The sequence below is a fragment of the Phocoena phocoena genome, chromosome 15, assembly GCF_963924675.1.
Source record: "Phocoena phocoena chromosome 15, mPhoPho1.1, whole genome shotgun sequence".
NCBI lineage: Eukaryota > Metazoa > Chordata > Mammalia > Artiodactyla > Phocoenidae > Phocoena > Phocoena phocoena.
The window spans coordinates 75,943,698-76,015,051 of record NC_089233.1 but is presented as its reverse complement, the minus strand read 5'-3'; the positions used below and the strand labels follow the sequence as shown (position 1 = coordinate 76,015,051).

Sequence of the window (71,354 nt, the reverse complement as noted above, 5' to 3'; positions counted from 1 at the left end):
GTCCCAACCATGCAGGTTTTCACTTTCAGTGCTCCAGGAGCCCAGCCCCACTGGCCTCAGTCCTGGGAGGAAAACCACAGGTTTTCACTTTTTCCACGTGGTGAGAGGGGCCAGGACTTCTGAGAGAGACACCATGAAGCCCTAATGCAGCCCCCTCAGGCCCTCCTCGTCCCTGGGTCTCCCAGGACAGGGATTTTCCGGAGAAGGAGAGGAAAGAAGCAGGAATGTGGGAGGATGGGGCTGAGAAAGGCCTGTCTGGTCCCCACTTTGTCCCTCATTCACACAGTGTAGACACGTAGTAGGTCTTCAATAAATGTTCAATGCATGGATGGATGAGAAGGAGGGAAGGAGAGTGGGTGGGTGGGCGGATGGATGGTTAGGACTTAATCCTAAGAACACTGATCTTGGAGGAAAGTTACTGGGCCATCATGATCCCCACCACGGACTCATCCAGGCCCATTGCAACTCCCCTCCCTCCTGGTTCCCTCAAGTCCAAGCATGTCCAGGGTGAAGATGTGTCTTCCTTCAGAGACTGAGCCATGTGACGCCCGGCTTCTGTGTGGGTTATAATCACCCACAGTACCTAGTACAATGCATTCGTGCCTGTGACATGCCAAGTAAATAAACTCATCTGGAGATCACGAAGCTTCATCAGCCATCTCTGGTGTCCCAGGTGCTTATACAGTCAGGGTGGCATCTAATCACAGCAAGCCTGTGAGGGGTAAGATTATTGACATTCTACGGATGGAGGATGTTGAGGCTCAGAGGAGATCTCGCTAGGAAGGGAGCGGGCGTGAGCCTGAGCTGATGTCCTCTGGCTCCCAGGTCAGTGCTTTTTCAGCCATGTCTGCTGGTCTCAGAATGACCTCAAAACGAGATCTGCCCTTTTAGGTGAGGGAAGAGGAGTGACAGAAGCAACCACAATGGTGCTGGTATTTCTTGAGCATTTACTTTGTGCCAGACTTTCTAAGTATTATTTCATTTAACCTTCCTGAATTAGTCAGGTTCCACCAAAGAAACAGAGTGTATGAAATAGATGAATGAATGAATCAGTAATGAATGAAAAACCTCCATCTCCATCCCAGTCCTTCCCACACCCCTACAGGTAACTGATCTTATTTCTTTGAAATGGGCTCTTCCAGATCTTACTCCAGTGGTTCTAAACCAGGGGTGCTGCTAAACATTCTGAAAGCACAGGACGGCCTCCACAGCAGAGAATTATCCCGCCCCAAGTGGTGGCCAGGTTGAGAAACCTTGTCTGATTCTTATTCTATGCAGCCACACAAATTTATACAGATTTGTAGAAGATACCAAGGGGTTTTTTGGTGTTTTAAAATAAGTGATATACTATTGTATATATCATTCTGTGCTTGCTTTTCTCTCTTAATAATACATCTTGGAGATTTTTCAGGTCGGCATACACAAACCTCCCCAACCTTTTAAACAGCAGGACACATGTAGATTGGTTCCAGTTTTGGATTATGACAAACATTGCTTCAAGAAATATTTTTGGTTTCTCATTTACATGAGGCAGTAAGTCATTATTTAAAAAATTGTTTTCTGCTTTGGCCGGGTTGAGCTGGGGTTTTAGCTCTTACCACAAAATCACCTGGAACTCCAAAGAGAGTTGAAGGAGATTATTTCAAAGATCCCTCGAGCTTAGACATTTCCTGAATCCTTATGTGGAGCACGTACCAGCTGGAGGAGGTGCTCTGTCTGAGAAGGCAGGGAGCTTATGGAGAGGCTTAGCAGAGAGAGGGAGGGCATGCCAGGTGGCAGGGACAGTGGGAGCAAAGGTCTAGTGGCAGGGGCATACACAGCACACTTGGTAAACAATGATAAAGCTCGCCCCTGGCAATGACCTCAAGCGGCAAGCCGTGTGCTAAGGACCCGCCTCTCTAAATGTAGCATCAGCATTACCGGGGAGCCTATTGGAAAAGCAGAATCTCACGCCCTGCCCCAGACCTACTGAGTCAGATCTGCTTTTTTTTTTTTTTTTTTAATGTCTTCATTGGAGTATAATTGCTTTACAATGTTGTGTTAGTTTCTGCTGTACAACAAAGTGAATCAGCTGTATGTATACATATATCCTCATATGCTCTCCCTCTTGAGCCTCCCTCCCACCCTCCCTATGCCACCCCGCTAGGTCATCACAAAGCATGAAGCTGATCTCCCTGTGCTATGCAGCAGCTTCCCACTAGCCGTCCATTTTACACTTGGTGGTGTATATATGTCAGTGCCACTCTCTCACTTCATCCCACCTTCCCCTTCCCCCACTGTGTCCTCAAGTCCGTTCTCTACGTCTGTGTCTTTATGCCTGCCCTGCCACTAGGTTCATCAGTACCGTTTTTTTAGATTCTATACATGTGCGTTAGCATATGGTATTTGTTTTTCTCTTTCTGATTTATTTAAACTGACAGCATGAGGGCCCTTATCGGTCTCTACCGCCTGGAAGAAGAACCCATTGGTGGGGCCTGTCATCTCCGATGGAGAGCAGAGCCCACTGTGGCTTAAAGTGCCAGGACCTTGACTATGATTGCTCAGCTCACCCAGAGGCCCCTGCAACATAAATCCACCTTCTTCAAGTGCTCACGGTCAGGCCTTTGACGGCAACCATCTGTATAAACAAAGTATTTTGGGGTCTAGAAAAGTGGTTCTTCTCTGGGCATAATTTTTTGACTTAATTGTCCCCTCATTTCCAACTCCCATGCTTAAAAAGATCAAGACTGGGCCAAAGAAACATATCATTTTCTTCCACATCTCTTAAGAAAACAAAAACACATTTGAATTCCACACCTCCCTGAGGGAGAAGACTGTTGGCACCGGGTCCCGCTCTGGAAGGCGTTGGATGTCAAGCTGGGGAACGGACGTTTATTTCTGATCTCCAATCTCCTGGCCTCTAGCCTCGACTCTTTCCCTTTCCCTGGATTCTGTCTCCATTCTGTCTCCCCATATCTCCTGGACCCATCTCTAAGCGTCCATCTGCCCATGCAGGAAGGAAAAGAGAGCTCACAGTATAAATATTTAGCCTGAAGGTCTGAGACAGAGTTTTGGGAGGCTCCTGGCAGCAAGGTTCCAGGCCCCAATGACCTCACAGCTTCTCCCAGTGGCATCATCTTGGTCCTTTCTGCCCCTTCAACGCCCATCTCCCTCAGCCCCACCATCCAGGGCCGTCAGTGGTGGCATCTAGAGGGTGCTCGGTGGCGATGGGTGAATCTGGCTCCCCCATAATCTCCGTCACCACTCCCAAAGCCACCCCCAATAAACATACAATCTAAGTTAATGCAACTCACATCCCTAGCAGGCTGCCCCTTTGGACCAGACCGCCACCCCCCAGCCCCTCCCATATATACAACCTGGGTCTGCCACTGCAAAGAGTTGACCTCCTTCACAGCAGAGGTCAACACCCAGGGCTCTGAGCCAGAATTCGAATCCTGCTGCTTCTTAGCTGAGGGGCTGCGGGCAAGATGCTTTGGCTCTGAGCCTTTGTCTCCTCCTTGTACAATGAGGATGATGCACTGGGACTTAACGGGGGTGATTCTGCCACCTGGGAAACATTTGGCAAAGTCTGGAGACATTTTTGGTCGTCACCACTGGCAAAGGGTGCTATGGGCATCTAGTGGGTAGAAGCCAGGGATGTTGCGAGAACATCCCACAGTGCAAACCTGGCGCCACACCGCAGAGTGACCCAGTGCAAATGTCAGCAGTGTGGAGGTTGAGAAACCCCTGGATAAAGCCATCCTCACATCATAGGGCCGTTGTGAAGATGACGTCCCCGAACCAGCTCACATGGGGTCTGGCACATGCTAAGCGCCGAGTCTGTGGCTTCGAATGTAGTTATTATTACTCTCCTCTGTTTACTCCCCCCTCTTCTCTCCAGCCCCAGACCATCTCCTAGCAGGATGCCGGGCAGCACCGTTCACAGTGCAGTGTAGCTGAAAGCACCACCTGGTGCTATGCAAAGAGGACCCCGTCCAAGCTGTTTCCACATCCCAACCACAGGCACATCCTGCAGCCACGCTCTCACTGGTCTCCCTGCCTCCACGCTTGCTCCCTTCTGTCTTCTCCTCCACATGGCCACCACGGTGAATCCCTAATCACCACATCACAGTGTTTTTTGAGCACTAAGAAGGTTCTAGACCTGTGTTGAGCACTTTTTGCACATTATGTTACTTGGTCCTTAAAAGAACCCTGAGAGGCAAAGACTAAGATTGTCTCCATTTCAGAGAAGGGGAAACTGAGGCTCAGAAAGGTGCAGTAACTGGCCTAAAGTCACACAGCAAGTGAGTGGCAGAGATGGGATTTGAAACCAGGTCTGGCAGAGTCGAGATCTTTAAACTGGAATGTTACCCAGCATCTTTGGACTCATTAGAACAGTGGGTGTGCTTCAGAATCACCTCGGAGAAGGGTCTGTTAAAATGAAGAGCCCATTCTGGGGGACCCCAGAAGTCTGTGTTTTGACAGCCTCCTCCTTGTCCCCACTGGAGGTGATTTGGATGCTGATGGTCTGTGTACCACACTTGTAAAAAGACTCTCAGGGCTTCCCTGGTGGCGCAGTGGTTAAGAATCGCCTACCAGTGCAGGGGACACGGGTTCGATCCCTGGGCCGGGAAGATCCCACATGCCGGGGAGCAACTAAGCCCACGCGCCACAACTACTGAGCCTGCGCTCTAGAGCCCGTGAGCCACAACTACTGAGTCCACGTGCTGCAACTACTGAAGCCCGCGCACATAGAGCCCGTGCTCCGCAACAAGAGAAGCCACCGCAGTGAGAAGCCCATGCACCGCAACGAAGAGTAGCCCCCGCTCGCTGCAACTAAAGAAAGCCAGCATGCAGCAACGAAGACCCAATGCAGCCAAAAATAAATAAATAAATAAATTTATTTAAAAAAAAAAGACTCTCAGATCTAGTTGCTCCTCTTCCTAAAACCATCAATGGTTCCCCTTTCTCCTCAGAATTGAGTCCAAAGTCCTGGGCATGTACTGTAGCCCCCCTCTCTCCTCTACCCTAGCTTCTGACTCTAAGTCCCGTCTCTCACCCCTGGTCATTTGCACATGCCTGCAGCTTTCCCCGTCCCTTTGCCTGGTTGGTTCCTGCAGGTGCTGGCTGGATCCTGCATCTTAGCCTCATTGGGCAGCATAACTTTGGACAAGGTCTTCACTCTTTTTGGTCTCAGTTTCTCCACTTGAGCCACAAGGATTTGAGTAGATGCTGGCTCTGTGAACAGAGACGGCCAGAGCAGACTCTAAAGCCAGGCATCTGGGCCGTCTCTCTTGGTTGTGGGTCAGCGGCCTGTTTTCCTGGCAGGTGCTAAGCTCCAAGCCACACTGCTGAAAAGTTTCAGGGAAGTCCAGACTGAGCACCTTGGCTACAGCTTTGGCCAAATCAGTGTTTCCCCACCTTATCTACAACCGGCTTGCTCATAATATTTAGACAGTCGGTTTCAAGTTGAGAAATCCGGTGACTCAGAGAGAAAGCAGCTGCAGCCGTCCCCTGACCCCCAAACCCTCTACCCCCGACAGGGACACACCCTTCCAGACAGAAAAATGTACTTTCCCCAACAGCAGCGCTCATGGAGGCATGAGGAAACCAAGGCCCAGAGAGGAAAAACAACTTCCTTAAAGCCACGCAGCCAGCCAGTTGCACGTGTGCATTAAGTATTTACTGAGCGCCTACAGTGTGTAAGTCCCTGTGGCAGGTGCTGCGAAGACAGTGGTGAACAGGACAAAGATGGGAACTGTCCTTACGGGGATTTTAGTCACGGCAAAAGCGTCTTGATCATATTAAAAGCTGACACAAAGCTCTTGTCTTGTGCTGGTCACCCTTTGGGGTGCTTTACGTGATTAATTTATTTAATCCTCATAATAACCTACAGAGGTGGCTACTGTCATTTTACAGTAAGGAAACTGAAGCACAGGAAGGTTAACACACTTGCCCGAGCTCACACAACTGGTGCAGTGGGCTAAACGGTGGGCCTCCAAGTTATCAGGTCATAATCCCCGGAACCTATGAATGTTGTGGTAAAGTCTTTGCATTTGTGATTAAATTAAGGATTTTGAGATGAGGAGATTATTCTGGATTATCCAGGAGGGCTGTAAGTGCCACTACATGTGTCGTGATAAGAGCAAGGCAGAGGAAGAGTAGACGAACATGCAGAGGAGAGGGTGACGTGAAGACAGGCAGAGGTTGCAGTGATGAGGCAACAAGCAAAGGAATGCCAGCAGCCACCAGAGGGAGCTCTGCCCAGCCAACTCCTGGCAATGGGTTTTTGACCCCGTGAAACTGATGTTGACCTTCTAGTATCCAGAACTGTGAGAGAATGAGTTTCTCTTGTTGTAAGTCACCAAGCCACAGGAAACTAATACAGCTAGTAAATGGCCAAGGCAGCATTTGAACCTTGGCAACCTTTCAATTTTCATCTTTACAAATGTACTTTACCTCTTTTCCCTTGGCTTCTGTCAGTCCCAGTCCTGCCAGAATGTAAATAAGATTACTCAGAAGCAAATGCTTGCTTTTTCCCATTTTCTGCTTGTTGGAAAGCAGGCTTAAAGGCAGGAACTAGAGCAGCCACCTTGAACGCAGAGATTGAAGCTGCATGGGACCAATGGCTGAGCCAACTCACCAGCCCTGGATCAGTGATCTCTAAATTGTCACACTAGAGACGGAAATAACTTCTATGTTGTCAGAAATAAAGAAAGAGAGAAAGAAATAAAGAAAGGAGGAAAGAAAGGAGGGAGGAGAGAGGAAAGCAAGAAAAAGAGAGAAAGGGAAAGGACCTCATTACCTGAGTTCCTCCCAGAAATGCCTGTGAATTCACAGACTGTCTTTAACTTTTATGGGGAATAAAATGAGCAGCTTCTACCTTAAGAACCTTTTTTTTTTCCTGTTAGATTTCTTATGTAAGGAGTCCTCACTGCCATCTTGGAGTCAAGGCTAGAAAAACATTTGTCTTTAGACAACCTTGTATATAGTCTCTTTTTTTCTTTCTTTCCTTCTCCTCCCCACTCCTCCTTCATTAAATATCAGGTGAACAGACTGAAGCAACTCAATACATTTCCCTTTTCACCTTGGCTGCCAGGAAACTCAACTAAAATCAGTATTCAACTGCCATGACTGATTCATCTCAGGTGCATGGTCACTGAATCTTAATGTTTGTACTTATTCTGGGAGACTTGGTAGATTAGGCCAAGGCTCAAATTCATCTCTCTCTCACTTACCAGTTGAGGAGACTCTCTGAGCTTCAGTTTCCTTACTTGCAAAATGGGGATGATAGTTGTAGAGCAATAAATAATAGATTCCCCAAGATTCATCCTGCCTTTCTGATAATAGAACCCATGTCTCCTTTTAAAAAGCAGTCCTCCTCCACTCAATCCACATGGTTCTGGCGGACCAACTCCTATATCTGTCAGTTTTGGGTACATAAATTGTCCTAAAACTCAGTGTCTTAAAATAATAAGTATTTATTGTTGCCCACAAGTGAATAGATCCACAGGGCAGTTTGGGTCTCAGCTGGTCTCATGCATCTGGGGTCAGCTTCGGATTGGGTAGGCAGCTCTGCTGACTTTGGCGGGGCCTGCTAACATTTTGGGAGGACAGCTGGCTGTCTGCTGTTCTAGGACAGTCTCTGTGGGGGACTGGGCCCTCTTTCATGTGGTTTCTCATCCTCCAGCATAGGCCGGCTTGTTCTCACGGTGGTTCCAAGAGAGAGTAGAAACTGCAAGTACTCTCGAGGCCAAAGGCTGGGAACAGGTACAGCATCGCTTCCCTGCATTCCATCGGTCAGAGCAAGTCTCAAAGCCAGAACATGTGGAATAAGCTCATGTTGCACACTTGAGTCCAGGGAGGCCGTTAATTACTCAACATTGTAGTGAAACTACTCCAGTCTCCAGCTCCACCTCCAGAAGTTGGCAGGAGATCGGGGCCTGGCCCATGTGAGCATCCCATACGGCTTCAGGGATTACTAAAGGGATTTGCATCTGACTTAAGACCAACCTGAATCAGTCTCAGACTTTCACTAAGACTACTTGACAAAGAGACTCTCCTCCCACCGGGATTGCTGAGCTGGCAGGATATAAGGGCTGCTAACAGCCATCATGATACAACACAGGGACAGGCTGTCTATGGGTGAAGCCAACACAGGAAAGAGAACTGAAAGATGGAGCGAAACAAGTCCTAACATCCTTGGAGTTCCTGGATCCTGCTTTACTTGAAGCTGTCCGCCCACCGCCCCCATCCCCAACTCCCTGAAGCCAGGATTCCAACCCTGGACTTTCCCTGTTTGAGCCAATAAATTACCTTTTTTTTTTGCCTCAAGCCAATTTGAGTTGAGTTCCTATCATTTGCAAAGAAAAATGTAGACAAATGAACACACTTTTGTGGGTAAGGTAGAGAAAGTTTTTCCTTTAGAGATTAAGTGATATGGGTCACTTGGCGCATACAAGCTTCTGAATCTTGTCCCATGCCTGGGAATGGGAACAGATTTGATAGGAGCAGAGAAAAGCCGGGCTTCGGAGTCGGACATCGTGGAGTCCTATGTGCTTCCATTGCTTGCAAGCTCCCCAGCACTGGTTCAGGGTGTCTCAATTCCTCCTGCCCAGGAGTGGTTGTGAGGATTCCCAGAGCTCGGGCATCTGCTAGTGCAGAGGGGACACTCATTAAATGTCACTTCCGAACCTGACATTTCTCCTCGGATAAGGTGCGGGTAGATGCCATCTTGGAGAGGAGCAAGGAGGGAGGGGAACTGAACAGCCACACTTGTCCCTGAAACACCCGAGTGAAGCTGGTCTACCCTGAATAGTTTAAATGATTAGCCTGGTTTAAGGTTTTGTATCTTTTACCATGTGAAGCTCATGAAAAGATCAGACCGAGGACAGTAGCAGAGTTTTTTGTGGTATTCACTATATGCCAGACACTGATTACATGTGTCCCCCCAAGGGAAACTGTGGCCCAGAGAGGTTAAATGACTTGCCTGATGCCACACAGTAAGTGGCAGAGCTGGAATTTGAACCCAGGTCCTCTGGCTCCAGAATATCCCTCACTCCTAATCATGGCACTAGATTTTTCTTCGCATATCCGAATTCAAAGTGAGAAAGTTTGCAGCCCTAGTGCAACCCTAGTAGTATCTATTTAAACAGAGCTTTAATTTTTGTGTGCAGAAAGGAGCATTCCAGGACTTACAAACTAGCCATCCTTGGGCTGCCTCCAACCTGGACATGTTTTATTTGGTCCATGCAGTGCTTTACATATTGGAAAAACAGGCTTTTTTCGCTGGCTTCTCCTAAAAACCCTAAGGCTGGCGTTGAGGGGCAGGGCCACATTTGAAGGGGGGGTGGGGGAGTCTGTTCACCATAGGAGGAGCCAGAAGAGGAGACCTCGACTCCTGAATGCAGCTCAGTCTGAGGTGGTTTCCTGAACCATGGAGGCCTCATCTGGGTCAGGGTGCATCCCCAGGAGCCAGCCATTCATCCCTGCCAGCAGCACAGTGTCCTCTTGTTCCCCTGCCAGCCTGGAGCCCAGGAGGGGAAAGGCAGCTGGGGCCTCTGGTTAGATCCCAGAATCCACTGTCCCTGGGCTCTGTGGCCTTGCCGATCCCTGTCCCTCTCTCGGCTTCCCTTTCCTCATCTGTAAAATGGGCATATGGCCATCCCTGTCCAACTTTTAACCCTCCCACCCCACTTTCTGGTCCTCCTTTGGGGACTACCGTCTTGTTTGACTGTCCATCCAGATCAGTGGGTGGGCATATGACCCAAATTCAGTGAATCTGACTCTCTCTTGGGAGAACCAGAAACTCAAGGGGAACTAACGCTAAGAAGAGAAATAGTTGGTACCCCGAAGACCCCATCCTGTGGCTCCTATTCTCTCTGCTTCTCAAGTCCCTGGAGCTGATCTGTTACTATCCTTTCCAAATATTTTTATTTTATTTATTATTATTATTATTATTTTTTGCGTTACGCGGGCCTCTCACTGTTGTGGCCTCTCCTGTTGCGGGGCACAGGCTCCGGACGTGCAGGCTCAGTGGCCATGGCTCATAGGCCTAGCCGCTCTGCAGCATGTGGGATCTTCCCGGAATGGGGCAGGAACCTGCGTCCCCTGCATCAGCAGGCGGACTCTCAACCACTGCGCCACCAGGGAAGCCCTCCAAATATTTTTAGAAAATACAACCTTCCACATTAACTTTATCACATCCTGAATTCCTGAATGGATTTGGATCTATGACTGGGCTTTCAGTTTTGTTCATCAATCTGTCTATTGATATAGCCGAGTACTACAATGTTTGAATTATTGAGATTTTATGACATGGTTTAACATTTGATAATGTTGTTTCCCTCTCTTCCAGAGATTTCTTGGATATTTTTGCTTGTTTAATTTTTCACAGGATTAATTTTAAAATTATTTTCTCTTGTTAAAAGGCTGATGGTACTTTTATTATAGTAACAAGGAACGTATAAATCAATTTAGGAATAACAGACATTGTTTTCATGATGAAACTTGCCATCCAAAATCACAGTGTAGGGCTTCCCTGGTGGCGCAGTGGTTAAAAATCTACCTGCCAATGCAGGGAACGTGGGTTCGAGCCCTGGTCCAGGAAGATCCTGCATGCCACGGAGCAACTAAGCCCGTGCGCCACAACTACTGAGCCTGCGCTCTAGAGCCCGCGAGCCACAACTACTGAAGCCTGCGTGCCTAGAGCCCGTGCTCGGCAACAAGAGAAGCCAAAATGATAAGTCCACACACTGCAACGAAGAGTAGCCCCCACTAGCTGCAACTAGAGAAAGCCCGCGCACAGCAACAAAGACCCAACGCTGCCAAAAATAACTAAATTTAAAATAAATTAATTAAAAACTTTACAAAATTACTGTGTACCTTTTCACTTCAAGTAGTTTTTTGTATCCTTCCATAGTGAATTCAGGTTTTCTTCATGTAGGTCTTACACATCTTTTGTTTAATTTTATTACCAGATATGTAATCTTAATTTTGTTATTTTAAGTGGAAACTTCTTTCAATACATCTTCCAACTGATGATTGTTTGAATATAGGAAAGCTACTAATTTATGCATGCTAAATTTGTATCTTGATACCTTACTGAATTATCTTGGGTTTCCTACACACAGAATCATTTCATATGTGTAACACTGGCAATTTTACTTTCACTTATTCAGTTTTTGTATCTCTTTTTCCCTTTTGCCATCTAATTGTACTGACTAGTACTTCCAATACTATCTTTTTTAAAATACATTTAAAAAAATTTTATGTATATTTTTGGCTGTGTTGGGTGTTCATTGCTGTGTGCAGGCTGTCTCTAGTGGTGAGCGGGGGCTGCTCTTCGTTGCAGAGCACAGGCTCTAGGTGCGTGGGCTTCAGTAGTTGCAGTGTGTGGGCTCAGTAGTTGTGGTGCACAGGCTTACTTGCTCCGTGGCATGTGGGATCTTTCTGGACCAGGGATTGAACCTGTGTCCCCTGCATTGGCAGGCGGATTCTTAACCACTGAGCCACCAGGGAAGTCCCCCAGTACTATCTTAAATATCCAGCTCTGTGTTAAACTGGAAAATTTTGTCTCCATCCTTTAGTGGAAATGCCCCTAGGGTTTTTTCAATAAGCATGATGTACTCCACAATATATTTTACCACGTTAAAGAGGTAAATATCTATTTCTATTTTACTGAGTATTCATGATTCTTATTGAATACATGTGCGTGAGTTTTTATCAAGAATGCATGTTGGACTTTCTCAAATGTCTTTTTAGCCCTAAACAGAATCATATGACCTTTCTCCTCATAAATTACATTAATAGATTTTCTAACATTGAAATAGCTTTGCTTTCCTGGAATAAAACCCACTTGGTCATGATGTATTATTCTTTCTGTTGTGCTTACGGTTGTGTTTACTAACATTTTATTTAGAATTTTTGCATTGATACTTACAAGCGAAGTTTGTTACTTTCTTTGTACAATTCTTGTCAGGCTTCAGTATCAACATAATACTTGCTTCATAAAAATAATTGTAACGGGCTTCCCTGGTGGCGCAGTGGTTGGGAGTCTGCCTGCCGATGCAGGGGATGCGGGTTCGAGCCCTGGTCTGGGAGGATCCCACATGCCGCGGAGCGGCTGGGCCCGTGAGCCACAATTGCTGAGCCTGCGCGTCTGGAGCCTGTGCTCCGCAACAAGAGAGGCTGCGATGGTGAGAGGTCCGCGCACCGCGATGAAGAGTGGCCCCCGCTTGCCACAACTAGAGAAAGCCCTCGCACAGAAACAAAGACCCAACACAGCCATAAATAAATTAATTAATAAAAAAAAAAAAAAAAAAAAAAATAATTGTAACGTTTTCTTTCTTTGCCTTGCTCTCAAACAACTTAACTACCTTAGAATGATCTAGTCTTTAAAAGTTTCATAGGATTTGCCTACAAAACTAGGTAAGATAGGTTTTTTAAAAATAATTAATTAATTTATTTATTTTTGGCTGCGTTGGGTCTTCGTTGCTGTGCGGGCTTTCTCTAGTTGCGGCGGGTGGGGGCTACTCTTTGTTGCAGTGCTCGGGCTTCTCATTGCGGTGGTTTCTCTTGTTGCGGAGCACGGGCTCTAGGCGTGCAGGCTTCAGTAGTTGTGGCTCGCGGGCTGTAGAGTGCAGCCTCAGTAGTTGTGGCGCACGGGCTTAGTTGCTCCATGGCATGTGGGATCTTCCCGGGGATCAAACCCGGGCCCCCTCCACTGCGCCACCAGGGAAGTCCCTACACTTATTTTAAAAAACTTGTCATTGGAAGGGCTTGATTTTCCTGTGTCAGCTATTTGCTGATTGTTCTTGTGGGTGCTGGGAAGAAAGAGGGTATTTTCTTAGACTTCATAACTAAAAGGTTCTCTCCTCTCTGCCAAAAAGACAGATTGTTCCCTGCAAATATGTCTTCTCTCTCATTCTTTGTTACACCATCTGTTTCTCAGAATCAAACCAGATCCCAGAGGGCTTATGCTACTCACCCCAGTTCCTACGTTCACTTTTATAAATAAGGAATGCAGCTTTTCACCTCAGGGCAAGACTCAACCCCAGAAAGTACATCTCTGCTGATGTTTTCTGAGATTTGCCGCCACTGAACCCACTCACCACCTCCTGTATGACTTCTGCCCTATTTCAAAGCTGCTTTTGGAAAATTTCACACATACTCTGAAGTCTATGGATTATAACTCTCTCCTGGTTTTGCTAGAAATGGAGTTTGTGGGTTTTTTGGGTTTTTTTTTCATTCTCTTTGATGCCTTGGTATAATTTCTAGAAGGAGGAGGGGAAAATATTAACTTCTGCGGCCATCGTCCTACCCCCGTTCTCTCATTGGGTCCTTTCAGTTCCTCTGAGACAGAAGCAGAGCAGTTTTGAGTATTGTCCCCATTTCTGCACGAGACAACAGAGGTTCTGAGGCTCTCGCAGTGCTGTAGGTAGCAGGAGGGCCAGCACTTGAGGTCTGTCTGTGTATCGGATCAACGTGGGTCTTTTTTCTCCTTATCTTCTGGGTCAGGCTGGCGCTCAGGCAGGACAGCAGGGAGTTGAGGTCTGGCTGCCTCATTTGTTCCAATCCAAAGGGCCAAGGCAGCTGGTTGGAAGCCATGGGGCCACCTACACCCCTGTCCTGGGGATATCAAAGGAGGGGGGGCTTGCCACAGCTGCTCTGCTCCAGCACCGTCCTCTCAGACAGATAGCCTGGAACACAGGCAGGACCACTCCGGAAAATTACCTCCAGCCTGAGATGAGGCCCACATGGAGTTAGCCTGGGAGAGTGGAACAGAAGCCTGCCCAGCTCAGCCCTGCTTGCGTCTGGTAGCTGCCCCCCACCACCCCCACCCCCACCCCCATCCCCCCATCCCCCCCACCCCATCCCCCCACCCCCACCCCACCCCGCCTCTGGGCTTTTTGCCGACCACATTCCTTACATAATCCTGGCTCTCCCTGGGGAAGGACGCTGGAGGATGGCTTTATTGCAGCTGAAATCCTTGTTTCTTAGAGACCCTCAAGTCTCCTAACCCACAGATATGCCCCCATCATTTAGACAGTTCAGCCCCAAGTCCTGGATGTCAGAAAAGAGGTAATTTCCTCTATCCCTCTGCCTCTAATCCAGACGTGGTTTTTCTACTCCTGTTTGAAAATGACCAAAATGGGGGAGGTTTGTCTTCTTTGCTTCCTCCTCTAAAATTCTTGACAGAGAGGCTAGCACAATGCTGGGAAATAAGTGTTCAGCAAGTGTGTGCTGAAAGAATTTCACTTCTTTTTTTTTTTTTTTGCGGTACGCGGGCCTCTCACTGTTGTGGCCTCTCCCGTTGCGGAGCACAGGCTCCGGACGCGCAGACTCAGCGGCCATGGCTCACGGGCCCAGCTGCTCTGCGGCATGTGGGATCCTCCCGGACCGGGGCACGAACCCGCGTCCCCTGCATCAGAAGGCAGACTCTCAACCACTCCGCCACCAGGGAAGCCCAAGAATTTCACTTCTGTAATAAAATCCCTTTTATTAAGTGCCTACAGTACGCACTAGACCCACGATCTTCTCGAGTCCTTCCAACCACCATGGGAAGGAGGCCCTGTCATTTTCCCCTTGTACAGATGCGAAAACCAAGTCCCAAAGCATGGAAAGTAGCCTATTCTGTATCTAACTGGTACAAAGAACATCTAACCAAATTGACTCCAAATGTTGAGAGATAAAGCCTAGATCAGTCAGCTTTTGCTGCCTAACAAAAGCCTCAAAACCTCCATGACTTTTAATAGCAAATTCTCATTTTTCTCACTCACGGGTCTGCAGGTCCGCTGGGGAGTCTTGCTTCAGGCTGTGGGCTGAGCTCAGCCTTACTCCATGAGTAGTGGCCAATGGCAGAAACCAGGAATGTCACACGGAGATACAGGATTCCTCTCGTATCCTTACTCAGAATGGGTATTCTCTGGCCATAGTGGGAGGCTCTGCAGATGTACAGCAAAGGGTATGATTGTCTAATTCCAACACAGGGCAAGTGTCAGAATTATAAACCATGTTCTTTTTTTTTTTTAACATCTTTATTGGAGTATAATTGTTTTACAATGCTGTGTTAGTTTCTGCTGTATAACAAAGTGAATCAACTATACATATATTCCCATATCCCCTCCCTCTTGTGTCTCCTTCCCACCCTCCCTATCCCACCCCTCTAGGTGGTCACAAAGCACCGAGCTGATCTCCATGTGTAGAGACCATGTTCTAATCTACCACAGCATGGTCCTGGGGTAGTTAATTAAACGTGTGACTTGGTGATGACTCTCCTCAGGGCCCAAGATGGCTGCCACAGCACTGAACCTATCTCCAGCCCACTCACACGCTACAGGAGTGTGTTGGTAGTGTGACCAACCTTCGTGGTGGTCCAGGACTGAGGGATTTCCTGCGACATGGGACTTTCAGGACTAAAACCAGGAAAGTCTGGGCAAGTTAGAATGAGGTGTTCACCCTGTGTGTGTAGCAGACTGTTTCTGAATATGTGGGCGCAACTGGAGGTGACATGTGAGCATGTGTATGTGTGTTGCTATTCCATAGCCCAACATAGGAAACAAATAAACACTCACTATTACCCGGCTCCCACTGTAATGGTCATTTGGCCACTCCTAATTCCACAGGGAATTTCACTTGGCTGATTTTCTACACAGGCCCCCAACCTGCCCTCATGTCAGCCTGGCCTTCACTGCCTCTGGCTTCCCCCTGAAACTCCACTATACTTCCTTAATTCTACAGAGTGATTTAGTTCAACCTCCCAACTCCAGATCTGTTTTGCGCACCCCAAAATGGCTAAGCCACTGGCCTCTGGCACAACTAAACTCCAGGGCCAAAGTCACGTGGCAGATGTGTGTTATTGGCCCATTCAGTGTTTTAAAATAATGTGAGCCATTATTTCTGGCTTCTCTTGAATCAGAAGACCTGGCCACACTGCACTATATTTCTGCATGGCCACAGTTGGCTGAACTGAGTAGAGGCAGCTTCCTTTTGGATGGGGTGGTGCTCTCCAGTTTTCCACTGTCCCCACTCCTCCCTATTGCCTCCCTGATATGACAGGCTCGCTTCATTCACTTACCTTACTTGCTTGGAGACTTGACTTTGCCACCCTCTCTTTGGCAGCACAAAAGCAATAGCAGCTTTGCATCTTTTGGTCTCTCCTTCCCCTCCACTCTCAACCTGGCCCAGCTTCTGAAAGTGGAAGAATTTCTTCTTGCACTGATATGGTTCATGCCTATAAAAGCATATATAGTCAGCTTTTTTGTTGCTGTTTTTTTGGTTGTTGTTTCAGGTGGCAGATGTACTTCTTCACTTCAGCAGCTGTGAAAAGGTACCTCTCAAGTCTTCTGTGTGGAGCCTAGTTGACAGATGGATCATGGATTCATCCTCATAGTTGAGTGGAGGCCATGCTTCCCAGGGGCTTCTCCCAGTTGATCACAGAGGGAGGAAGGGATCCCAAGGCAGGCCCATTTCCTGGAGACACAGGGCTCCTCTAGAGGCTCAAGGACTTCCTGTCAGCCTTACTGAACATTTTTAGAACTGCCCTGTGGTCTACAGCCAACCAATCTTCCTCCCTTCTTTCCCTCCCTCCTTCCTTCCTTCCTTCCCTTTCTTCCAGCCTCCTCTGGCTTCCCCCTCACTTTCCTCCCTGGCCTTTTCCCCAGTAAATTTCTTGTATGTCTCGTCTCATCTTGGCTGTCTCAGAGGACCTGAACTAACACACCCTCCCATAACAGATTTGGATAAACCAAAAGGAAGAGAAAGAGAAGGCTTCCAGGCAGGTAAACAGCATGAGTAAAGCTATGGGGGTGGGAAAGCCCCCGGTGTGTTCACACCACAGGGAAAATAGCCTGTCCTCAGAGGGCATCAAACTCCCAGGCTCCAGTCTATGAAAGGAAGTGTTGTGTGACTTTGGGTAAGTTACTGAGCCTCTCTGGGCCTTGGTTTCACCATCTGCACATTGGGAATAATAATAGTATCCACTTTATAAGGCCTTTGTAGAGATTCAGTGAGTAAATATGAGAAAGTATTTTGAATGGCCCAAATTACCAACTGAAGTTAGAGCTATAATTACAGAAGTATTTACAGCTGCCTATCTCTGATGGGGCTGGTTTTCAGCTTTGAAGAAGGCAACGCACATGTTTTCCTTTCCTGAAACATTTGGTTTGTGGCCTTTAGGACGCAGACATGAACCAGACCTGGTTCCTGGAAGAGAGGAAGCAGGGGCATGGGGTTGGAAGGGCTGTCCTTTCCCAAGCGAAGCCCCCCATTTTCTGAAGGAGTTGGGGCTTGACATTATCCTTATGACCTTACAGCAGCCAGATAAGAGAGTGGAGGTCAGGCGGGGCCAGAGACTTGCCCAGATGTCTTGGCTCTAGTCTTGGACAGCGGACATCTGGACATACTGAGACTCCTACAGGGGAAAGTCCGATGCTTGTCACTGGGTGGCAGCCCCTGGTAGAGCTGGATGGAAGGAGGGGTTTCCTGAGGTCCACCTGACATGTGGGCTTCACTTCTCAGATGAAGGTTGGGTTTGAAATCCCGCTGGGTGCCTCCCTGCCATCACCACCACCAGCAACACGTCCACTGCACAGATAAGGTAGTTGAGGCTCAGAGAGGTGAAGTGACTTGCTTAGGTTTCATACAGCAAGCGAGTGGGCAATGTTGGGATTTGGACCTGGCTCTCAAGCCCTTCGCCATGGGCTGAGGGTCACTCTTGGGGTGTCTTCCCTCCTCTTCATTCTTGAGGACATACCAGCCCTGTCCTCTGCAGGGCCCTGTTAGTCCTCACGGGTCAGGGGAATTTGGAATATCTGCTACTTTTCAGAGCCTGCCTGTTCCTGCAAGATGCCATAACCAGAAAGTTGAATGCCTTATTAGCCCAATAAGCATAGAAAGACTGAGCTGTAAAAGAAAAAACAAAAAGCAAAACTAAGGAGATGAAGTGACATTTTTGAATGCTCCTCATGGGCAAGGTGCTTTGGATACATGATTACGTCACGTTATCCTTGGCACAGCCATAACTGGAAGTCATCTTAGTTAGGAAAGTTTTTGGCGGCAAGTAAGAGAAAATCTGACTCACAGTGTCTTCAGCAACAAAGGCATTTGATTATCTCATTAGACAATAAGTCTGGGGGTAAGTGGTTCCAGGAATGGTTCTTCTGCAGCTCTGGTTTGGGGTTCTGCCATTTTCCTGGCCTTCCCTCATAACATCCCCACCATCACATTCTTACACAATGGCCCCCAAAGAAAAGGAGGAGAATAGGGAGGGGAAAAATTCCCAGAAGCCCCCAACAAATGTCCAGATGGTGCTCACGTGGCCACCACTGGACCAATCCCTAGCAAAGAGGGATGTCCCTGGCTGGCTCAGACCAACGCTGGTTCATTCTGTGGGAAGGGGGTGGGGCCATCTTCCTAAACACCTGCTTGATTCGTGAACAAAATCAGATTCTGATAGCAAGGGAGAAGCCAGGGGCCCCAAAACCTTCTTCCCTCTTTGGTGTGTGAGCAGCTGGCCTCCTTCCCTGGGTGGGGGGGGCGGGATTTTGCCCCTGGGCTGAGGGGGGAAGAGGGACATTTTATTTGGGGGGGGATTTGGACTGAGGTGATGCTAGTTTGCACTCAAGCCAGTGGTGTGGGATTGGAGAGCTAACAGTTATTGAGCACCTACTGTGTGCCAGGCCCCATGCTGGGTGCAACTGTCCTGTGAGGAAGGAACTGTTCTCCCCATTTCTCAGATAAGAAAACTGAGACCAAGCCTTGATCACACATATGGTGAGAGGCTAGATTGGAATTAAGTGCTAATGGCAGTTGACCCCCACTAAAGTTCACTGTGCGTCCGGCACTCTGACAAGTGTGTCACCTGGATTAGGTCATTTACTCTTCACTTCATCCCCATTTCACCGATGAGGCATCTAGGCTCAGGGAAATGGAGCAGACTGCCTGAGGTCACATGGTTTAGTATTGGCCAAGCCGGACTGTGAACCCCACTGCCAGAAGGCTGCCCCGTGGGGCTCCCCAAATTTGGAGAAAATCCTCCAGGCCTGTTCTGTGGCCTTTTTGGGATTGTCAGCTTTGCTGGTGGGTAAGCTGGATAAATAAACAAGAGATTCAAGAAACTCCTTTTGCCTCTTGCTCTTCTCAGTCTGCTGAGGCCACATGAGGGTCATCCAACTGCCCTGACAGCTGACATTAAATAGACAAATAAATGAAGCTCTAATATGATAGCAGGAAATGTTAAGTACTGTCAAGGAAAAAAAAAAAACAAACCCCAAAACAGTTCAAGGCAATAGACAGGGCTGATGTGACTGCCTTAGACCAGGCAGTCAGGAGGGCTTCTTTGAGCAGTTGACAACTGAGCAGAGACAGAGGGATGAGGGATGTGATGATAAAAGCCAGCTGTGCAAGTATATGAGAGAAGAGTGTTCCAATCAGAGGGAATAGCAAGTGCAAAGGCCCTGAGGTGGGAGTGAGTTTGGAACACTTGGGGCAGGGTGAGAGATGAGTGTGGCTGGAGCAGAGTGGGTGAGGCAGAGAGTGGGAGGACATGAGGGCAGGGAGGTAGAGGTGGGAGGGGGCAGATCAAATCCTTACAGGACCTTGTAAGGACTTGGGCTGTGCTCTGAGTGAGGTGGAGCCATGGAGGGTTCTGAGCAGGATTCAGTAGAGGATCTGACTTAGGTTCTAGCAGGATTCTTCTGACAACTGCGGGGAGAATGGACTGCAGAGAGATGAGGGCAGAAGCCAGGAGACCAGGGAGGAGTAACAGCTCAGCCTGGGGGCTATTGGTAAGATGAAATGAAACCTGTCTCAATTCAACCAGCAGTGAGCAACAGCCCAAGGATTAGAATCAGACATTCTAGGTCCCAGCTCCACACTCTGCTCACTGCCTCACAAAACTCACATGTGCCCTGCACTCCTAGTTTGCACTTCCCTCTACTGACAAGCTCTCATCAATTCTTCACAGCAACCCCCTAAGGTAAAGTACAAGTCTGACCTCTGTCCCCAGATAAGGAAGCGGGTTAAGAGAGGGTAAGTTCCCTGGCCAAGGTTTCCCAGGTGTAAGTGGGGTGGGGTGTGTGTAGGGAGTGGAGAGGGTGGAGTGAGGTCCAGACGCTTCCAGCTGGGAGCCCAGGTTCTCGCCAGTGCCCAGGGGTGGTCTCTTGCAGAGCCACTGGCACCAGAGGCCAACACCCTAAGCACCAGGTAATGTGACAACGTCCACCATATTCTGAGCCCCTGCTGTGCTGCAGGTACACGTGGGTGATGTACACTTATTGTCCCTTACAGCTTGCAGATGAGGGACTCAGAGCCGGGTGCTCTGAGCTCTTGTGCCCCCTCCACTGTAGTTATTGAAGGTAAAATAGGGGGCGGTACAACCCCACTCTGCCCAGACCAACAGAATAGAAAACTAATGGACTCTAGCCCATCCGGGGTGGGGTGGGGATGGGATGGGTGAGGGGCGGGGGGCGGCTAGAGTGGTGGAGACTGTTTAGGTGGAATGTGGAGGAAAGGCCCTTCCAGTCCCCTCCCACCCCCAATCCCTCCTCTGCCACAGCTTGACCTCTCATCCTCACACTTTCTCTATCCCCATCACCCCTCCGTCCCCCCATATTCCCTTCCTTCCTCTTCCCCAAATCCCCCATTCCTCCCCCACACCCCCGCGTAACCCCTCCCTCCCTGCACAGCCCTTCCCTTTCCCCTACACCATCCCTCCCGTCTCCCGCACCCACATTTTCCACGCACATCCCTCCCACCCTTTCCTGGGCCAGGGGTCGGAGCCCGTCCCGTAGAAGCTGAGACGAACGGAGCCTCCAAGAGCCACCCCACCCACCCCTCTGGACCTGGGAGGGATCGCAGGCCCTGCCCCCGCCCGTAGGCGGGGGGCGGGGGGGGGGGGGGAGGGAGGGGCGGGGGGGCGGGGTCGGCTCTGGGACTGGGCCCCCGTGGCCCCCGTGGCCCCCAAGCCAGACCGGCCGCCTCCGGCGTTCCGCAGCCGCAGCCTGGTCGCCGGGCCTGCCATGTCCTGGGCCGTGGTCTTCGGGCTTCTGGCCGCGCTGCTACTGCTGCTGCTGCTGACCCGCCGGCGCACGCGGTGAGTGCCCCCCGCCCGGCCTACCCCCGGCTCCCCCGACCCCGGCCCGCCAGCGCCGCCCCCGGCCAGACAAAGGGTCGTCTCCGCTCAGGCCCGCGCCCCGGCTGCAACGAGGGGGTCGCCGAGCCAGCGGCAGGCCCACGTCGGAGCCCCCGCTCCAGTCCCCCGGGCAGGAGGGGATCTTCTTCCCACCGTCCCCTACACCCCCCGGGCGAGCCTGGAGGTGGGAGTCCAAGTGTCCGGTCGAAGGGGCTTCCGCGCCCCTCCCCCGCCCCGGCGAGGGGGCCAGGCCCAGAGGGCTTAAAGAGGGCTCAGAGTTGGGGAGACGCGCGCGGGAAGGTGCAGGGACAGGAGTCCCAGAGGGCTGCTCACCCACCGCACACACTCGATCGGCCGGGGCGCGAGAAGCCCGGGCCTGGCCCAGAGAGCGGTGCCTGGGACCTGCAAGGGGGTTGCAGGTGAGAACCGAGAGTCACGGGTGCAGAGTGGGTGCGTGGACATGCTCGGTGTGACCCCCGGTGGAAGAAGCCCCCTCCCGCTCTTCAGCCTCTGTCTGGATCGTGCACCAACTCGGTGTCACCCCCCAGGCTTGCTCTCTCCCCCATTACACGGACGGCAGAGTTGAGGCTGGGGAAGGCAGAGGCCCTGAACGATGCCCTCTTACCGGCCCTGGAACCACCTTCCACAGGATTCCGGGATCCGGATGCAGGGGCTGAGTAGGCTCGGTATTTCCCTCTGCCAGAGAAACTCAGGCCCACAAAGGGGTCTCCCTTCTGCTGAGGTCTACTCGGGCAGAGTAGAACCAGAACCAAACGCCTCAGCTTCCTAGTCCCCAAGGTTCTCCTGCTCCACTGAGAATCTGCGATTTAGGAGAAAAGTAAAATTCACCTATCTCAAATCAAGGAGATGGCAGTATAGATCTTTTTATAAAATATTTTAAAAATTAATTTGAATTGCACGAGGAATACATTCGACTTAAGCATTTATCCCATTGTAAATAAGACTGAAGCCCTTCTAACCACTCTTCCGACAATTCAGGACCTCTACTGTTGATTAATTTGAGAGGAACCTCCCAGATCTTTTAAAAAGATTTTTTATTTTAGACTTTTTATTTTAGACTGGTTTTATATTTACAGAAAAGTTGTACAAAGAGTTCCCAAATACCCCTCACGGTTTCTGCTATTGTTAACCTCTTACAGCATCATGGTACAGTCATTAAAACTAAAAAAAACCAACACTGGTCTGTTACGATTAACCAAACTCCAGACTTTATTTGAATTTCATCAGCTTTTCCGTTAACGTCTTCTTTCTGTGCTAGGATCTCATCCAGGGTACTGCCTTTGGTTGTCATATCTCCTCAGCCTCCCAGCTGTTTTAAAAATTATTCTCATATGCATAGACCTTAGCTCGTAGACAACACAGGGCGGTGGAAGTGTGGTGTGTGTGTGTTTAAGTCAGAGTGTTTGAAAATTCCAGAAATTTTCTGGAAAGCTTTTATTTTTAAACAATGTGTTAGTTGAATTTCCACACAGTGAGTTCACGATATTTTTCTTCAACCTCTCGACACCTTTCTAGGTGAAACTTAACACCATACATTCAATCATTTGCCTGGAAAACTGAAAACGAAAAAGGCTACAGATAAGTTTCCTTATAGAGAAATAAATTATTTTTCCTAAGTTGTCAGGCTTTTTGGAAACTCTGTACAGAGTTGTTTTCAGACTGTACCTTTGCTGTTTTCACTCCAGATTTTCGTTTTGACATCCGTCCATGTTGCTATGTGGAGATCTAATTCATTCTTTCGATTTTTTGTGTAGTATTCCATAGTATGAATAGGTGCAGGTTTCTTTTTTTCCCTTTTATTCCTGTCCCTATTGAGGGACTCAAGTTGTTTCCAGTGTTTTTGCTATTTCAGACAATGTGCTGGGCTCATCCTGTGGGGCCTCCTAGTCTGTGCTTTTCTCTGGGGCAGATGAGGGCAGCCACAGAATACATGGATTCTGGGAGGCTGGGTACCTGGGTGCTTAGCATATGGAAACTCCCAGCCTCCAGGAATAAGAACAAGTTGAGTAACTGCTCTCTGCCTCAGTTTCTCAATCTTTATGCTGTTTTTCTTTTTGGCCACACCATACGGCACGCAGGATCTTAGTTCCCCAACCAGGGATCAAACCTGCGCCCCCTGCAGTGGAAGTGCAGTCTTAACCACTGGACCACCAGGGAAGTCCAGTTTCCCAGTCTTTAAAATGGGAATGATGATGGAATTGCCTGGCAGTCTAGTGTTTAGGATTCCGTGCTTCCACTGCAGGGGGCACAGGTTCGATCCCTGGTCAGGGAACTAAGATTCCACAGGCCGCACGGCACTGCCAGAAAAACGCCAACAAAACAAAACAGGGAATGATGACGATAATAGTAGGTGAGGGTGGAATTGCTGGATTAGAAGGAATGCCAAACATTATTTTAGCTAATTCTTACTATCAATCCAGAGAGCTAATTTGTCTTTGAGGGTGAGCTGTTGATTTTCATACCTGTGGGCAGCTTAACAGTTTCACCAGGTGGGGTACTGGGGAGAAGTGTGGGAATGGGGGTCACTGACAGTTGTGCGGGTGGTAGTGTGGACCCTGGGGGGGCAGAGTTGCGTGGACCCTTGGGAGACCCCACAGGGGCCGGAATTTAGGCCCCCAATCTCATTTTCTCCTAACTTGGAGATGGGGGCACTCTTGTTACCCCTATTTTACAGAGGAGGAAGGGAAGGCAGCGATCAGCCATGTGGGCAGCAGCTGGGGATGAGAGGGTCACGCCCGGCATCCCTGCCTCAGAACAGTGAGAGTGTCCATGAGGGAGGCTAGAGACCGCAGACCCCAAAATAGAGCCTCCTTTGCCCCCGCTGGCCTCTGGCTGAGTCACCCTGGAATGTGACCTGGGCCTCAGTTGGATTCAGGGCCCGGGGGCTGAAGGAGCCTCTGGCACATCAGGAATCAGACGTCTGGGCTCCCAGCTTCCTGCCTTTGTCCGCAGCTCCTTGGAACTTTTCAGGGGAAAGATGAGTGCTGCCAGAAATAACACCAGGCTTGCTGGGGAGCTCCGGTGGCAGCCAGAGTGAAAGGCAGGGGAAGGAAGCCCCACCCACACCCCAAAGATGTCTTAGGGGAAGGTCTCAGGCCCTGCACCTGGGAAGGTCGCTGGAACCTCTCTGCGTCTCAGTTTCCTCACCTGCAAAGTGGCTGTGCAGATGTCCACTTGGGGTGACTTGGGGCCAGGGTAGCATCAAGAGTGTGGGCTCTGCAGCCAGGCCTGCCTGGGTTAGAAACCCAGACCCTCCACGGTGGGCCCTCGGGCAAGTGGCTCAGCCCCTTCTGTGCCTCAGTTTCATTTGCTGTAAAATGGGCTTGATGGAAATACAATGCTTCCTTCCTCAAAGGGTAACACAGTCAGGGCTCATCAAGTATCAGCCATCATTACCAAGCAAGGAAACCTTTGCACCTGGCATATAGCCGTTGCTCAAGAAATGGCACCCGGGAGTCATATTGGTCCTGCTTCTCAGACCCACCCCAGCTGCTCCCCGGTTGCCAGGTGCCAAGCACTGTTCTATAGCCCCCTTCATCTTCATCACAGCCCAGTGTAGTCTGTAGTGTCATCACTCCTCTTTTACAGGTGAGGAAACAGGCGTGGGGAAGCAAAGTCACACGGCCGGCAAGAAGCACGGCTGGGATTTGAAGCCAGGAAGTGTGGTGCTAAAGTCAGGCTCATAACAACCATCCTGCCCTCCTGCCTCTTGTGCAGAAATCGCCGCTGCTGTGTCCTGTCTCTGGGCTCAGACCTGGACTGGAAGAGGGCTGGTGCACACTGGGCTCCTCCAGCCCTGTGCTGTGCCAGCCTTTAAACGGAGCCTTCAGAAGAAGCTGGCTCACAGAGAGGCGAGGGGAAAGGAAGGGTCCTGGCACGTCCCCAGCACCCCCTTAGAATCCCCAAGCTGCACCTTTGCGAGTCTCCTCAATGATGGGCTCAGAGGCAGGGTGGGAGTGGGGCGAGAGGAGGAAGTGGGTGGGGGGAGGCACTTCCTAATGCCCTCAACCCTCACCTCTGGTTCTGCTTCCATATTTCCCAAACTCTGGCCCTCAAATCTAGCCAGCCTCTCTGTCCACCACCTGTTCCCCGCTTTGGGTTATGTTGGGGGACAGTCAGACTGAGGAGGCAGGAGGCCATGGTGGAAGAACGTAGACAGGGAGGGGAAGAAGGATGAAGGGAAGGTGGTCCCCCCTGGGCTTCTGGGGATGGCACAAAAACCCCCAACCTGGAAGTGGACGAGTCGGATGCTAGGCCTGGCTCCTGGAGGATCACAGCCTCCACTCCCACCGTAGTTGCTTTAGTCTCCTGACATATCTCCCTCCCGCCTCTCGCTCTTGCAACCTTTATTTATTTTTTTGGCCACACTGCGCAGCCTGCGGTATCTTAGTTCCCTGACCAAGGATTGAACCTGTGCCTCCTGCAGTGGAAGCGTGGAGTCCTAACCACTGGACCGCCAAGGAGTTCCCTCTTGCAACCTTTTAAAAGCACAATCACATCACTTCCTAAATCCTACTTCCTAAATCATCACATCACTTCCTAAATCCTACCCTCCAGAGGGTTCCCACCACACTTGTAATAAAAGCCAGACTCTGTCCTCGGCCACTGGCCTTCTTGGTCCCCAGGTCATTTCCAGTCTTTCACCCCCACATCCTCCACTCCCGCCACAGCGGCTCCTGCTGTCTTGAGAACGTCACCAAGTGCACTCTTGCCCCAGGGCCTTTGCACTTGCTGTTCCCTCTGCCTGTAAGGTTCTTCTCCCCGCTCTTCCTTCCAGTCTCTGCTCACATGGCACCTCCTTGGAAAGGCCCTCCCTGACCACCTTCTCTAAACTAGCGCCTCCCCACTATCTCGTATCACCCTTCTTTCTTTTTTCTTTAATGAGATGTATTTCCCATACTATAAAACTCACCCTTTTAAAATATACAATTCAGTGGTTTTTAGTATAGCCACAGGGCTGTGCACCCATCACCACTATCTAACTCTGGAATATATTCATCACTCTAAAACAGAAACCTGGTACCCGTGAGCGGTCACTCTCCATTCCACCCTCCCCTCAGACTCTGGAAACCACGAATCTACTTCCTGTCCCCGTTGATTTGCCTTCTCTGGACATTCACAGAAATAGAATCATACCCTATGTGGCCTTTTGTGTCTGGCTTCTTTTACTCAGCGTGATGGTTTTGAGGTGCTTCCAAGTTGTAGCGTGAATCAGTACTTCACTCCTTTTCATGACTGAATAATGTTCCACCGTATGAATGCACCACATTGTGTTTATACATTCATCTGTCGGTGGACATTTGGGTTGGTTCCACTTTGGGGCTATTATGATTAATGATACGATGAACAATAGTGTATAAGTTTATGTATGAACTTACGTTTTCAGTTCTTTGGGGTATATCGCTGGGTCATATAGTCACTCTTTTAATGTTTCAAGGAACTGCGAGACTTTCCAAAGCAGCTGCACCGTTATACGTTCCCACCAGAAATACATGAGGGTTCCCATTTCTCCACAGTCTTCCCAGCACTTATTTCCTTTTTTTTTTTTTTTTTTAAAAACACTATGGCCATCTTAGTGGATTTGAAATGGTACTGCTTGTCATTTTGACTTTCATTTCCCCAATGACTAATGATGTTGAGAATCTTTTCATGTGCTTACTGGCCATTTGTATATCTTCCTTGGAGAGCTGTCCATTCAGATTCTTTTGTGCATTGTTAAATTGGGTTATTTGTCTTTTCATTGTCACGTTTTATCTCCTTTATTTTCTTCATCACACTTCTCGCTCTCGGAAATGGTACTGCTTCTTTGTTTTTGTCTGTCTCCGCTTATTAGTATGTAAGCCCTGTGAGGTCAGGGCCCTCCACCTCATCTTCCCTGTTCACTCCTGTATCTCCAGCACCCAGGACGATGCCTGCTTCATAGTTAATATTTGGTGCAGGTGTGAATATAGCCCCTCCCTCAGAGGGTGGTTGGGGAGGATGAGATGAGACATTCATATATCAAATGCTTGGCCAAGGGCAGGGCCCAGTGCAAGTGCAATGTCAGTTTGAGTATATTAGTTATCTCTTGCTGTGTAACAAATTACCATATAGTTGGGAGCTTAAAACAACACCCATTTATTAGCTCACACTTCAGTAGATCAGAAGTCCAGTACAGTGTGTTCTCTGTCCAGAGTCTTACGAGGCAGAAATTAAGGTGTTGGCCAGGCTGCCTTCCTATCAGGAACCTCCAGGGAAGAATCTGGCTGAATTCAGCTCCTTGCGGTTGTGGGACTGAGGTCCCCATTTCCTTGCTTGCTGTCAGCCAAGGTCCACTCATAGCCCCTAGAGGCCCCATGCATTCCTTGCCATGTGGCCCCTTCCATCTTCAAAGCCAGCAGCAAAGAATCTCCCTTATGCCAAATCTCAGTCTCTTTTGCCAGGAAGATCCCTGCCCCTTGTAAGCCCTGTCCTCACCTGATTAGGTCAGGTCCACTAAGAAGAATCATCCTTTCTCAAAGTCAACTGTACCATCTCCCTCACTCAGTTGTAGGTCATTGTAGTCATATTAGAATTCCATCCACCGTAGTGAGGTGTAGATATGTTATTATATCCTCAGAGGAGTCCCTCTGCTCTCACAGATGAGATTTTGACCTTGAATATCACACACAACCTTCCTACCCCCTGGCTGAGCTACCTGTACCCCTGGGGCATCCCCACAGGCCATGGGCATGGTGTCTGGCCTCCTGAGATACCTCAGATTCTGAGCTGGAGAGGGGCAGTCAGGGGTCAGCGACAGGGCAGTTCTTCTACCACCTCCAGCTATCCAGCCATGCTCTCCAGCCTTACCCTTTCTCGGTGGGCATGAGAGGAAGTGTGAGATGACCAGGACCCTGGTCCATGCTGGCTCATACAGAGAACTCTGTATCCTAATACTACTGGGTTCTGGAAGGTTCTCCTACCTGCAGAGAGGTGACCACCTTAACTGGACCCCCCAGTATGTATGAACATCAACTGGTACCCCAGCTTCTGCTCTCAGCCCTCTGTGGTCTATTCCCTACTCGGCAGCCAAAAGCTACTTGTAAAAACCAAAGCCGAATCCTGTCCCTCCTCTGCTTCAAGCTCCGATGGCTCCCCCCTCACTCAGAGCAAAAGCTGAAGTCCTCAGAGCTGCGTACAAGGCCCTGCATGGTCTGGCCCCTGTTACTGCTCCGGCCTCACCTCCTACTGTACACGTCTTGTTCCCACATCCAGCCACCCCGGCCTCCTCACTGTTCTTTGCACACACCAGGCATGATCCAGCTTAGGGGCCTCTGCACTTGTTCCCTCTGCTTGGAAGCTCTTCTTTTAGATATCCATGTGGCTCCCTCCCTCACCGCCTTCAGGTCTTTGGTCAAATGTCTCCTCAGGGAAGCCTTCCTCTCCACTGAAAATCTCACGCCGTGCCCTACACTCTTTATCCTCTTCCCTGGTTTATCAAACGGTGATAAGTGCTGTGGCTTCTGCAGGCGACCTGGCGAGCCCCCCTTGGACTTGGGCAGTATCCCCTGGTTGGGCTATGCTTTGGAGTTTGGAAAAGATGCCGCCAGCTTCCTCACTAGGATGAAGGAGAAGCATGGTGATATCTTTACTGTAAGTGCCTCTTTTGCCTCTTGGGAGGGAAGGGGATGAGCACCTGGGCCTATTAAACCTGGTGTTTACTGATTTCTTCAATACCCATCCATACACTAACCATCCAGTGGTCCAGCCAACTTTCTATATGCCTATCCAACTGTACATCCAACGTTTATCTAACATTCATCCCTTCCTTATCCCTCTAGTGTCTTCCCAGCATGCAGCTATGCAGTCATTTAATATTATCCAATCCTTGTGTGTTCATCTAACCGACCTCTATCCATTCATTCAACTTCCATCTGTCCCACATCCACCCATCCATCTAACATCTGTCCTTCTGCCTATCTGCCCAATATCTAAGCAGCCTTCTTCCGTCTTAATATCCATCCAATATTCATTCATGTATTCCATTTCCATCAACCTCCATCTATCCACTCACTCGTCCATCTTTCTAAATATCTATCCAAAATCTGTCTCTCCATCCACTTGTCCATCATCTGTTCCTCTACCTGTCTACCCAATTTATCCAGCATTCTTCCACTCATGGACATAGCATCCATCCAACTTTCAACCATATATTCAGTTTCCACCAACTTCCATTCTTCTGCTTATCTGCCCATGTTTCCATCCATCTGCCACCACCACCCAGCATTTGATTATCTATCCTTTCAATATCCAATGTCTGTCCACTCTATATACATCTATTTATATCTCTCTCCATCCACCCACCTTCCACGTCTCCTTCTAACTTGGAGGTTAGAAGTGAATCCAACATTCACCCTTCCATCTTAGCATCCTGCCATCCATGTACCCAACATTCATTCATACATTTAGTTTGCAAGCACCTTCTAGCTGCCCATCCATCCATCTTTCCATCCAACATACATTCAATGATCTATCCTTCCATTTATCCACCCATCTAACCATCCATCCAACAGCATTTTTCTTGGATATTGGCTTGTATTTTATAAGAGAGTTTGATTACCATGACTCACAGACCACATTTTGAAAACAAGGCTAAGGCAGTGGGTAGTTGGAGTTGTGTGACCCCCTCCACACACATTTGAGGGAAAATGCCCTCACCCTTGTTGACTGCAGGATTATAGCTCTCCAGTGCTGTCTCCTTCCTGTCTTGAGCAGCATGTTACATACAGAGCTCAGCCTCCCAAAGAAGGTTTTGCTTTCACATCCACTAGCATTTATCCAACAACATCCATCCATCCTTCCTTCCTTTCTTCCATCCATTTATCCACTCATCCATCCATCCACCCACCCATACCTATAATATATCCATTTATCCACCGACATCCTCCCATCCATCCATCTGTACATTCATCTATCCATTCCATCTATCCATCCATCCACCTACAATGCACACACATCCATCTGCTGCTTCTGTGGGCAGACTCTCTCCTGGCTGCTGGAGATATGACATTAACCAAGATAACCATGGAAGATGCTTAAAAGTGAGGTGGTTAAGAGCATAACCTTTGGTTCAGAAAAAGTGCCGAATTCCTTTCCCAGCTCTGCCACTTCTCAGATGTGTGGTCTTGGGCACGTTATACGCCTTATCACATTTCAGCTATAAATGGGTGAATGATGGTCCCTGCCTCACAGGGTGGTTGTGAGAGGTAGATGAGGGGACATTGTCTGTTAAGTAGCTGGTGGGGCCACTGCCTGTCACGGGGTAAGTCGACCTCAGAGAACTGCTGTTGTTCATAGTCGGACTCCTCACTGCATCCCTGCCAACTTCCCAGGTGCTGGTTGGGGGCAGGTATGTCACTGTCCTCCTGGACCCACACTCCTATGACATGGTGGTGTGGGAGCCTCGCACCAGGCTGGACTTCCACGCCTACGCCGCCTTCCTCATGGAGAGGATTTTCGACGTGCAGCTTCCGCATTACAGCCCCAGTGAAGAAAAGTCCAAGATGAAACCGTGAGTGGCTGCAGATGGTACCCATGGGTGGGCCAGGGTGGGCGATCGGCTTCTACCCGCGTAGTTCAAGTCCCGTGTGAGCTGAGCTTGTTTCCACAACAGGTGTCCAGTAAAGACATTTCGTTTTGTGAAAACAAACAAAAACAAAACAAGAAACAACCCTAGAGAATTGGGCTGAAGAAGAACTCTTTACTTCCCAAGAGGCAGCTCTGATTTCTAGTAGAAGGAGACCAGGGTTGGGGTCAGCTAGACCTAGATTCAAATCCCAGCTTTCCCACTGCCTAGCTTTGTGACTTTGGGCAAACCACACCCCCGCACCGAGCCTCTGTTTCCACATCTGTCAAATAAAGGGAGGTGGTGGGGTGATTAATGTTTTTGAGTCCATACTCTGTGCCAGGCATCATGCATGATCTCATGAGTCTTCACAGCAATGCTGGAGGGTAACTTAACAGCCCCATTTTATAGATGAGGACACGGGGCTCAGAGAAGAGAAGTGACTTGCCCAAGGTCACACAGCTAGGAAGTGGTGCAGGTCCTGAAACATGAGTAATACTTACAAAAGGACCTGTGAGGGCATTTACCCTGTACTCGTTCATACACTGGTCACCATCCTAGATGCAAGAGCGCAGAATGACGCCAACCTCCCTCTGAAGACACCTGCCAAATGCCAGGTGTTTGATAGGCATGTGTTCATATCTGTGCAACAGCTTCAGAGGTAGGTATTTTTATCCATATTTTACAGATGAGGAAACAGAGGTTCAGAGAAGTGAAGTGACTTACCCAAGGTCTACTGCTAGTAAGCGTCAGAGCTGGGATTTGAACCCAGGTCTGAAGACTCCACAGCCCATTCTCCTCCCACCGAGATATGGAGGAAGTAAGACTCTGCATCCTCCCCTAAAGAGTGCACACAGTCTGATGGGCATCTTTAGCAATCTCTCTCCAGGAAGACTCACCTCCTGGAGTCAGGAAAAGCATCTAGAAGGCCGGGTTTTGCAGGACTGCTAAAGCTGAGGAAAGGCCAGCCTCATGAGGTGAACATGGATGAGAGACAATGCTCAGTCTGACCTTGGCTTTGTGGGACAGCTGCTAGGAGTATTCCTGAGCCTGAGTGTCCTGGGTCCTGCTATTCTAGGGGTTCCATTAGCAACAAGAGTCCACAGTTCACTGCATCCTACCCCCCTACCCAGGGAGGATCCCAGTTTCCTCCAGTGTCTACCCTCGAGAGTTTCTGGGCATTTCTCAAAAGCTGGCATGAGGTCTTCTGGGCATGGCTGCCACATCTATTGGGGGCTACTGTCTCTGTCAAGGACTAGTGCTTGGAGTGGAGTCAAGGGAACAGCTGAAGCAGGGTTGATCACTGTCAGCTCCCATGTATTAAGCACTTACAATGTGCCAAGCGCTATGTTAAGCCCTTCACACACATTATCTCACATGGGTCGTATCTATTGTTTTTCCAACAGTGAAACATCCCAAAGCTTTTATTACCTGGAAGTTCACGGAACCCCTCTGGATGCTTTCCCGTCTTTATTCAGTCTAAAGGAGTCCATCCTATGTCCAAACAGCAGGTGGCGACAGAGAGCCAGAGCACCTGATGGGCACACTAGCACTGGTCTTGTTGCTGCCACAAGGTGTCGCTGTTGAACATCGGCTCTGCACCACCCCATGGACGCTTCGCTCGATGCAGTGGGGTCCTTTATGGTTTAGATCCTTGTGCAGTGTAGAGGGGCCTTAAACTTAGATAGAAGATCCCATCTTTCCTGGCTTCTAATCATACATTCAGCCATGGCTCAATATTGACTGTACTGTGGGGGCTCAGTACAGAGGGGCTTCTGGCTTCACCCACATGCTCTCCCAGAACTGGTCCTCTCCTCAGACTCTTAGGTACTCAACGACGAGACCAGATCGCCAGCCAGATTCCCTTATTCCTCATGGAGCATTCACTTGGAGTCATGTTTATTAGCAATCTTTGGTCCAGGACACTCTATCCAAACAGGTCTCCCTAACTTTGGATCTCAGGGAGAAAGGGCTGGTTTCTTAGTTCTCTCTCTTCTGCAAGTCTGTGGGTTCCGTATCCAAGCTCATGTGCCCCGAGAGGGGATGGCTATCATGTTTAAAAGTTCAGACTCTGGAGTTGGGCAGATCAGGGTTTCAGTCCCAGCTGTATCACTTACTGGCTGGGTGACCTTGGCAAATCACTTTCCTCTCTGTCCCTGAGTCTCTCCATCTGTAAAATGGGTATCATAATAGTAACTGTTATCCCTGGGGCTGTCAAAAGATGAAATGAGATCATTGTGCTTGGCAAAATAAATAGTAACTATCGTCATTGTGGATGATGATAGAAATAATAACATTTTGTTTAATCCAATCTTCCAAAAGCCCTCATTGCCACTGAGGCACTGGAGTCCTGGGACTCTGAGGTTTGGCCAAGGAGGTGCCTGTGTGCGTATATATATTTTTTTGGAAGCTACACTCTCACACCTTGGTTCCTTGCCCCAGGACTCTCCTCCACAAAGAGCTCCAGGCGCTCACGGAAGCCATGTATACCAACCTCCACACTGTCCTGCTGGGTGACACCACGGAAGCAGGCAGTGGCTGGCATGAGATGGGACTCCTCGAATTCTCCTACAGCTTCCTGCTCAGGTGAGTCCAGCACTCTGGACCAGCCATTAATAGTGGCCAGGGGAACCAGGAGGACTTTGTGGTTGGGGAAGCAGTTCGGGATACTCCAAAGCAAAGGCTGCAAGGCGACATTTTGTATCTGGGACTCTTGAGTGGTCGCCTGACTCAGCCTATGAGCTGTAAAGGAGACACAGGCCAGAAAAGGGGCCTTGCTGGTCACCCAGATGCTTGGTGAGAGGGCCAGTGTGGCTGGAGCCTAATGAGCCAAGGAGGTTGGGCGGGGGGATGAGGTCAGAGAAACTGGCAGAAACCGGGTCTCACAGAGCCTCAAGGCCATGGAAGGCTTTGGAATTTATTCTAAGTGAGATGAGTGACATTGGGGGTTTAAGCAGGGGTATGACACCATTGGACTTAGAGTTGGTTTTTTTTTTGTTTAAGGGAATTCCTTTATTTTTATTTATTTATTTATGGCTGTGTTGGGTCTTCATTTCTGTGCGCGGGCTTTCTCTAGTTGAGGCAAGTGGGGACCACTCTTCATCACAGTGCATGGGCCTCTCACTATCGCGGCCTCTCTTGTTGCGGAGCACAGGCTCCAGACGCGCAGGCTCAGTAGTTGTGGCCCACGGGCCTAGTTGCTCCGCGGCATGTGGGATCTTCCCAGACCAGGGCTCGAACCCGTGTCCCCTGCATTGGCAGGGAGATTCTCAACCACTGCGCCACCAGGGAAACCCGGACTTAGAGTTTTAAAAGCTCTCTTTGGCTGCCAGACAGAGACTAGACCATAGTTCGGGTGGGTGGCAATGAAAGGGAGGCAGGGGGACCTGTTAGGAGGCTGTTTTAGTTGCCCAGGTGAGACAGAATGGTGGCCTGGACCAGGCGATGGGGAGAATTCGGGTAGCTTTGGGGGATGGGGTCGGTGGGACCTGCTGGTGGATTTGACTGCGTGGTGGCAGGGATGGAGGAGCATGGCCACAGGCAGTGAGGGAAGGAGAGCCAGTAGTTTTTGGTGGCATCCCTAATGACCAGCATCTCATACAAGCGAGACATTTTAACCGCTCCAAAAAATTACAGCAACACAGTTTGAGGATAAAGGACAGGCATTTGCTGACACATATGGGCACACAGGAACATTTATGACGTGTGTGTGTTCTTGTAGGCTCAGTGTGCGCTAATACATTTAATCCTCACAACAACTCTGTGGGCGGGTACTTTACAAACCCCATTTGACAGATGAGATAACTAAGGCCTGGAGATTCTAAGTCATTTGCCCAGAGTCCCATGGTTGGGGTCCTGGCAGGGCTGGCTGCAGAGCCTACACTCTCAAGCACGACCCTTGGTGTGTCGCCTTTTTCTCATTTCACCCTGGAGTGGTGCAGATACCATCAAGGGCTGTGATTGGTCTGGGTGATGCAGGTCTGGTCTACCCTGTCATATGGTGTGGAGACTGAGGTCCAGAGAGGGGCCGCTAAAACCACCCAGCAAGTTCACAGCAGGGCACTCCCAGGTCTCCTAGCTCCTGCCATCCCGTATCCTTGTGCGGGCAAAGAAGTCAGAGAAGAAGCTGAGGCACTGGGGGAGGTGGGGGCCACGCGGTGGCAGCTGGGTCCGTTCAGGTTCATGGTAACAGCAGGCACAGTGCAGGAGGGCAGACGTAAATGGATCCCTGTGTCTTCAGGGCCTGAGCGCTGGGCTGCAGCTCCTGCCTCCTTGGGCCTTTTCATCGCCATCTGCAGCCCCTGAAATAGAAAGGCAGTGGGCAAGTTGGATGACAGTCACACGGGTACAGAGGTGTGTGTTCGCGTAGCCCGAGACCGTGAGATTCCAACCTGTCCTGTGTGGGCCCCTGCCTCACTCAGTCACATCCAGAGTTCTAACTCTGATTCCACTGGTGTCATCTCACCAGCCTCCTTGCTGCCCCTGGAACAGGCCAGGCATGCTCCCAACTCAAGGCCCTTGCAGTTTCTGTTCCCTTGCCCAAGAATGCTCTTCCCTATATGTCGGCATGGCTCCCGCCTCACTTCATTCAAGTCTCATCTCAAGGGTCACCTGCTCAGGGAGGTCTTTCCTGCCACCCCATTTAATATGATGGCCCCCTCATTACCCGGCCCATTCCAGCTTTTTCTTTATGGCTCCTAGCGCCACCTGTAGGTCATGTGTGTATTTATAGGTCGTGTAATTATTTATTGCCTGTCTTCAGCCGTGTCAGGTGTTATTTTGATGTGGAGGCGCCACAGGAAGGGCCTTCATGTCCACAGTGTGAAACCTCGCGGTCTTCCTGGTTTTCTTGTCTTTTGGGGAGGGGTTATTTTTCATCGCCTATTTCTGGTAGATATTTTATCTAAGGAACTAGTTTTCTGCTTTAAGAAAAAAACCAGTGCAAGTAGGATGACAAATGGTGACAGGTGTTTAACTGCAGTGTCACAGAGACCGCAGGGCCTGACCCTGCCAGCTTGTTTCCGTCTAAGAGGGGTGGCCGTGACTCCACTTCTGCCCAGGGCTGCCAGGCGGGACTGTAGGCTGCCAGTGGTCAGCCTTTCTCCTTTTTCAAAATGAGATGGAGGGGGAAATCCAGATTTTGTATGAATTTCCCCAAATGTTTAAATATGCATTCGGTTGTTTTTAGGAAAACTCTATTAACCAAACAACACACGTTTCTGGACTGAATCTAGATTGTAGGATGCACCTTTACAACTTCTGCCATAAGGAGACTGAGGACATTCTTCTGAAGAAGAGGGATCCAGGGGCTTACATGTCTGGAGGAAAAGGAGGAGGGAATTCCTTCTGGGCTGATGCAGAGGCCTCAGTAGGGCCGACGGGTTAGACTCTATAGGTAGCTCGTTTCAGCTGTCCTGAAGGAAGGATTGCTTCCTTTTAGTCCAGTTGGATGGGCAGGTCTTGAACTCGCCATCTCTGGGGGGCATGGAGGCCAAAACTGGATGAGGGGAAGGTGAATGGGATGCAGGGAAAAGGTGGGACAGTAGCTTGGATAACTGAGCTCAGAATCATGGTGACCCCATATTTTCTTCCAAGATCAGTGTTCTCAGGATTAAGTTCTAACTATCCATGCATCCATCCACCCGTCCTCCCGCCCATCCATCCATTCATCCATTGATAGAACATTTATTGAAGACCTACTACGTGTCTACACTGTGTGAATGATGGACAAAGTGGGGACCAGACAGGCCTTTCTCAGCCCCATCCTCCCTCATTCCTGCTTCTTTCCTCTCCTTCTCCGGAAAATCCCTGTCCTGGGAGACCCAGGAGGGCCTGAGGGGGCTGCATTAGGGCTTCACGGTGTCTCTCTCAGAAGTCCTGGCCCCTCTCACCACGTGGAAAAAGTGAAAACCTGTGGTTTTCCTCCTAGGACTGAGGCCAGTGGGGCTGGACTCCTGGAGCATTAAAAAGTGGCTGGTGGGGCTTCCCTGGTGGCGCAGTGGTTGGGAGTCTGCCTGCCGATGCAGGGGACGCGGGTTCGTGCCCCGGTCTGGAAAGATCCCACATGCCGCGGAGCGGCTGGGCCCGTGAGCCATGGCCGCTGAGCCTGCGCGTCCAGAGCCTGTGCTCCGCAACAGGAGAGGCCACAGCAGTGAGAAGCCCGCGTACCGCAAAAAAAAAAAAAAAAAAAAAAGTGGCTGGTGGTGAAAACATTTCCTCTGAGAGCATTCCTGTAGGCAGTGTGTGTGTGTGTGTGTGTTTTGAGTGTGTGTGTGCAGACTCCCAGGGTGCTCCGCGCCGGCCCCTCACTCTCCAGTCCAGCACCTGGGCCGGCAGTACCTGGCAGCGCCCTGACCTGGCTGTGGTTGCTTCCTTGGCTCTGGGCCTTTGCAGGGACTGTGCCCTCTGCCCGAACCCCTTTCCCCTGCTTATCCTGCAGGTCTCAGCTTAGACCTGCCTCCTCCAGGGAGCCCATCCTGACTCCATCTCCAGGGGCAGGAGCCTCCTTTCCTGATCGGTGCCCCCATCTTGCCCCACTGGCCACCCCTCACTCTGCTCTGCTCGCCAGCCTCCGGGTAGCGCCTCCACACTCTGCCTCCTTCCCGCCGGAGGTTGGCTCTTCCCTGCGCCTCAGGCCCCTCCCTCTGCTCCTCCCACGCTGGCTCCTTCTCATCCTTCACCGAGAGCCCCTCCCCACCCTCTCCCTCTTTGTCCCTCCCTCTGAGCCCCAGCTGACCTATGACTCATCCACTCGTTTCTCTGTATGTCTGTCTCCCTCATTAGAGTGTTGGCTCCATGGGTGTGTGAGGGTTTTGTCTGTTTTCTTCTCTGCTGACGCTGTGGCCCAGAGAGGTCCCTGACACATGGTAGGAAAATCAGGTGCTCCTCAGGTGTACAAATGAAGAAAACGTGTAGGCAGCCCTGGGAGGGTTCGGCCGGGAGTATCCAAAGACAACCCCCTGACCAGCTGTTTGCCGCCCCCAGAGCCGGCTACCTGACTCTGTACGGTGTTGAGGCACCGCCACACACCCCGGAGAGCCAGGCCCTGGACCGCGTCCACTCAGCCGATGTCTTCCACACCTTCCGCCAGCTTGACCTGCTGCTCCCCAAACTGGCACGTGGCTCCCTGTCAGTGGGTAAGCGCCATGGGGGCCCTGGTGGGTGGTGGAGCTAATGGAGGGACCCAGAGAGGGAGGATCATAGACAACATAGGAGGAAAGACGTTCTAATGCCCTTAAAGGTAGTGAGATCCCCGTCACTGGGGTATGCAAGAGCAGAGTGGTGGGGAGGCGAGCTTGGACTAGAGCTGGGGTTCCTGGTGGAAATTCTGGTACAGCACATCTAGAGTGGGGCCTGGGGACCTTGAGTGTGTGTGTGTGTGTGTGTGTGTGTGTGCTCCTTTTCTAGTTTATGATTTAATTTGCTCTAGAATTTTTTACAAGTAGTTTATGCTGATTATAAGAAATTCAAGCCATATAGAATAATTTAAAAGGAACAATAAAAGAATTCTCCAACTTCTCCCCATCCCAGCCCACCACTCCCGCTCCCATCCACAGAGGTGACCATTATTACTAGCTTGGAGTATATCCTGCAGAATTCTTTCTAAACACACACACACACACACACACACACACAGAGTTGTGTGTCATTTTTTTTTCTATTTTTAAGGTTTTTAATTTCTCTTTTTTACTGAGGTATAATTTATGTACAGGAAAGCACACATGTCCTAAATGCACAGCTTAGAAGTAAATCTAAACTTTTTATTCCCTTTCCCAGTCAATATCCACCCCCCAGAGTTAACCACTGTATGGATTTCTTTCACCTCAGCTTAGTTTTACCTGTTCTTACACTTCCTTTAAAACGAATCATACAACATGTGCCCTTTCATGTCTGATTTCTTTCACTCAGCTTCATGTGTGTAAGATTCATGCAGGTTGAATGTATCTATAGTTTGTTCTTTTTCGTTGCTGTGAAGTATTTCATTAGTGTAATAACCACAATTTGTCATCCATTCCTGGTTGATGGACATCTTGGTGGGTTCTGGTTTCTGGTTTGGTTAGCTTGTTACGAACATTCTTGAGCATGTCTTTCTGAGCACACATGCCTTCGTTTCTCTTAGTTATCAGCCCTGTGCTTTTATAACATCGACCTAGCACACTGGAGAGGCATTGTTCCGCTATTTAGCATTTTCACTGAACTCCACATCTAGAACTTTCCACATCGGTTTGTAAAAACCCACGTCATTCATTTCTGTGGACTCAATATTGGTAAAGAGCTTCCTGCTGGATTCAGAGTGCCAGGGCCATAGGAACCACTGGACTGCATTCTTCCCTGGCCACTGTGTCTCAGACTTCCCCAGTGAGAAGAATCCTCTGGGGTCCTTGTTAATAAGACAAGTCACCCAGCCCCATCATGGTCCATTTGAATCTGAATCTCCAGTGAGGCTGGGACACTGCATGTATGACAGGTGCTGTAGGAAGGTTGAGAAATAACTGTGTGTCCTGGTCTCAGGTACTTGCAACAAGACCTGAATTCAGATCCCTACTGTGCTGCTTCCTTGCTGGTGATTTGGGGCAAGTTACTTAACTTCTTTTTTTCTTTTTAATTAATTAATTAAAATTTTTTTGGCTGCGTTGGGTCTTTGTTACTGCGCACAGACTTTCTCTAGTTGCAGCAAGTAGGGGCTACTCTTCGCTGGGGTGCACGGGCTTCTCACTGCGGTGGCTTCTCTTGTTTCAGAGCACAGGCTCTAGGTGTACGGGCTTCAGTAATTGTGGCACGTGGGCTTAGTAGTTGTGGCTTGCGGGCTGCAGAGCGCAGGCTCAGTAGTTGTGGCACATGGGCTTAGTTGCTCCGTGGCATGTGGGATCTTCCCGGACCAGGGCTTGAACCCGTGTCCCCTGCATTGGCAGGCGGATTCTTAACTACTGTGCCACAGTTGTTAAGAATAGGGAAATTAAGAGTAGGGAAGTCCCTACCTAACTTCTTTTTGCCCTAGATCTTTTCTCCGGAGGACAGTTGAAGGCAGTGGTCAAGACAGACTCTGGGCTCAGGTGGCTTGAGGTGGTTTACTAGCTCTTATGTAATCTCTGTGTGCCTCAGTGATCCCATCTGTAAAATGGGAAGAACAGTAGGATCTTCCTAGAAGGTGGCTGTTAGGATTGGCTGAGGTAATAAAGAAAAAACGCTACTTGTTGAGCATTTTCTTTGGTGCCAGATACCAGGTTAAACATTGTCTCATTCAGTGCTCACAACAGCTCATGACCCCATTTCATTTATTTATATATTTTTAAGAATGAAACTTTAACACATTAGATTGTTTAAATTAAAAAAGAGGGCTTCCCTGGTGGTTAAGAGTCTGCCTGCCGATGCAGGGGACACAGGTTCATGCCCCGGTCTGGGAAGATCCCACATGCCGTGGAGCGGCTGGGCCCGTGAGCCATGGCCGCTGAGCCTGCGCGTCCGGAGCCTGTGCTCCACAACGGGAGAGGCCACAACAGTGAGAGGCCCGCGTACCGCAAAAAAAAAAAAAAAAAAAAAAAAAAAAGAAACATATTCTTGTGGTAGATGTAGGCAGTAAAAAGTAATAATACTCAGTCTTCCAAGCTCAGCTTCCTATGGAAACCAACGTTAACATGCTGATGTATCCCTTCACAGTGTTTTATAGGGATACTCTATTTTGAAAATGGAGACAAATATATGTATCTAAAGTGTCACTGTGTATTTATAGAAAGGGATTATATCTATTAACTGCAACTTACTTTTTTAACCTAACGATATACAGTCTCCCTTGTCAATACAAACATCTAGAGGCATTAACCAATGCACTTAGATAAGAGAAATCAATTACCAATATAAGAATGAGTAAAGAAGAAATAAAAGTATCCCTATTTGCAGATAATCTGATGCTATACCCAGAAAACCCCAGCAAATCTATGATAAAACTAACTCAAGCAAAAATGAATATAGCAAAGTAGAGGTCAATATTTAGGCAGCCATCCCCCTCCAATGGATATTTATAATTGTTTCCTTTTTCATGTGTGTTACTGTTTTAGTATTTCCTTGTACTTGTATCTCTTCTACCATCTGGTGATTTTATTTCTCTCTAACAGTTTCCTGGAAGTGGGTTTGCTGGGTCAAAGGGCATGCACATTAAAATTTATTTTATTTATTTATTTTTTTGCGGTACGCGGGCCTCTCACTGTTGTGGCCTCTCCCGTTGCGGAGCACAGGCTTCGGACGCGCAGGCTCAGCGGCCATGGCTCACGGGCCCAGCCGCTCCGTGGCATGTGGGATCTTCCCAGACCGGGGCATGAACCCGTGTCCCCTGCATCGGCAGGCAGACTCTCAACCACTGCGCCACCAGGGAAGCCCTAAAATTTTTATTAGCTGTTGCCACATCATTTCCAAAACCATGGAGCGATTCATATGCCTACCCAAAGGAAAGGAGTCTGCTCTTTCCCCACCAGATTTTTTCAGTCTTTCCATTTGTTTGCCAATCTAATGGACAGAGGTGGGTGACTTGTTTTAATTTGCATTTCCCCACCACCTTGTCAACGTGCCATTATCGGTGTTTAAATCCTTGCCAATCTGATGGGCAAAAAAGGGCATCTGGCTTTATGGGCATTTCCCTGACTACTGTAGGAGACATCTTTTAGTGTTACCAGCCATTTGCTTTTCCTCTTTGTGAGTTGCCTGTTCATGACCCTTAATGTCTTTTTAGAGACGACTCCGTATCTTATTGAATCCTGCCATCAGTGCTGGAAAGTCGGTATTATTAAATTCATTTTGCAGGTAAAGAAACTGAGGCTCAGAAAGGTGAAGTCACTTGTCATAGACACACAGCTGGTAGGTGGCAGAGCCAGCAAGATGGAAACTTGGTCTGTCTGCTTGCAAAAGCTAGTGCATAAAGCACTGACACGTGCCGGCATGGATTGCTTCTCCAGGAAAGAGTAGTTTCTCTGCTGCCGTTTCCTCCATACAGATGCTGCAGGGGAGTCTGTGTAGATGCAGAGGGGAACTCTCCTTGTTTTTCTGGGAGCAGCTCTGGGCTGGGTATGGGAAGGCTGCACTTCCCGGTATGGACAGCAGGTGGAGATGTTGGGGAAGGTTTCTCAGCTAGGGACTGGAGGCTGAGGTGCAGAACGGCCCTCAGACCTGGTTGTGGGCATGTGAGGCTATGCAGCTTCTTTCGAAGAGTGATTTGGTAGAAACTATCAACATATAAAGTACACATTCCTTTGATCCTGTACTTCCACTTCTTGGAATTACCCCACAGAAATGCTTGCATGTGTCTGCGGATCCACAGATATTCATTAGCATGTCACTTGTTTTAGCAAACCCTAAAAACAACCTAAATGTCCCCCGTAGTAGCTGATGAAATAAATTATGCTTTCACACAAAGGAAAGCTATGCAACTGTAGAAAGTAATGGGATATACTGCTATAGGCTGAAATCTACTGTTGTGAAAAAGGTGCAGAACAGACGGTAGGGGGGTGTGTGTGTGTTTGTGTTTAAATGTGGGAGCATTTATAGATTTTTGCCTCTGGAAAAGCTGAGATGGGATGGAGAGAATCTTACACCCATTTGAACCCTTAGAGTTTCTTTCTTTCTTTTTCTTTTATTATTATTGTTGTTGTTGTTTACCATTTACATGCATTATTCCTCCTCTGCTTTTAGAAATGTAAACATTTTAAAAGAAAATTGACCCTTTTGGAGACCCTTAGACCACTGAGTCTGGTGCTTCTCATACAGGAGGGAGTTGGGGGGCAGTAGGGAGTTAGAGCCCCAAGCTAAGCATACTGCTTCTTTCTGGAATAATCATTTCACTGGATTATTATTATTTATTTAAATATTGTTTTGGGGAAAAAAAGCATTCTTATATTAAAGAATCACAGGGTCTAATGCAAAAATCAAATGCATTTTAAAGGTAAAACACAAGGCTTTTAAAATAAAAACATGTCTCCGCTGGGGGCCTCTCTGAACTGTACCCTCAGGTCTCCAGTGGTCAGAGGTGTTTCCATGCCTAGTCCTCTTGCTTTACAAATGGAGAGACTGAGGCCCAGAGATGGACAGGGCCTCAGCCAAGCCCACACAGCATGGGAGGTCTGACATTAAACCTGTTTCTCCTGCCTCTGACCAAGTTACCTGTCACATGAGCCGGCCAGTTCTGATTCACAGCGTTGAGTCATTACACTGGGGCTGATGAATAATACCTTATAAAAATGGCAGGTTGGGCTTCCCTGGTGGCACGGTGGTTGAGAGTCCGCCTGCCGATGCAGGGGACGCGGGTTCGTGCCCCGGTCCGGGGAGATCCCACATGGCGCGGAGCGGCTGGGCCCGTGAGCCATGGCCGCTGAGCCTGCGCGTCCGGAGCCTGTGCTCCGCAACGGGAGAGGCCACAACAGTGAGAGGCCCGCGTACCGCAAAAAAAAAAAAAAAAATGGCAGGAATGTAGCAAGTACAACTTAACCAAACCCCTGCCAGTACAGAGTGTGTTCTGTGTGTGATCTTTTTGAGTCCTCCTAATGATCCTGTGAGCCAGGTTGCCTCCATTTTACAGATGGGGAACTGAGACTCAGAGATACAAAGTGATTTGCCCAAGATCATCCTTCTAGGAAGGGGCTGAGCTGGGATTTCAACCTGGGTCTCTGTGGCTGCAAACTGGGTGTTCGTTACCTCACAATTTATTATTATTTCTTACTTATAGAAATAATACATGAATATATTCTCCTTGGACTAATAATTTACTAACATTCATTAAGCTTTGTTTAATAATATAGCTAATGTTTATTAGGCCTGTGCTAGGCATCCCTCTTTGGACTTTATATGTTAATGCATTCAATCCCTGTATAACCCTATGTGATGAGTACTCTTACCTCAATTTATAGGTAAGAAAACTGAGGTGTTCAGAGGTGAGGTGCCTTGTTCAAGGTCAGGCACTCTGCTCCAGAATTGGGGCTATTAACTTGGCTCCCCAGCCTCTTGTGGAAAAAAAAATCAAATATTACAGAAAAGGCAAATTCTCTTTTGACCACACTCCCTCTACATCTATCACCAAGGTAACCATTGTTATCAGTTTGGTGTTATCCTGCTAGAACAGTGCTATCCTGTAGAAATAGAATGCCAGTCATTTATGTAATTTTAAATTTTCTAGTAGATGCATTAAAAAAAAAGGAAGAGGTGAAATCAATTTTATAAAATATAAATCAATTTTATAAAATATAAAAAATATTATATTTTTTCTTTAACCCAGTATATCTAAGATATTAGCATTTCAGCATGTAATTAGTATAAAAATTCTTGCGATATTTTACATTTTGTTTCTCATGCAAGACTTGAAATCTGGGGTGTACTTTTTACTCATAGCACGTCTCAGTTCCAGGCGGCCACATTTCACGTACTCAGTAAGCACATGTGGCTTGTGGCTTCCTTCCTGGACAGAGCAGTTCTAGACCCTTCTCCACATGGTAAAATACAGTACAAGCCCCAATTATACTCTGATCTAAATGCACAGCAAACCCTGGTTTTCCCAGTGGGAAAGTTTTTTTGTTTTGTCTTGCTTTGTTTTTTTGGTCAACCTAAACATGGAAATAATTAGGACTGGAAATGAAATAACGTCTCCTTATTTATTTATTTAGGTACGCGGGCCTCTCACTGTTGTGGCCTCTCCCGTTGCGGAGCACAGGCTCCGGACGCGCAGGCCCAGCGGCCATGGCTCACGGGCCCAGCCGCTCCGCGGCATGTGGGATCTTTCCAGACCGGGGCACGAACCCGTGTCCCCTGCATCGGCAGGCGGACTCCCAACCACTGCGCCACCAGGGAAGCCCCGATGTCTCCTTATTGATTTTGTTGAACATCCCTCGTTAAGCTCACATGTTATATAAACTAACCGTTTAGAAATGTTGCTTTCTTCCCATGCTCACATTTCAGGAATTGGCTTATTCAGACTCCACCTTTGACACCTGCGTCTTCCCCATCAGCGGGATCCCAGGTGGAGTCACCAAACTCAGTTTTTCAGAACCCCTCTTCTTCACTCCCGATCATCTGTTTGAAATACAGAATGAGCTTTTTGAATCTGTAAGTCTATGAATCTGTGATCTTTCGCTGGAAATGTTTTACAGGGATGGGGGTGGTGCCAGATTTTGAACATGTTTCACGTGGTTCAAACATTGAAAATATGAAATAGTAACAGTGAAAAGTCTCCCCTCCCTTTTTGTCATCCCTCCTTCCACCCAATTCCCACTCTCCACAATTGGCTGCTTTTATTAGTTTCTCGTGGATCCTTCCAGAGTTCCTGTACACAAATACAAGCAAATGTGCTATATTCTTGTTTTTCTCTTTTGCCCACAAGTGCATAGTAAACACACTGATGTAGACACTTTGCCTTTTTCTAACAATGTAGAGTAGCAATAGCTAACTCTTGTGTAAGATTTCGTGTATCCTGCACCGTTCTAAGAGCTCTCCAAATGTTAAGCAGATTTGATCAAATTACTGCTATATTTTTTTTTACTTGTTTTTTTGCCAATCCAATTTTTTATTATACACCACCATCTTTGGCTTATTTGCCAAATGACATTCACATATCTTCCTGTTTTCTTAGTGGTGGTAAAATATATATAACATAAAATTTACCATTTAAACCATTTTAAGTATAAAATTCAATAAATAAACTTCACAGTGTTGTGTAGCCATACCATTATGTATTTCCAGAAGTTTTTCATCATACCAGAAGATCTGTATCCATTAAATAATAACTCCCCATCTCTCCCTCCCTCCACCCCTATTAACCTGTATCCTACTCTCTGTCTCTATGAATTTGCCTATTCTGAGTACCTCGTATAAGTGGAATCATGCAATATTTCTCTTTTTGTGTCTGCCTTATTTCACTTAGTATAACCTTCTCAGGATTCATCCATGCTGTAGCATGCATCAGAATGTCCTTCTTTATAAGGCTGGATAATATTCCATTGTATGCCTATGCCACCTCTTGTCTACCTATTCATCTGTTGATGGACACGGGTTATTTCGACCTTTTGACTATTGTGAATAATGCTGCTATGAACGTGGGTGTATACAAGTATCTGTATGATGTGCAAATATTTTCTCCCATTCTGTCGGTTGTCTTTGCATACTGCATTGCTTTTGAAAGTCATCCTTAAAAGCCGTATTTACAGTGACATTCAAGACCTGCACCTGTGCTGGCAGACCTTAAAAAATGCCAGTCATTTCTAAATCTGCGTTAAATTTCCCCTCCTTTTTTAAGCATTTTAATTTAATTTTATTTTGATTCTTCTCTCTCTTTTTTAATTAATTTATTTATTTGTTTTTGGCTGCAATGGGTCTTCGTTGCTGCGCGTGGGCTTTCTCTAGTTGCGGCGAGCAGGGGCTACTCTTCGTTGCGGTATGCGGGCTTCTCATTGCGGTGGCTCCCCTCGTTGCGGAGCACAGGCTCTAGGCACGTGGGCTCAGTAGTTGTGGCTCACGGGCTCTAGAGCACAGGCTCAGTGGCCATGGCTCACGGGCTTAGTTGCTCCGCAGCATGTGGGATCTTCCCAGACCAGCACTCAAACCCGTGTCCCTTGCATTGGCAGGCGGATTCTTAACCACTGCGCCACCAGGGAAGCCCTTTACCTCCTTTTGTTACCAATCTCATCAGATCCGTCCTGTAAGTAAGCATCTAGAACCAGCATCAACTGAGGTGGCTTCAGCACCTCCTGCACCCTGCACCCACCTGTTTAAAATCTCCGTGCGCCTGGGCCGCACCCCCAGAGATTCTGATGAGATTGGTGGGGGTGGGGTGGGGACCTGAGCAGCCAGAGATTTAAACCTGCCTGGTGATGCTCCAGTACCTGAAAATTTGGGAAAGAGGGAAATCATGTATTTCAGATAACAATTGGCCTCACTGGTTTAAATTGAGAAGTATGTCACCTGAAAGTGTCTAGAGGTTGAAGAAAAGCATAGGGAGCATATTATTTGAAAACGTTAACTAATGCACTCGAATAAGTGTCGCCCGTGTTTTACATCCTGTAACGTGCAGCCTGGTTTAGAGCCACTGGGTGGATGGACCTTCCTGAAACACTGCTTTGTGGCTCAGAAAAGTCAATGAGAGAGTTTCTAGTACTTTGGAATTTTGTAGCAATCCAAGTGACTCCCCCTTTTCCAAGGAGTGATTTTGGAACAACCAAATCTTATATTTGCACATATATATATGTCAGTACAGCATCATCTTGTAGCATTAATACAATAAATAAATAAGCATCTGACTTTATTCCTTCAATGGTCTGCCCGTGTGGGCCCGGTGAGGGCTGGACATAAAGAACTTCCTCATTGGTTTTCACTGCTTCACGGTTTTCCAGAATGTAAACACACCATCGTTTATTTAATGGTGTTTTCGAACTGGTGATCCGTGAGCCAGTTTAACTTGAGATGCTTTTGTGGCCTGTGCGGTGATTAAAAATTTCTTACTGAGATGCTAACTTTAAAACACATGAGAAGATTCCCCCTGAACATCTGGATTTCAGTTTCTTCTAGAAACCCAGGCTCCCTGGCTGGGCTGGGCTGGTCGGTGGAGCTGAGTGGAGCCACCCGACCCTCCCGTTGGGCCCCTTCCTGTCCCTCCCTCATTCACTTTACCTGCCTTTCCTGCAGGTAGTTGAGTTTGAGACCCCAGACCAACCTGTCCCCTCTTGGCGGTCAGTTCGGTTGTTACCCCTGAGTGACGCTGTGCTGAGTGTGCTCTCAGGGTCTCCCCGCCCACGTGGGCTGGTGTCCCTCTGGGGTCAGACCCCAGGAAGGCAGAATGTGGCTCCCCGTTTCCGGCCCCTCCCCCTGCTGTGCCGAGAAGCCCATTCATTTAGCAAATGTTGATTGAGTGCCTCCTCTGGGCCAGGCCAGCATTTAAGGGCTGGGTCCCTGTCGCCTCTTTCCCACAGGAACTCCCCATCCCCTGGGGTGACACCTGGAAGACCCTTGGCCTAATGGGAGGTCAGGGCTGGGTGACCCTGGGCTGGAGGTGGATCTGTAACCCTCATCCTCTGTGCTCCGTCCCTGCAGGGGATAAGGACCAGGTGTGCAGGGTCAAAGGCCACCTGTGGAAGCTGTTGTCCCCAGCCAGGCTGGCCACTCGGGCCCACCGGAGTAAATGGCTGGAGAGTTACCTGCTGCACCTGGAGGAGATGGGCGTGTCGGAGGAGATGCAGGCGCGGGCTCTGGTGCTGCAGCTCTGGGCCACACAGGTGGGTGTGTGCAGGTGTGGACGTGAGGCTGTGCACGAGTGCTTGTGTGTTGTGTGTGCACTCGTGTGTGTGTGTGCCACCAGGCACACTTAGGCACACGCCTGCGAGCACATATGCATGTGCCTGCACGGGCGCTCACATCTGGGTGCAGGTAGGTGTACACAGTGCGCCACTGTGAGTATGGCTGTGGGTCGGTGCGCACACACCCAGCTGTCTGCCCCAGTTCCCTGACTCTCTTAACTGTCAAACAGTCTCATGACCAGGATCATTCATTCGATATATATGTTTTTAATTTGGAAAAACATCAGACTTACAGAGGAGCTGTATGAATAGTCTAGTGAACTCATATATACTTCACCTTGATTCCCCAGTTTTAAACATTGGACCACATTTGCTTTCTCTCTGTCTCCTCCTGTGCGTATCTTATTGAACCATTTGCAAATTAGTTGCAGACATCATGATTCTTGGCCCCTAATTACTTCAGCGTGCCTCTCCCAGGAGGAAGAATATTCCCTTACATCATCATTTGATCAGCACAGTGATCAAATTCAGGACAGTTAACCCAGACAGAGGATCATTATCTAATATACGGTCCACATTCCAATTTTGCCCGTTGTCTTAATAATACTCTTTATGGCTCATCTTGGTCCAGCATCCAGCTCAGGATCACACACTGCATTTAGTCATTCTGCCTTTTTAGTTTTCTTTGATACGGAACAGTTTTGGTGCCTTTAGTTGTTTTTCACGACCTTGAGATTATTGAAGTATGCAGACCAGTTATCTTGAAGACTCATTTAAAAGTTCCACTGAGTACTTACCACGGACCTCAAAGACCCTGCTCTGTGTTGCTTTTGTTTCAGCCAGGGGCAGGGGTGGGGCAGACATCAGGGAAAGAGATATAGGGTGATTTTAGATGCTGATATGCAGGATATAAAACAGGGTCATGACTAGATAGGTCCTGGGGGTCTGCTCTGGCCAGGGTGGCCTCTCTGAGGAGGAGATGACTGAGCTGAACCCTGGATGATAAGAAAGATCTAGATTTGGGGACTTGGGGGAAGATGTGGGGATAGAGTATTCCAGGAAGGGGAGGTGGTGGCCATGGAGATGAGGAAGAAGTGGATAGATTCTGGAAACCAAGGGAAGACAGGGCCAGTGAAGCTGCTGAAGGACTAGATATTGGAGTGAGAGAAAGCTGGGCTGAGGGTGCTGCATCTCCAGGCCTGGCTGCTGCCCTCGCCCCAGCCCTGAGCCCCCTCCTTCTTTGGGCCCCATCTCGGCAGTGACAGTTACACAGGCTGACATTTCTGGGTAATTCCTCTCCCATTGACTTACGACTTATTTTTAGTTTTTTCCCAGAGCCATTAACTGTCCTTGCAGGCAGAGGCTGGGAAGGGTTGGGGGCTGGGTTTAATCAGCAGTTGGGGCCCCATTAGTGTCTAATAACATATTTATGGGCAGTGACTTGGGACTCCAAACTGTCCCCATAATCCCCTATGGAAATTGACCTCTGTCAGCAGAACTGGATGCTGGCCTAGGGGCTTGAGTGGCAGCAAGCCCGGCAAACAGCCTTTGGCGGGGCCAGGAGAACTGGGCAAGAGTTGGGGTCAGGGTATCCTCTGAGATTGAGTTGTTGGCAGCGTCCAGAATTCAGGCAGGTGGAAGACCCTTCAAGATCTCGAGTCTTTTGAGAGTAGGGCCAAGAGGCTGGGTAGCCCAGTGGTTTGGGGCACAGGCTCTGTGGACAACCTGCCTGAACTTGGATCCTGACTTTACCACTACTTGGCAAGTCAGTTCCTTCTTAGTGCCTCGCTTTACTCCTCCATAAAATAGAGACGGCAGGACCTTCCTCAAGGCATTGTGGGGAGGATGAAAGGAAGCAATCCATGTAAAGTCCTGTAACTGTGCTTGGCAGGTAACTAGCTCAATAAACATATTCAGGAAATACTTAGTGAGGGCCCACTGTGTGCCAGGTACCATTCTAGAAGCTGGGAAGAGAGCAGTGAGCAGAACAAAGACCCCTGCCCTTAAGGAGCTGACATCGTGGTGGGAGAAGACAGACAATTAACTAAACACGTAAGTATGTCAAATGTATTACAGATCATAAGTTCTGTGGAGAACAGATAAAGCAGGGAAAGGGGATGGCGGCAGGAGTGAGGAGGGCCTGCTTTTTCGAGTGGTCAAGGAAGGCCTCACCAAGAGGGTGACATCTTAGCAGAACCTCAAAGCAAGTGAGAGAGTGAGCCATGTAGCTGTGTAGGATGGGGGAGGAGGTGGGCAGCAAGTGCAAAGGCCCTGAGGTGGGGATGAGGGTGATGCGGCAGGGAGGTAGCAGGTGCCACACCATGCAGGACCTGTAGGCCATGGGGAGCACTTTTGGCTCTTCCTCTGAAATGGAAACCCTTTAAAGGCTGTGAGCAGAGGAGTGACATGGCCTGCCTTCTGCGTTAGAGGGGTCATTCTGGCTGCATTGCTGAGAATAGACTGTAGTGGGGGGAGTGGAGGCAAGGAGACCAGGGAGGAGGCCACAGCAATATCCAGGCAAGAGAGGATGGTGCTGGACCAGAGGGCAGAAGGGAGAGGGATTGGCTTCTGGACATATTTCCAGGTAGAGTCAACAGGCTTTGCTCTTGGATGGGATATTAGGAGAAGATGTCAACCAGGATGACTCCAGGCTTGGGCGTGAGTAGCAGGAAGGCTGAAGTTGAGGAAGATGGTGGAAGGAGTGACTTTTGGGGGAGAAAGTCGGGGGTTTGTTTGGGGCATGTTGAGTTCTAGGTGGAGAGCGGGCAGGTAGGAGCGCCTGGAGAAAAGAAGAGTCTGGGGTCCAGGGTTAAGGTCTAGGCTGGACATGTTGGGGGGTTGACAGCGCAGAGATGGTTGTTCAAGGGTGGATGGAGAAGCGGGCCAAGCCCTGGGCCTCTCCAGCGTGGGGGTCAGAAAGATGAGGAGAGCCAGCAAGGGAGACGAGGAGCCACCAGGGAGGAGAGCTCGGAGGGAGCGCCACCCAGAGGCCAGCTGCAGAAAGTGTTCCAAGGGGTTGAGAAATGGTAGCTGGGATTGCTGTCGTCAGATCTGAGTGAGGAGTAATCATTTCAAAAGATACTGTTGAGCGCTTACCCTGTGCCAGTCACCCGACTGAGCACTTTACAAACATCATCTCACAGGATCCTCGAAAAGCCTCCGTGAGTCCAGAGCCCCAGACCTGGGATCTAGGCTGATGGAGGGGTCAGGGGGTCTCCAGCATCCAGGGGCTAGAGGAGGGCCTGGTGGGCTGAGATCCAAGGTCCAGGCAGGGGAAGAGGCTGGCTCCTAGGGGACGTGGGCCGGGTTGGGGTGGGCTGAGTGGGCGGAGGGAGGAGGGCTCCCAGAGGCCTGCCCCTGCGGGCCCATCATGGTCCGGGCTGCTCTCCCAGCTCTGAGCTGTCAGGCAATGGGCGGCTCTGCTGACCACGGTAGTGCTGGGACTGACACCGCTAGCTGTCGCGGCCCCATCAGTCAAGTTTCATTCTTCTCTTCCTTCTCCACGTCTGCCTTGGCTCAGCAGCCATGGCTGCAGGAACTCCTGGGTGGTCCTGAGCGGGGGGAGGCGGACTGTGGGAGCTGCACGGGCACGGGGTTTACAGATGCTCAGCTGCTCAGTGGAGATGATCGCAATCGTGATCATGGAGGCACCGCAACGTGAGGATGAAAAGCAAAAGCAGTGTTTCGAGTGAGACAGACTCGGGTGGAATCCCAGCTCTGCCACTGACTAGTTGTGTGACCTTGAATAGATCACTTCACTTTTCTGGGCTTCAATTTCACCATCCAAAAGGAGGAGGTAATAAGAATAATAGCTGTGCACAGAATTGGGTTTTTCCCCTTCGGTAGTTTCATTTTGAGATAATTTTAGGTTATAGAAGAGTTGCAAAGACAGTACAGAGAGTTCCCAAATACCCTTCGCCCAGCTCCCCCCAGTGTTAACCTCTTACAGAACCACCGTGCATGTGGGAAAACTAGAAATCAGCGTTGGTACATTACTATTAATTGAAAGTCCATACTTTATCCAGACTTCCCCAGTTTTTCCACTACTGTCCCTTTTCTCTTCCAGGATCCAATCCAGGACCTACTTTGCACTTAGAGTATTCTTTTATTCCCTTAGAAAAAAATTTTAATCACAGAAAAATGAAAATAAATGTAATCTGTGATCTCCCACCCCTCACCTCTGTGTTCTCTCACGCCTCAGATGGGCTTTCCCAGGTGGTGGCAGCAAAGGCCACCAGCAGCTCTTGGAAACTTGGCAGTCCCCATGGAGGAGGGATTCTTTCTCCCGTGAATTCCAGCACAAACCCCAAGTCTGATACCCACTGGCCCAGCTCAGGTCACCTGTCCCCTCTGAGTCCATCACTGACTGAGTGACCCAGGCTGGGGTCACATGGTCACACCTGAGGTCTGGAGGGGGTAGTTTCGCCCCAGACAATCCACGGGACTTCACATGAAGTGGAGGTAGTTCTCCGAAGGAAAATGGGCTGCTGTTACCCAAAGGCAGGGGAGTGGTGCGGGGCAGGCAGGGCTGCAGGTGTCCCCACTCCAGTTGGCTGACAGTGCGGAGAGGAGGCCACAAGGTGGCGCACGTGAGCCGCTGAGCACCGGGTCTGGCTCACAGTGCGCGCCCCCTGGAGGTCAGATACCGTCGTTCACAGAAAAGGTAGAACAGAGCACAGGCGCTGCTGGGTGGTGGACTTTTGCTGCAGTGGGAGGGAGGGAGATTAGACAGAAGTGTCCTCGTAAACGGAGGCAAGGTCCTGTGGGAGAACACTCAGCTTCCAGGGTAGTGGACTAAAGATCTCATGGCTGTGTGATCATACACACATGCAGGCTCACACATCGGTGCAGCTGGGCGGAAAGCAGTCTTCGTCACCTCCCTAACTTGCCACAGCTTCTTCCTGAAAGCAAAGTTAACCGAGCAGCCTTGTTTCCCACTCCTGCTTTGTAATTAATGAGTGGTGGCCCCCATCTGATCTTCTGGGCAGGTAAAATGGCCTTGGCACTGAGTTAACCCAAAGCTGAATTAATTATTTATCGCCTGCATTCCCCTGGCTGTTTAAGTGATGGACAGCAAGTGACCTTGCTTGTTTCAGCCGGACCTGAGGCTCTGGAGGAAATCTCAGAGAGAGTCCAAGGCCTCCATCGGTTCTCGAACCCGAGGGAGGGGCTGGTGGGAGAGGGAGACCACTTCTGAACACCTACCGTGTGCTCAGCCTGTGGGAGTCACTCGTATTCCTTGTGGCCGCCCCAGGAGTGGGCACGTATTTATTCCCATTTTACCAAGAGGGAGGTTCTGAAACCCAGAGAGGGGAGTGGCTTGTCCAGGGTCATAGGAAGTGGGCAGCTGGGATTTGAACCCAACTCTGCCTGGTCCTGGTCCTGGGCTGTGCCAGCCCACCTCCAAGGCTGCCTTGGAGGTCCCCAGCCCAAAGGAACGTAGATGTTTATTTGACAAATACCATTGAGCCCCCCACAATATGCTGGGCAGTGGGGAGGGACTAGGGCATGCTTAGTTTTCCTTTTCAGTAAGAAGGTGTGATAACGGTGCCTGCTTGATAGGAAGATTGAATGAGGGCACCTGGCACCTCTAAATTCACGGCAGCTAAAGAGAAAGAAAATCTGTTTCACCATCATTGATGCTTTGTGCATTTATTTTCTGCCTCTCTCCCCTCCCAGCTTCTGTCCCAGAGGAAACCTCAGTTGCCAGGTTCTTGAATCTCCTTCTAGAGATGGTCTGTGCTTCTTCATATATATCCCTCTTTAAATGTACACACAAATGGTAGCACGATGAGGCCCCGTCCCGCATCTTTTGCTTCAGTGCGTCTTGGCTACTGTCCCATATCAGCACGCACAAAGTCAGCTCCTTTTTAGCAACTTCCGGTGTCATCAGCCTATGGATGGATCATCATTTATCACACTGATCTCCTATTGAGGTTGCTTCCAATCTTTTCCTGTTACATCAGCACCGTGAGAAATATCCTTGTGCAAATGTCCTTTCGTCCATGTGCAATAGTGTCTGTAATTGAATTTCTGGGTAAACATGATATTTGATGACTCCTTAATATCCCATTATTAAGATTGGATAAGATAGTCATTTATGGTAGACAAAAATCTTCCTCCAAATCGAGGTTAATTGGTATTCCAACCATATCTAGAGTTCATTTAAGGATACCCCATCATATCTTAGCCACATGCCGAATACCGGAGTATTAAAATATTGAGCCAAGGCTGAAGCCTTGGGGCAAGAAATTTTATCCGTTTTACTAATTATTTACCTATTGGGAAGTTTTACATAATTTTTGTTCAAGAAACGAATAGCTTTCACAGTCATCACTGATTACTGCTGCTTTGCTATATATGCACACAATACTCAAATATTTGAAAGCAAACATTCAGATTTTGTACCAGTTTCTTATTATTGCATAACAACCAACCACAAAAACTCGGTGGCATACCTTGATGAGCGTTTATTTAACTCACCTGTCTGTGGGTCTGCTGGGAGTCAGCTGGTCTAGACCAGGCTCGGCTGGACAGCTCAGCTCTGCTCCGGGTGTTTCTCAGCTTCCTCTTTAGCTCAGCTCTGCTCCGGGTGTTTCTCAGCTTCCTCTTGGGACCAGCCAGCTAGCCGGGCAAGTAGAAACCCACAAGGTCTCTTAAGGCCCAGACTTAGCACTGCTGTTCTGTCAATTCTGCCTCGTTCTATTGGCCTAAGCAGGTCACATGGCTCAGCCCAAATCCAAGGGGCTGAGGAAATACGCTCTGCCCCTTTAACGTGAGGAAGTGCAGAGTCACACGGTAAGAAGCATGCATGCAGGGAAGGTTGGGGAATTGGGGCTAAGGATGCATCCATCCTCAGATGTTAACAGTAATCTTAACTGATATACTTTGTACTGACATTTTCGCTGATTAGCTACGGAGGTTTCCTGTGTGACCTCAGATCAATGATTTTGCTCAAGGTCAGGGATGCCAAGAGTGGCCTTGAAGCAGGCATTGGGCTAGGCCAAAGCCACCACAGCATATTTGGGCCATGTCCTGAGGCCGAAGATAGACATGGGTCCTCAGGAGTGGGAACCCAGGCCTCCCGGCCCCAGTGCCTCGGCCCAGGCTGTGTCCGTGGCACAGACTGGTGAGCTCCCAGCCCAGCTTTGCGCTCTTGATGCTGTAACGGGGGCACCTTCTCGTTTCAGGGGAACATGGGTCCTGCCGCCTTCTGGGTCCTGCTCTTCCTTCTCAGGACCCCCGAGGCCCTGGCTGCTGTCCGCGGAGAGCTTGAGCCTATGCTCTTGCAAGTAGAGCAGCCCATTTCGCAGATGACCGCCCTTCCACAGAAGGTTTTGGACAGCATGCCTGTGCTCGGTGAGACAGTCAGACCCTCCAAGACAGCCCCAAAGGCCAGGGCATCATGGGCCCCCAAGCCCGCCCTCCCCGTCATGGGTTCCCAGCGTCCAGGGTCCATCGGTGTCCTCTGACCTAGGGTCCCCCTGGGCCTCCTGTCTTCATAGACCTGGCATCTCCATGCCCTGGTCTCCACTACCCATGTTTCATGGTCTCAGTGGGAGATTTTTTGTTGCAAGTGGCAAAACACCTAACTTAAATGGGCTGAAGCAGAAAAGGGACTTCATGTGGGGCAGGTAACTGAAAAGTCTAGAGGGACTGGCTTCAGGCACAGGTAGATCCAGGTGCTTTAGCAATGCCATCAGGTCTTTGTCCATCCTCAGCCTCATTTTCCACTGGGTTGACTCCAGTCTCAGGCTGGCAAGATGGCTGCCAGTGGCTCCGGGCTGATGTGTTCCCGGCTCTGGGAGGGTGTGCTTCTCTGCAACGTTCCCACCCAGAGCCCCAGGAATGTGTCTCTTTGGCTCTCTTTGGGTCGTGTGCCCATCTGGAGCCAATCATGGGTGCTCTGATTAGCCAATCACAGCCCAATCCCAGGTGTTGGGAGTGAAATCAACAGCCCAACCCCCTGAGAGTGGGGGAGGGGATGGTCCCCAGAAGAAAGCAGGGAACTGTTTCCAGAAAGGGAATGTATGCTAGACAGGCAGACACAACCAATATGGATGGCCCTGCTCTTTCCCTAGCCTCCTCTGGTATCTCCCTGGAAGATACCTTCCCTCACAGCTTCTTTTAGGGTCAGACCCAAACCTTCATGTCCAAAGTCTCTGAAGACTGCAGCAATCACATGTCATCACTTGGCCATTTTGGGTCGTGCTTTGTGATGGTGGGCAAGTCATGCACCCTCTCTGAGCCTTCCCGCCTGCCTCTGTAAAATGAGAGCTGGGGGTGGCATTCGAGTGGGGAAGAGGACAGTGCTGAACCCCCCTTTTATCTGCCCTGTGCAGACAGCGTGCTGAGTGAGAGCCTCAGGCTCACCGCTGCACCCTTCATCACCCGCGAGGTCATGGTGGACATGGCCTTGCCCATGGCAGATGGGCGGGAATTCACCCTGCGATGTGGCGACCGCCTCCTCCTCTTCCCCTTCCTGAGTCCCCAGAAGGACCCGGAGATCTACACAGACCCAGAGGTAAAAGGCATACCAGGGGCTGTGGGGGAAGATGAGTGGCTTCAGGATCTGTCCTATCTGAGTGGCAGCCAATTCTGCTCTTTGTTTGCTGTGGAACCTTGCCCCGATCACTTCATCTCTCTGTATCTCTGTTTCCTCACCTGTGAAATGGATCTCAGAATAGCACCTGCCTCACAGGGTTGTCAGGAAGATTAAATGTGATCATGTAACCAAGATCTTCATAGCACCTGGCACACACTAAGCGCCTTGCAGGGGACAGCTGAGCAATTTTTCCGGTTTTCAGAATGTTATAATGTCAGCTTCCCAGCACTTTTACCTCTCCCTGGAATTTGAGATGGGGCAAACTTTTACAATTTCTAACAGATTTGGATGTTTACTGTGTGCCAGGTTCTGTGCTGTGCATCCATACATCCATCCAACCATCCATCCATACATCCATCCATGCATCCATCCATCCACCCAACATCCATCCATCCATCTATCCATCCATGCATCCATCCATCCATCACCTCACTCTTCCACCTGTCTATCCACTGGTCCATTCACCTATCCTTCCACCCATCCTTCAGTTAGCACCTACTCTGTACAACAAAGCCCTATGCTCAGACACAATCTTCACATTACCACTCTACAATGTAACCAAAGGAAATTGGCATTCTCTTTTTTAAAAATAATTTTAATTTCTTTTATTTTAAATTGCAAAACTAATATATACTTATAAGATAGAAATATAGACATATATATTTAAAAGTAAAAATTTGTCTTCATTCCACTTCCTCTCCAGTTCCACAGGGTTCTCTAACAGTGGTTGGGAGTGTGTCCTTTAGATAATATTTATGCCTTTACAGACATATACACAACACACTCACACACATATGAATAGGCAGGTGTGTAGTATAGGATCACACAATACATGTTATTCCAACACTTTCTTTTTTCATTCAACAACCAGTCCTTTTGTTATTTTTTTAAATTAATTAATTTATTTGTTTTTATTTTTGGCTGTATTGCGTCTTCATTGCAGTGCGTGGGCTTCTCATTGTCGTGGCTTCTCTTGTTGTAGAGCACAGGCTCTAGGCGTGAGGGCTTCAGTAGTTGTGGCGCGCAGGCTCAGTAGCTGTGGCGCACGGGCTTAGTTGGTCCACGGCATGTGGGATCTTCCTGGAGCAGGATTCGAACCCGTGTTCCCTGCATTGGCAGGCAAATTCTTAACCACTGCGCCACTAGGGAAGCCTTCAACAACCAGTCTTAAAAGTTCTTTCCATGTCAGCACACACAGACCAAGCTCGACATTATAAAGAGCTGCCATAATTTTTAACCAATCCCCTATCAGTTGGGCTTTACATTATTTCCAGTTTTTCTCTCTTATAAACAAGACTGTGATGAACATCCTCATACATTTTTCTTTGTCCATGCCTATTTTTGGGGTGGCATCAGAAAGGGACCTTCTTCCTATTTCAGGTATTTAAATACAACCGATTCCTGAACCCTGATGGATCAGAGAAGAAAGACTTTTACAAGGATGGGAAGCGACTGAAGAATTACAGCATGCCATGGGGAGCAGGGCACAACCAGTGCCTGGGGAGGGGTTATGCCATCAGCAGCATCAAACAGTGAGTACCGGGCACGGGGAGCCGAGTGCCTCATAAATTCTCCTCCCTGGGCCCCAAGAGCCTTGGCCCTCGGATCACAAACAGATTGGACCAGGGGTTATGACATCCGCCTGTCCTTCTGTCCAGCTGGGTAACCTTCTGTGCCTCTGTTTCCTCAACTGTAAAATAGGAGTACTGACCATACTACATCTCAGGGGTGTCGGGACAAATGAAGTGGACCTTTCTAGGTACTTTAGCCACTGCCTGGCTCATTGTAGGTATTTGATAAAAGTTATTATTTGTGATTACTAATATTACTATTATTAATGTTTAGGCATTATGCTAGTGAATGGGCACATTACATTAAGCTTTTGGCCTCAGCTTTCTCAACAGTAAAATGGAGATAATAATACAGTTGGCTCTGCTCTAACGCTTCATGTGCATTGCTAAAAATCCCCGCACCATGGGAAGTCACAGAGTAAAAACCACAGGATTGTGGGGGAAATAGGGCTGGGGCCCAACCCTCAAAAACTTCATCAGTGACACACACACACAAAAAGATACGCACCTAGGAAAATACAGTAGTATAGGTTTACACATGTTAAATGGAATAAACAGAAATGCCTAAGTGCTCCAATAAATATGGTGCTTTACTTTGAAAATGACCTGACGTTTGCCATGCAAGTGGGCATTGGATGGAGCTGTGAGTTACGATGAAGCCTGGGAGGAGGGTTATCTGAGGTCGGACGCCTGAAGAGAATGGTGTGGGTCACCACACACTGGTGTGTGCGTTTTGTGAATTCCCGCTCAGCTTGGTTCAGCTGGGTGCAGTTTTTCATTCTCCCAGTGTTTCTTGCAGATGAAATGACCACAAGCAAATGTGAAATTTGTGTTACGCTTCATTCTTGCCCTAATAGGTCAGTCCCACTGGGACAAATGCACATGTTCAAAACAAGTGTTACAGCAGAACCGACTGAAGTTCCCACTCCATAAAGTTTTGGGACAGATAAAAAGAGATAATGGATATGAAATGCTCAGCACTGTGTCTGGAACATAGTGTTCAATAATTGAGCTCATTTGTTATTATTTTAATCTCAGTGAATTGTCATGATACCTGCCAGCTGGTCAGTCTATCACTGACTCCAGAGGTCAAATCATTCCTCACGGTCAGGCACCTGGTGAGTGGAGGTGCCAGGATCCAAATCCAGGTGTGGGTACAGATACCTTCCACCCCCCCACCCCACCCATATAAACTCACCCTCTACCATCCTGCAGCTTCAGAGCTGGAATGGTTACATCCCACCTTGTTGACCTTCTTTGACCAGATGGGGAAACCGAGGCCCCGAGTGGGAAGAATCACACCCCCTTAAGAGGCAGAGCCCAGGGACTTCCCTGGTGGTCCAGTGGTTAAGACTCTGTGCTTCCACTGCAGGGGGCATGGGTTCGATCCCTGGTAGGGGAACTAAGATCCCATGGCCAAAAAACAAAAGGCAGAGCCCAGGTGTGTGCCCAGCTCTCCTGCCCAGAACGTTGACATTGCTCTGTCCTCATCTTCCCTCTTTTTCACTCGTTCAATAAGATTAAAGAATCCCTGCCATGCATTCTGTCCGGCATTGGGCATCTGGTTCGCCGTGGGAGCGGGTGGTAAGGTCCAGAGTAGTAGAGGATTCAGCCTGACCTTTATTAACACAGGTGGTAAGATAAGGCAGGTGGAACCAGTTCACATCAGGTGGGGCTGCCACCACATTTAGGGCCCCACTGATTACATCCTCACGTGGTTTGTGTACTTATTAGGACAGCTTTCCAGAAGGTGGCAGTAAAGAGTGCCTGCCTGCTCTTGCAAAGTTGGTATATTCTAACAGTTTTTCCCAGACAGCGGTAAGATATCTGCAGGGAGGGGTGCCCGCTTCTGATCTCACAAAGGCAGCTGTGGCTCAGCGGTACCCCAGACGAGGCAGACGGTTCCAGGAGTTTGGTGGGGGTCTGGGCTGTGTATGGTGGGAAGAATCAGGAAGGGTCACTGTCCGTGTTAATCACAAGCGAGGCTGTGCTCTGCTGTGTCAAACGACCTCCAAGTCTCAGTGGCTCGTATAACAAAGGTTTAGTTCCCACTCACACAACGTTGGCTGTGGGTTTGGGGGGGCTCTTCCCCTCCATGCAGGGACTCAGGGGCCAGGATCTTCCCATCTTCCCACTCCATCATCTCAGCATGGAACCCACACAGCTGCCAGGCAGTAGAGAAAGCTGGAGAGTCAGGCACTGGCTTGGAAATGCTTTGATGTGGAATTGACCCACGTCACTCCTGCCCACAGGCCGTCAGCCAGGACTCGGGAGCTCCTGGACTGGTGAGCAGAAAATGCCTGTGCTCTGCTCTCTCACCCTCCTTTCCCACTTTAACCAAAGTGAGAGCTGGGGTGAGACCCAGGAGGACGCCATCGCTTTCCCGCCTGACTCCAAACAGGCCTCCCACTCTCCCCCTTCACGCCTTCAACACTGTCTCTCTGCAGATTCGTGTTCCTCGTGCTGGCGCGCTTTGACCTGGAGCTGATCAGCCCGGACGTGGAGATGCCCTTGTTTGACCTCAGCAGGTACGGCTTCGGGCTGATGCAGCCGGAACACGACGTGCCTGTCCGTTACCGCATCCGGCCTTGAGCTCCGGGGCAGATGGGACTCCACGCACCCAGCCTGACCCTAGTCGCCCAACGTTCTGTGCCTGCGTTCGGCCTGGGTACAGAGCTTTGAACACCCAACGGTGCCAAGCGTTATCCCTTCCCTACTGTTTTTCCTAGAAGGCTGTGTCTGAGGGAGGGGAAAGAAGGGGAGTGAAGAAAAGACACCAAAAGCTCTGCGGATTACCTGCTGCAAAGTTTAAGTTCCAAAATGAGGCTCTTTCCGCTCCCAGCCCCTCTGGCCCCTCTCACCTTTAGGATACCCACTAAAGCTCGAGCAGACGGGGCACAACTAGGAGACCCCACTGCTCTGCCCCCAGCCCCCACGGGCTGCCGTCCAAGGCCCTGACAGTGGTGCCGTCCAGACCCTAACCAGTCAGAGCAGATGCTGGCCACTAAAAGGCCATTTGGGCCTAGCTGTGCGTCTGTTGAAATAAACTCTGTCCCCAAATTTTTTTTAAACTACCTAAAGCCAAAGAGTCTCTTACAATATCTGCTTTCCTAGGCACCCCACTTGCTAGACACTTCCCCCATCTCTCCGTTCGCACCGATCCTTGAGAAAATGCTGGAGGGTTTCCCGATGCTGGTGCATCCCCAGTGTGGAGTGGGGGCAGCCTCCAGATGACGGGCTCTGAGGACCAGGCTTCTGTGCGTTACAGTTACGGGCTCCAGACGGGGTTGGTGTTCCCAGCGCTGGGACTCAGGCAGGGAGTTAGCAAGACACAGCCCAGACTGGATGGCCCCAGTGAAAGGAAGCAGCCAGGGCTCCTGGGACTGGTCAAGCCAAAGAAGAGGAGGTGTTGGTTTCCTACATTCTAGCTTAGAAGCTCCAGCTGTGGGCACCGTCCAGATTGCAGGCCTGTTTTGTTTGTCCTACATTTAAAAAAAAATACATTAGCGTTATCTTGTCATCTTTGGGAAAGTTGATTCAAAATGTCCAGCTTCTCTTGAAAACTTGAAAGATCTGTCCACACTGGGCCCATATTCCCAAGGGCAACCACTGGCCAGAGCTCAGTAGCAGCTGCCTCCCTATCGGGGGCCTGTGGGCTCTGGTTCACCAGGATTTCTACTTGGTCTGCTTCTCTAGTCACAGCACCTCCTGTCCCCCGAAGACACCCAAGTTTGAGAACCCTGTTCCTACTCTTAGAGGTGATATTGTAGGAGGTGGTGGGAACCCGCTGATTGGTTCTCAGACCAATGGTCCATCCTATCCTGGGTGCACCACCCTTTGATCAAATAGAGCAGTGATGAAAACTTGCCTTTGCATCAGCTTTAGGAAAAAAAAAAAGATCAAAAAGAAAAATTGCCTGGAAACTTTTATTATGATGACAAGTATTAATATTAGGTCCTGTTTATTGAGGACCCTCTAAATGCCTGTGACAGGAACAGTAGATATAGTATTTCTACTTTTCACGGCATCTCTGCAAAGAGAGGATGGTTATGCCCTCTTTATAGTTGAGGAAATGGGCTCAGAGAGGTGAAGTGACTTGCCCAGAGTCGCACAGCTTGTAAGCTGATAGAATTTTGCAAACAGACTTACTGTCCCAGTAGCAAATGCTAGATGGGTGGCTCTGTGCTCTTTGGGCTCAATGGGGTGGTGGACCGGCAGTTCTGTTTGGCATCAGAGAGCTGACAGAGCCAGAGACACCCATGGGTGGATGCATCTCATGAGATGTAGACACGCATACACACATATAGCTAGGTTCCTGTAGCTTTAGCTGGAGCGAGAAGAGAGGACCTGAGATCTCTGAATGTTCCAGGGGCTAGTCTCTTCTCAGGGCGGCACCGGGGCTTGGGGGCTTCCCTGGCCCTCAGCCTCCAGGCGGCCCTAGGATTCCCAGACAGGCACTGTGATTGGCAGGAGGCGGGATATCCCCAGGGAAACCCATCTTCACGCCTGGGTGACCCCCACTGCCTCCTGCTTCTTAACTCTGCAGGAAATCAGGGCTGGCAGCCTCCTGTGGGAGGATGGAGCCAGTTTCCATGGCAACCCTCGGCTGCCTCTTCCTTCCTGGCTTGGAAGGGAAGGGAGGAGGCCTCAGAAATAGCTCCAGGAAGATCTCTTGTACGTGGCTGCTACCCTGGTGTGCTGGGGAAAAGCCCTTCTGATTTCCCCCTTCCAAATCAGGGCTGCTTTGTCACTGAGACTAGATTCTCACCTGTGTTCAAAAAAGGGCCTTTTCCCTTTAAAGGTGACACCTTGGAGCCACAACCATTAGGAAGAGACGATTCTCCCACCAGGCAGCTCCAGCTGGTATCAGAGATATTGAAGTACAGCTTGGGAGACAATGCTTTAAACCCACCTTTGTTTCAATCTTTATTATTTTTTCTTTCTTCTTTTAAAAAATATAAGCTATAGAGAAAAGAAGGAGAGATGAGTGGGTTAGCTCCTTGCTACAGGTTATTTAGGAAGGTACCCAGATGTCATTGTATTTCTTCATACCTTGTTTTAGAATCACGAAATTGCAGGACCTATATCAGAAATATTCTTAGGTTGACCTAATGGAGTGTTTCTTTACCATCATCGTGATGATTATTTTTTGCTATATTTTGTATTGTTATTTACCAGGTATTTTCCTTTAAACAGTCTCATTTTTTAAACTTAAATTTGTTTAAAAAGGGGACTTTTTTTCCTCTGCCGGTAACAACATGTATCGCTTGCTGCCAGAAATAGAAAGTGACTGAGAAAGAAATCCGCTGGGGAGGGGTCCTCTGCGCTGGCGTCACCAAGGCTTGGAGCCTGAGCTCTGTCTCTTCTCTGTTACAAAATGAAACAAACACATGTTTGAGTGGCGTTAAGGCTGCGCCAGCACCACCCTGAGACTCTGTCCATGACAGTCACAGGGTGGGGGGAAGGGAGAGAAAGAGGAGTAAGCTGCCCACCACATGGGCGTGCATTACGCCTGGTGCGAGGGCTGCCCAGGGTCATCTCCTGCCACCAGTGGGTCCCGCCCACGGTGAGCTGGGGACATCCCACCTGCCCATTCTCCAGATGGAAAAACAAGCTTGGAGAGATGAATCATCTGGCTCAGCGTCACTGATTTGTATGTTTGTTGTTTCTTAAAGACGGTGTTTCGTGAGTAGCAGTGATTTTTCCACCTTGCTGTTTTAACAAAGAATTCTATTTTTATATAATATTGTCGAGTCGAAATGCGCTGAAATACATTAAATCACCCTTGTTTGTGGAACTGCCTCTGAGTGTGATTCAGATTGAGAGTTGGCTGTGTCCAGAATAGCGAGGTTAGTGCCTGGGAAGGGAGCACAGAGTCCATATGTGCCTGGCTCTGGGACAGGGCCTTTCGTGGACAGAATCAAGTCGCACCTCCAGCCACCCTCCAGACCATATATTATTATCTCCATTTTTACCAAGGAGGAAACTGAGGGTCAGAAAGTGAAGTGGCTGGCCCAGGATCTTGTGGTTAATAAGTAGTAGACACGGGATTCAAATGCAGGTCTCCCTGCTTCCTGAGACCGTGTTCAGGATCTTTCTATCAACAATCCTCCTGATGGCAGAGGAGGGACCGGGTACCCTTAGCGGATTTTGGGGAAGAGGCTCACAGCCCAAAGTAAGGCAAGCAAAAAAGTGTCTTACAAGTTCACTAAATGTTACCTATCCTTCATGCAGATATATGCATTTATTTTAATATTAAAAAGAAGAGAAGTTTTTTGTTTTTGTTTTTTGTGCCACACCGCACAGCATGTAGGATCTTAGTTCCCTGACTAGGGATAGAACCCAAGCCCCCGGCAGTGGAAGCTCGGAGTCCTAACCACTGGACCACCAGGGAATTCCCAGGAAGAAATGAATTATATTAGCTTTGGGAAAAATTGAAAAGGGAAAATCATTTTTTTCTCTCAAATCTTTGAGTAAAAATAATGTCCTGGTACTTCCCTGGTGGTCCAGCGGTTAAGACTCTGTGCTTCCACTGCAGGGGGCACAGGTTCCATCCCTGGTCTGGGAACTAAGATCCCACCTGCCGCTCAGCTTGGCCAAAAAAAAAAAAAAAAAAGTGTCCAGAGGCAAATGTCCTTCATCTGTGGGGGGCCATGGAGGCACAAAGTAACACAGCAACATTTTATACGTTAAAATGTTTACATTCAACACAGCAGACATTTCTTTCTCTCTCATGCAGATGCAGGATATCAGAGGTGGTGTGGCATCTCCACAGTCACCAGGCCTCTTCCTTTGGTCCCTCCAGCATCTGTAACCAGTGCTTTCCACCTCAGGGACCAATGTGGCTGCTTGAGCTCCAGCCATTTTGTCCACATTCCAGCCAGCAGGAAGGGGAGAGAAGGAAAGAGGGGGAAAACCTGTTTCTATCCCATTGGTCACAATTTAGTCACATGATACTCCTTACTGCATAGGAGGCTGGGAAATGTAGTCTTTCTCTCCAGGAGACCAATACGTGCCTGCAGAAGGGCACTGCACCCCAGCTTGACAAGTGCTGCGTTATGCTCTTCTGTTTACCAGTCATGGTCTGAGCCACATGCAGGGCCAAAGGGACAACACTTGGCTTCTCTGAGCCATTGACTTTCTATCAGAGGTCTGCAGCTCCAGGACTTTGACCTTTCAGACCCCTGTACTATAAAAGTCAAGAGAAAGACTCCAGAGTTTTATTTTGCCAGGTAAGGACATTAAGAAATACATTTGTCATTTGCTTCCACTGTCAATCTATGAAAGGACATTTGAATACCCCTAACACAGAAAGGTAGGTTCCATATCAGAATTAATACAACCACTCAAGGGTTGGTATTAAATAGCTCGAAAGTGGAAACAACCCAAATGTCCATCAACTGATGAGTGGATAAACACAATGTGGTATATTCATACAATGGAATACTGTTTGTCAACAAAAAGGAATGAGGTACTGGTACATGGTACAATATAGATGAATCTTGAAAACATATTCTGAGCGAAAGAAGCCAGTCACAAAAAGCTACGTATTGTATGGTTCCATTTATGTGAAATGTCAGAATCGGTAAATCAATAATGACAGAAAGTAGGTTAGCAGTTTCGAGGGGTTAAGGGGCAGGAGGTATGGGGAGAAATAAAGAGTGACTACTAAAAGGTATGAGGGGCTTGTCATGTATTGTGCCCAGTTTGGAGGCTCTGAGCACAGCAGAAACGGAGACCTCAGAGGTTCTAAAACAGCCTTTTATATGCTGAAGTTAAAAATCAGGTCAAATACTTCTTTTCTTAAAACCCGTCAGTGCTCTTGCTATGAAATCCAAAAACCTCCAGACAACCCTCACCTACACGGTTTTTGTCTCCTCCTCTGTTTTTCTTTCCTACTCCTTTTCAGCCCATTCTTGCCCTCATACACTCTGCCCTGGCCACACCTGCCGTCTTCCATCTCCTTCAACCCTCCCACCTGCCCCAGGGCCTTTGCACCTGCTCTCCCTTCTATATTTATGGTTTGGTGGTCACTCTGACTTAAGACTCATCAGCACCATCACTCCCTCAGGAAGTTCTTGAGCTGAAGTCGCTGCCTCTCCTCCCCATTATTCTTATTCTCACACTTTTACTTATTTCCTTCATATTGAGTATCAATATTAGATTATTTTTAAATGTCTCTGGTTATGTCTCCCATTTAAATGGGAGCTCCAGGACAGCAGGTTGGTTTCACCACTGTTGGATTCCCAACATGCAACCTAAGCTCGGCACCTAATAGGTGCTTTGGAAATATGTGCTAATAAGTGAAAGAATGGCCTTTTTCTCATCTTGGGAGAGATTGTCATTTATCTTGGACAGTGAGGAGTCATAAAGCATTATAAGTAGGGGAGCGATGTGGTCAGACTTGTGCCTTTAAAGGTCAACCCTGGTTGCAGCAGGGACGTTGGATTCAAGGAAGTATAAAATGAGGGAAGGGAGATGAGAGAGGAGGCAGATGAGGTCAGGACAGAGTGGACAAGGGCGATGGAAAGGAAGTAGGAAAGTGATCAGTCTCCAAAGGGCAGGAGGGCTGGACTTAATGATATCTTAGGAGAATCGGTTAATTAGCCCTTGATCTCTGTGGCTTTTATTTCCTCCTTTTGCTGACTCACTCCTTTTCTACTGCATCTTGGAGTTCCCAGGCTTTTCTGTGGGGAAGAGGTATTAGTTTACCTCTAATTGCTCTGTTGGAAGCTCATGCCTCAGTCCATCCTCACCCTGTATTTCATCATTGTTTGACCACAGACCCTGGAAGCCAGTGGCTTTGGCAAAGTCCAGGCCATGAAGGGGCTCAACGGACTACGTGCAGGTTTACCTATCTCCCTCTGTGGGGACCCTCTGGTCGTGTCCACATTTCCTCCCAGGGAGGGAGCTCAAGAGACCATGCCACAGCTTAGCACAGAGCATTGTGTGTAGGAAACACCCCAAAATGTTAGGTGGTAGATGGGTGGGAATGGCTGAGAAAGTGGGTAGGGTGGCTGGGTGGATGGGTGAGTGGTGGGTAGATGCATGAATATTTGGGCTGGATGAGTGATTGGGTGGTGGGATGAATGAGTGTGTAGATGCATGGGTGGGTAGATAGTAGGTGGATGAGTGACTAGGTGGGTAAGTGATTGGGCATATGGATGGATGGATGGATAGATTGATCGATCGATGGATGGATAGATGGACGAGTGAATGGGTAGATAGACAGGTGGATGGAAAGACAGATGGTATATGGATGGGTAGATGGCTGGATAATGATAGATGGGTGAATAAGTGGGTAGAAAGATGGATAGTGGTTAGAATATGTGAATGAATGGAAAGAAGGATGAGTGAGTGAATGAGTGCATGGATTGATGGGTGAGTGGGTAGATAAGCATAGTTGGATAGTTTGGTGGCTGAGTATATGGATGGATGAATGGGTGGTTGGGTTGACGGGTAGGTGGTGAGCAAAAGATGAAAATAAAAATGGGAAAATGTTTGGGTTGGTCAGAAAATCAAACTCACCCACTTTCCAGGAACCTGGACCAGGAACCCCAGGGCTTGATAAAGGTAATCAGGCTAGATTGAAAAAGTACTAGAATCAGACATCTGGTCACTCAAAGACCATCCAACAGCTAATCGGTACAGTGCCTGGCATATAGTAACTGTTTAATCCACGTTAGCTGTTGTTACTGTGGTTGTCAGTGTAGTTACTGAAGTTATATTAATGTGTACTTGCTAGTCTTAGGTATGGTGCTAAGCGCTTCACATGCCTTATCTCATTAGTCCCACCAGCAACCCCAGGAGGTAGATTCCATCATTAACCCCATTTTACTCATGATTTATTATTATTGGGGCAAAAGAGAAATGGGCAAAAAGACTGGACTCCAAGCTGCTAGAAAAATCCCTGGGGCTACTGGAACTGTATCTGGGCAAGGCCACCGCATAGAGCAGTTGTCCTGAGTGACAGCCACTCAGAGATGTCAATTATATCCCTTGAGCCTTTGGGTACCCTCATACCCGAAAACAGTTATTCCTTCCCAAGGGTCTGTGCCCAGTGGTGCTGAGATACCTGAGTAGGATACTCAGTGGGATTATAAATAAGTGATACCTGGTATTATGGAGTCCAAGAAAAAAAGTCTGACTTCAAGTGGACATGTCTCTTGCCAGCCCAGCTTAGACGGGGATTCACTTGTATTTACATGGATGAATTGGGCTGACTTGACCTCATTCAGCCTCGGAGAAAACTCTCAACACCTCTCAGTGGGACGTCTGCCGGGAGGGCCTGAGCAGAAGGTGGTTTGTGACATAGTGCTGGTACTTGGCTGCCTACTTACTGGTTGACCATCAGGATACTTACTGCACCTCCTGACGAGCTTTTTAGTTTTCCCATCTGTAGAATGAGATGGTTATACTTGAACTCAATGCCGGGCTCCTTCTCCGTAGAACATTCTAAGTTTTATTACTCTTTTTGCACTGTTTCCTATAAGTACATTATAAGGAGATGGTAAACTTCTGGTTAGTGGAGAGAGAATTGAATCGGTTGGGTTCTTTGGGACTTAAATGACAAAATCACAACACAATCTGGCTTAGGTAAGAAGGGGTATTTACTAGTTCCCATAAGTGGGAAACCCAGAGGCACTGCCTTCAGGCATGGCTGGATCCAGGAGCTCTAATGACATTGAAAGGACTCAGTATCTCAATCTCTGGGCTCTACAATCCCTTCTATTGGCTTTATTTCTAGATAGTCTCTCTGCTTATGACGGTGGAAAATTCTAAGAAATGAAGACCAGGTGCTTTCAAATAATTTATAGTCTTTTCATTTAGAACATAAAATTTCTAAATTGGGCACTATGCAGAGCCTGGGGAAACAGAGAGCGGCAAGACAACTTCTTTGGACTTCCTTGGCCTTTGTGTGCAACATGCATGAACTTAAATTTATACCAAGGCCAGGAAAGTAACATAAATAAGAAAAGTGTCTTGAGTGAGGAATATTAGGCAGAGGTGGAGACTGTAGCATAATAGAGAGCACATCCTGCCTAAAGGGGGTGGCTGTGGTTCAAGGCCAGCAACTCCTCTTGAGCCAGCTGTAATTGCCATGTTACACAGGAATGTGGGCCAGTGTTAATCAGTTCCTCTAATTTTTCAAGAGAAAACAGAAATCCAGATTTTCATGGAAATCCCTCTGATATTTAAATATTAACTAAAACAAAAAAATCTGTGATGGCCACACAACAAAAGTCTGCAGATAACCAGCTCATGACCTCTGCTATTTAGCACAGGGGATTGCCCAGAGGACTTGAACACTGCTTACATACTAACGATTTCTTTTAAAAAGATGTATACAAATAGCAGTTTAGCTGACTTGAGACTGTGAAGCATCTCAGAGGGTCTCCTCATGAAAGGCTTGGAGTCAGAGAGGGGGCCCATAAGAGAACTCTTTGCCAGTTTTATTTCTTATATACCTTGCCCCCACCCTCACCAATAGGATTGGATACTCCTGGAGTCAGAGGTGTGTCTTATTCATAAGTTTCTTATATACCTTCATATAAGAGGATTTATTTATTCATTCAATAAATATTTATTGAGCATTTACTCTGTACCTGGCATTGTGCTGGGCACTATGGGAACAGTGTGGCAGACACTGTTGGTTGCCTACCCAACTTTAATCTTCACTTCTTCCTTGTTAAATAAACTTCAATTTTGTAAGGGCAGTAATTAGCCTAACCCTAAGGGGTGAATCCTATTTTCTTTGACAGTGATTGGTATAGGAGTGGCCATGTGACCCATGATATGGAACTTGGCAGAGATTTTGGGGGCGGGGGCGGGGGCGGATAAAAGGGGAATTATTTTTGGCCACCTTGGCCATCTCCTTCTTTCTGCCTTTGAATATGGTTTTATGGAGGCTTATGCCTGGAGTGGTGGCAACTATTTTGTGAATATGAGGCAACAAGCTTGGGACAAAAAGCCAATATATTGAAGAAGACAGAGAAAAAAAAATGGAAGAAGCCTGGGTCCTTAATAACATAGCTGAGCTGCTTAATCAACTCTCCTACCACCCTCATCCTAAATTTTTATGTGAGATAATTAAATATCCTTATTCTTTAAGCTCCTGTTAGTAAAGTATTCTGTTACTTGAGATGAGCAAGACAGACCACCTCCTGCCCTTGGGTAACCTACAATCTATCAGATAATGAGAGCTAGCCATGAGTAAATGCTTTCTATAAATTCCTTATAATAATTTCCATCCTCCTTTTACACAGAAGAAAAAACTTGAGCCTCAGAGAGGTTTAACCACTTGCCCAAGGTCATTTTGCAAAAAATGGCACCAATCATTCTTACTCCAGAACTCACTCTTTGAGCCACTGGCAACACTTACTTCCTTCTTAAGTTTGCACTGAATCCTTTGCACTGAGTAAATATATGAACAAGTAGTAGCAACAGGGCTTTTGCTTAAAAGTTACAGAACTGTTTGCACCATCTGCACTTCTAACATCCAATTGTACACAGAGGTTCTTTATCTGAATCTGGAGCCAGAGCCAGAACTTTGCAGGAATTGGGCCACCTGGAGTGACAAATCTGAATGACATGGAATATCTAGCACTGGCCTCGGACTTGGGGAGGACTCTCCACTGTCAGAGCCCTGTAGCTATGAAATTGCCCAGCTATTCCCACCACTATCATCCCAGTCAAAACCCCATTATCTCTGGCCTGGACAATTGCAGAAGTCTCATGATGGGTCTTCCTGCTGCTTCCTTCGCCGCCGCCCGATCCCTTTTGTCCCCCAAATCCCATAATGCACACAGCAGCTGGAAGAATCACTTTGAAACATATACCAGCACATGGAACTTCTCTGCTTAAAACTCTATCATGGCTTCCCATCACAATTAAGAAAAAAAACTCAAAAACATTCCTTAACCTTGAGAATAAAATCCCCAAAGGGCTCTGCCTGGCCTGGTTCCATCCACTTCTCTAACTTCCTTTCCCAAGCTTATTTCTATCTTAGGGCTTTTGCTTGTTTTGTTTCCCCTGCCTGTACCTGCATCCTCAGGACTTCACATGGTTGTCTTCTCCCTGCCCTCAGATTCTTGCCTTAGATATATCACCTCCTCCAGGAAGCCTTTCCTGCCTGACCACCCTATCTAAAGTTGCTGATACCTCTCCCAGTCATGCTGTATCACTTCCTCTCACTTACTTTTCT

The 71,354-nt window shown here is 48.6% G+C and overlaps 1 protein-coding gene across 1 annotated transcript; it reads left to right on the top strand.

Moving 5' to 3' along the window:
- The first annotated feature begins 20,960 nt into the window (after positions 1 to 20,960).
- Positions 20,961 to 60,927, top strand: PTGIS (prostaglandin I2 synthase). Its single transcript, XM_065892462.1, has 10 exons — positions 20,961 to 21,073; positions 28,621 to 28,744; positions 30,484 to 30,662; positions 33,159 to 33,302; positions 37,701 to 37,852; positions 47,772 to 47,953; positions 55,165 to 55,333; positions 56,317 to 56,498; positions 57,960 to 58,111; positions 60,598 to 60,927. The coding sequence occupies exons 1-10, from the start codon at positions 21,000 to 21,002 to the stop codon at positions 60,740 to 60,742; spliced, it is 1,503 nt and encodes a 500-aa protein (XP_065748534.1). The 5' UTR covers positions 20,961 to 20,999; the 3' UTR covers positions 60,743 to 60,927.
- The last annotated feature ends 10,427 nt before the right edge of the window (positions 60,928 to 71,354 follow it).

Bases quoted from the DNA above. Each gene is read 5' to 3' on its own strand.
- PTGIS (XM_065892462.1), top strand. From the start codon at position 21,000: ATGTCCTGGGCCGTGGTCTTCGGGCTTCTGGCCGCGCTGCTACTGCTG. The intron at 37,853-47,771 runs GTAAGCGCCATG...CCGTCCCTGCAG, and splicing joins ACGTGGCTCCCTGTCAGTGG to GGGATAAGGACCAGGTGTGC. The intron at 58,112-60,597 runs GTGAGTACCGGG...GTCTCTCTGCAG, and splicing joins GCCATCAGCAGCATCAAACA to ATTCGTGTTCCTCGTGCTGG.